The 72,089-nt window shown below is 38.3% G+C and overlaps 3 protein-coding genes across 3 annotated transcripts in view; 2 read left to right on the top strand and 1 right to left on the bottom strand.

Annotated features, from left to right (window-relative positions):
* Positions 1-21,514, top strand: part of LOC139745017 (mitogen-activated protein kinase kinase kinase 1-like) — a 26,930-nt gene extending 5,416 nt beyond the window's left edge. Inside the window, exons 2-18 of the mRNA XM_071655426.1 lie at positions 7,940-8,075; positions 10,365-10,553; positions 10,979-11,047; positions 11,552-11,764; positions 12,279-12,395; positions 12,913-13,079; positions 13,820-13,932; positions 14,423-14,652; positions 15,262-15,513; positions 16,117-16,238; positions 16,703-16,794; positions 17,231-18,207; positions 18,779-18,925; positions 19,237-19,531; positions 19,905-20,047; positions 20,404-20,535; positions 21,359-21,514. Coding sequence (XP_071511527.1) covers positions 7,940-8,075; positions 10,365-10,553; positions 10,979-11,047; positions 11,552-11,764; positions 12,279-12,395; positions 12,913-13,079; positions 13,820-13,932; positions 14,423-14,652; positions 15,262-15,513; positions 16,117-16,238; positions 16,703-16,794; positions 17,231-18,207; positions 18,779-18,925; positions 19,237-19,531; positions 19,905-20,047; positions 20,404-20,535; positions 21,359-21,514 — 3,550 coding nt within the window. The remainder of the gene's footprint in view (positions 1-7,939; positions 8,076-10,364; positions 10,554-10,978; positions 11,048-11,551; positions 11,765-12,278; positions 12,396-12,912; positions 13,080-13,819; positions 13,933-14,422; positions 14,653-15,261; positions 15,514-16,116; positions 16,239-16,702; positions 16,795-17,230; positions 18,208-18,778; positions 18,926-19,236; positions 19,532-19,904; positions 20,048-20,403; positions 20,536-21,358) is intronic.
* Positions 21,515-27,925: 6,411 nt separating this feature from the next.
* Positions 27,926-48,172, bottom strand: LOC139745020 (NAD kinase 2, mitochondrial-like). The gene is made up of 8 exons (XM_071655429.1): positions 47,671-48,172; positions 39,661-39,749; positions 38,655-38,906; positions 37,668-37,892; positions 36,324-36,419; positions 34,213-34,268; positions 28,965-29,142; positions 27,926-28,064 (listed from the first exon to the last, which is right to left on the bottom strand). Exons 1-8 carry the CDS (start codon positions 48,052-48,054, stop codon positions 27,926-27,928), a joined length of 1,419 nt encoding a protein of 472 aa, XP_071511530.1. The 5' UTR covers positions 48,055-48,172.
* Positions 48,173-54,212: 6,040 nt separating this feature from the next.
* LOC139745016 (zinc transporter 7-like) lies at positions 54,213-70,021 on the top strand. Its single transcript, XM_071655425.1, has 11 exons — positions 54,213-54,380; positions 56,893-56,994; positions 57,726-57,839; positions 60,096-60,183; positions 61,917-62,037; positions 62,725-62,895; positions 63,693-63,764; positions 64,684-64,819; positions 65,585-65,675; positions 68,702-68,851; positions 69,974-70,021. The coding sequence occupies exons 1-11, from the start codon at positions 54,304-54,306 to the stop codon at positions 70,019-70,021; spliced, it is 1,170 nt and encodes a 389-aa protein (XP_071511526.1). The 5' UTR covers positions 54,213-54,303.
* Positions 70,022-72,089: the final 2,068 nt, after the last annotated feature.

Genomic DNA, 72,089 nt, shown 5'->3' with positions numbered 1-72,089 from the left:
GGCCTATCCTCTCTCCTGAAATAGTGTTGTTATCTATTGATTCATATTGAAGCCATTGAAGGAGGTGAATCAGCTGGAATTGTTGATGATTGAAAAGTTTAGAGCTTACTAATGACAGTTGCACAGTTAGAGGTTGAATTGTGTCACGTAAAAGTTCAGGAAAGCGATCCAGTGATACGATCCTATTCTTTTGTAAACAGAGTATCATTCAAAAAGGATTGTAAACAAGCCGCAGCCATGAGTAATCTCTTTCCAGTAACGGTTAGGGGGCGAAGTACAATGGCTTTGCTGCATGAGTTTACCATCTGTTTCCTGTTAGAGAGAGTTCAATGCATTCGGCAGTAAATGAAAAAACCTGGAACGGCAACGGTCGGACAGTCTTACCCACCCATCATTTGACAGTTTAGTTCTCACACTGTAATAGACTCTGCGCTTACGTGGAAGACGACTGTGCACTGTCCTTATTCCCATGTACATGTAAGTGTGCATTTAGGCTGGTAGAGTTTTACAAAAGTACAGTGTTCCAGACTTGAATCTAAGCATGGTATTCTTACCAGTGCCATTCTAAGCGGCTGTTTTGGAGTTTAATATATTTTGTGGAGGGAGAAGTTTTGCAGACATAAAGTTGGTAAGTTCACATTTATATCTGTTATGTTGTGTCTGAAGTCACTATTTTATGTGAAACTTTTCAAACAAGTACCTGTGCTGAAACATGGTGTGAAAACTTTTTTCTCAACTTACAGAGTCAAGTTTTTTTACTGATTGCATGAGAGATGTACATAGGCACAATCCAGGTTTATGTGAAGTGGCTGGGGATGAGACATTAGCTTGTCTGCATATCAAGAGTTAGTTTGTGTAGTTTGCATGTGTATATAATGTACATTAAATTGTAGGCACAATTAAGTGCATGGAGGAAGCTACAGTTGTTTGAAACATTAATTCCCTCAATAGGAGTACATGTAGATCCCGCACGAGAGAGTAGCGGTAGTTGGTTACATGTTCATTGCAACATGCAGAGAGTGACGAAGTCTTTACACATTTTGTTAGACCCTCCCTATACATACTGTCTACTTCTAATGACATCACCAAAGTCCCACAAGCAGAGAAATTCATATTTTACTACGCTTTTTTTTGCTCACTGACCTTACTGGAAAGCTTTGCATTAATTAATGAGTACTTTGATTATACACAAGGAGCTTGAAGTGACAAATGGTTACAGATACAGTGCATGTTTCACCGCCGCAGACTGTAAACATTCAATGCACCCAGTCATGGGTTTGAGTCACGACAGCGTGGGCAGTATCTGATAGACAGGCGGTGGGTGGTGGCTTTTAGGGAGATCAATAAATGTTATCAAGGAGATCAGTCAAATCAATATAAATCCTGAATTTCGCAGTGACAAATATGGACTGACTGGTTGTGCTAAAATAAGTTACTCCCTTTTTTTTGGGGGGGGGGGGGGAGAGGAGGGGTCTTTCCATTATTGATAAGCTCTTGCTGGACTGGCATCTATTCAATGTTCTTAATACACCTCATGTATTGATTAATTCAGTGGAATTTAGAGCTAGACACAGTCTTTTTTTTTTCATATATGAAGTAAAAAATGTGTTAGCGCAGGAAACTACATGTACATTTTGTAATACTTATCGCCATAGGAGCTCTTGTCTTGAATCCACAAAACTCAGGAAAGTTCTCCCTCAGGTTTTCGTGTTGTTGTTTTCGGGTTAAGGTGCATGTAATTGTAGATGTAACGAAAATTGCCTTTAGATGATTAAGAACACCAAAGAAAAAAAAGGAGAGAAGATAATAAAGTGTACAAAGGACATGTACTGTAATTGAATTGACTGATATACAATTTGCACCTTTTTTGTAGAAACTTATCTTACTAGGCAATACAACATACTCCTGCTACAATAGTTATACAGTGTAGGGCCTACTGGAGGTGTTTTCTGTCTTGAACAAGATTTTGTAATGGAAGTATACACAGGTCTACTGTAAAAGTAGAATTCTTGCTTTGTTGAAATTTTTGTGCATTTTGCGCAACCAAAAACCAGAAAATAAAAGCATGCGAATATTTTTGCTTGCTATTATGTTTCAGTAGTTAATGTCTTGATTCCGCAGAATCAAAAACACATGAAACTTATCTTACCCGATCAAGCACAAAAAATAACTCACACGAAAATATCCACTTTTACAGTATTACAGGAAATAACCAGTATCTAATGAACAAGGGGTTGGGGGTTCTTTGCCAATATCTTTGTGTACGTTATGAACATGATTATACTGTATATTTTGTTGCTTTATATAAATAACTTAAGAGAGAAATAATGCAACATACACTTGTACAGTACTTTGACCCTTATTTCATAGTTCTGTACAATGTATGTCCCTGAAAACAGGGTCTGTGGAAAACTGCGGGTGAAAATATACACGCAGTATAGTAATTCTAGGCTTGTTATCTGACACCAGACCATGCGTGAGAAGGTCTCTACATGTACTGTACATGCACATTTAGGAAATTTATCAACTCACTACTCTTCAGTCATGTTAGTATAGAACAGCAGCAAAATCAAACATGTTTCAAACAGTGGGGGCGTAGATACATGTACATGTATGCACCAGAGTACATGGCTTGATGACTGTATGCATTAATCATGCATTCGGGGGGGGGGGGGGGGGGGGGGGGTCAGATTACACTTCATGAAAAGAAATATATGATATTGGTACTTCTCAGCGAGTGCATACTCATTCCAATTTTTTTGACAAGTCCATGGGCGAAATTATGGATGGTCAAAGTCCAAGGGAGTGGGCTCTTCATAAAATTAATGTTCAGTATTGTAGATGCTTATCCTCAAATCTGGAGCTGAAGAGCATGTATAGTCTTAAAGTTTCTAGACAGTCTACAATGTGCACTAAATTGTTTCAGTAAAAAGTCGTCACAGAATAGATTGGCAGAATATAATGGCTGTCTGATTATTATTACCCAGTGCATCTATGAGGGCATACAGTTTAGAAGGGCTTTCAGGCATACTCATTTATGTGTCAGAATCTTGTAATTATTCACCATTTACATTATCATTTTTTTAGTAAAATGTAGAGCAGTAAGTTTAAGCTGTTCTTGGTTTTAGTAACATCTCAGCTAAGTTTTGAAAACAAACATTCTGCATTGCAGCTGACATGGTAGACCCCATGTTTTTATCTTTATGTTGTAAAGGGGGAGGGGAAGATCTGAATCTGATATGAACTGGATTGCTGTGCAGCTCAATTTTTTTTTTTTTAAAGTACATGTAACATTGGAAGATGACAAGCTTTAATGAAACTGCAGTTCTGAATCTTGTCAATGACAATTTACAAAGAAAACTTTGGTCTGGTATATAGAAGACTATCTTTATACCTGCTGTACGTTGTATCAGGGAGGTGCCCACCTCCCTGGTTGTATCAACCTCAGTGAATGAGTTACCAGTGCTCATCCTCCCAGCTTTGAAGAGGCTTTGAGTCTGGGATAATGATCGTGCCTCCTGGCTTGACGGGTGAATACAACCCCAGGAATCTCCTACATTGAAGCTGTGACTCATACCAACTGGGCCCCTCCACCTTCTCATCATCTCATCTCCCTCCCTGCCGCCCCCCCCCCCCCCCCCCCATCCCCCCTGAAGAAACTAAATGGGGTTTGAAAGAGTCATCAAGGATTTAATGCCAATTAGCTGGAAGTTAGACACCTCAGCAGGGGGTGTTTGTGCTCATTGAGTGGAAATCATAGTCATCAATAAACATTTATTTCAGTGGTATGTAATCATGTACGCTTCTACCAGCTAGGATATGATGCATTCAAGCTATCGCACAAACACATCCCTGTGTGGTTGAGTATACATGGTAATTCAAGGGCAAATTGCATTCATGCTATATTAAGGGTGCTGATGACTACATGTATACTGCTCATTTTGTGGAAATCAAATCATGAAATTGCCTCAACTGTAGTGCACGCTTTGGTGGATACAAGCAGACTCTTAAAGAGCATTGCAGGTCTTTGGTGGATATATTAATCGAAGAAGCAGAATCATTTCATTTTGTATCTCTTCAAGTGTATTCACTTTTTTTTATTCCTTCACATTTGGAGAAAGAGAAATTTTATTTTGGCATTGTCTGAGTGCATTGTTGAGGGTTGATACCACAACAATTTGACCAGCTTAAAATCTTTGGAAGTATCCCAAGTAGCTTTTGATACCATCTCATATTGTATCAAAGCAATTATTTCTCAGTGTAATACAACGTTCTATTGTAGCAATATAGTTATATTGTGATGGTATGTGATTTTTTTTTTCTACAGTCCACTCTAGCCTTTACAATTACTACTCTCAATTTGAGGTTCGCTCTGAAGGGAACGGTCAACATTGTACATTTTGTATTTGGAAAAAAAAAAAGCTGGAAGGGATGGTATCACATTGGTTGAGGTGAGGATTCAGCTTTTAAAGGGGATGGCTAGTAACTGATCAGTGGGAATCAGTGGGAATGCTGAGGGATGATTGTTCCAATCCTTGTGGGATTCATTTAAGAGTACATTATATATCTATTCTTGTGTGAAAATTATTTGCTTCAGAATGGTCTCATATTCAAGTAATGTGCAGTTTAATGTTTCCAGGTAAGCGTCCCTGGTCAGTGACGGGGCATTAATCTGTGCATTACTTGAATATGAGACCGTTCTGAAGCAAATAATTTTCACACAACAGTAGATATATAGTGTACTCTTAAATGAATCCCACAAGGATTGGAACAATCATCCCTCAGCGTTCCCACTGATTCCCACTGATCGGTTACTAGCCATCCCCTTTAACGTTATGCGGGATATTTAGAAACCACTCTATGAAATGTTAAAGAGCATACATTTCTAAGGGGAATTGAAAGTTTTTATTGATGAAAATTGGATTTGAAATGACTGAAATATCCAAAAACTAATTAAAGCAAAGAGAGTCTATAAAAGTTGTGGCCTGTCTCATTTTTAATATTACTACAATTTGTATCTCTTTTTCGGATATCTCAGCCATTTCAAGACCAATTTTCATCAAATTCAAATAAACTGTGATTCCTGTAAGAATTACATGTTCTTTCATATTTCATAAGAGATTTCTCATTATTTCACAAACACATCCTACACAAAAAAGTTGAAAACCTGCAGCCCCATCTAAACCAAAACTTTACCATCCCTTTAACATGCTTAGTTTTCAGGAAGCTACAGTAAATCAGATAACGACAATTTCGGTTTCAACTGTGGAATAATAGATAAGGAGTTCCTCACACGGTTGACAAAAAAATATGTATTGTTACTTTGTAACTGCATGTAGCAAAGAGTAGAAGTATGAGAGAAAATAGGATCCAAGTTCGATATGCATCAATTTCTACTAACAACGAACCCTGTACAACAAAAGCCCTAGGAATGAAGCAAATGGAGTGCAGCTTATGTACATAAAGGTTTATGTGCACGTAGCCTGTACATTTATTAAAAATCTTCCTAGATGATTTTTCACACGCAATCTACGTCATGCGTGGTCTATTGTCGCATAAAGGCCGATGTAGTGTGTGGTGCAGCTGCCAGTGTTTTGTTCAGTCAACAATACTCAGTGGCTAGCCTCATTGAAACAGACCACTATTTATATTCCAGAGGAGCTGAGATTTACTGCTTTCCTGTATGTTGGTCTACATACAAATGTATTTTGTGAATGATTCTTTTGGTTTTGGTGCATTTTGCAGGTTGACTGATATTCGCACAACCCACAACTCGCTAAGATATTGCGTCCTTTGACACAAATGTGCTGTCATCGCCACAAACTGTGAAATTACCAACTCTTTTTCCCCGAGAATAGTAACTCTCTATATGTGTGATTTACAGTATTCCTCATTCTATCATTGGTTCTTGTTACAAATTTCACCACACATAATTATGATTATCTTCCTAGTACCAGTTCATGAAATGATATATTCACAAACCATGTGGTGTATACAGCGTTGTCTACCATAAAAGATCTCAACAAAAGGACAAAGAGTGACTTTTCTGCATGCTACATGTAGGTCAGTGGTTAAATGTAAATGCATTTGCAGACATTCACTTTAAATCTTTATTTTCAGCAGCTTGGAAGAAAAACATGTAAACCCCTCCCATGCAACTGCCCCATCCCCCCCCCCCAAAAAAAAAAGAAGCACAAACAAACTTGGCTTCATCTGCAAAATGTATGGAACAATCTATCAGTGTTTCAGTAATATAATTATTTTCTTTTAAATATTTTGGGTACAAAAAGTAATTGGAAAGTTACTCCTTTGTCAAGATGATCTACACGTTGTATAGGCAAAAAATAATATTCTTCAGTGACATTGTTACTCAACTTTTGCGGAAACCAACTCATTGAAGAACATTTAGATTATAGAAAATAGAATGAAAGAAAGAATAAATCATCTAAAGAATTGAAATGTCACTTGATATTTTTTGATCCACAAATCACAAATGAAGTATTCTTCCACTTAAAAACATGTGCACACAAACTGCATACATTTTACATACAAGGTCACAATGTAATCAAATGATGTATGTAGGTCTACCTTTGGCTGGTACATGTATGTTCACGCAATGCAGATACATTGTGTATCTAATGTATGAATTGAAATATACAACATACCTGCGTATGGAAGTTCACTCACCTCTTACGATAACTATGAAACTGATTTGTTTAAATCAGTGCAAACAAACAAACCAACAAAATGTGTATTAGATATGCCTGAATTCCAGTGACTCTGAAAGAGTAAAACTAAAAGTGGGAGAGCTAGGGAAATAAAGGAAGAGAAGGGGGAAAATTGAGGAAAGTGTTGAAGTAAAGAGGAATTTCCTTGAATATGAGTATTCCCTAAACATGCATTGTGTCTTTGTATCGAGTCTACAGTTGTATGTGCACGCCTCCGATCTTTTGACATGTGGTTTTGTGTGTACATGTAGCATGACGCTACATACAGTGTACCATAAAGATGCTCATGTGGGTCTTTGCCACAGACTACCATCATAGCTTCTGTTGATTCACTCTGAGTTTATCGGTAGCCAAGGCAACACGCGCAGCTATATTTAGACCTTGGCCTGGACTGTAGAATCCACCTTTTATAATATTGCATCTGCCACTTTTGATCTAGTATTAATTGGAGAAGCTGCTGTTAATGCCTGTGGTTGCTATAATATTTCATGGTGCTTGTGTAACTGTACATTTGGATGTGAGTTGGGATTTTGGTTTTTAATGTTCATTAAAGCTGTGGTAATTTCTCTTATGGGGCTGTAAGGGGCCTTTTTATCTTTTGTCCAAGGGTCTTGCTGGAATGTTACTGTATCAAGCTTTTGAGTGAGGAAAAAAAGCAAAAACCTGACATCATTTTGTAGTGAGGCCTCCTGACTTACTGTTTACCATATGACTGTTGTGTACGTAATCATGACTAACAATGTTACGCAGGAGACACATTCAAACATTCAGTGAGATAGATGGATATATTTTTTGGGTGGTGGTTGTACTTGCACGTTTTGATGGGCCAGTAATTGGGGGAGGTGAAAAAGAGGGGTTTGTTTTGCTATCTTTTGATAGGAAGTATGATATTAGTGATATTTTAGCGAATTTAGTACGAGTTCTAGTAGTGAATGCATGTTATGATGCGAGAGCCAAATGGAAAGAATACAAACAGTGTATTGCACAGTGTGTTTCAGTGTAGGGCAGTTTAACTGTGCTGTGTAAACAGTGAACAGAAATCAGTACATGTCTGGATTGATTTATTGGCATGTTGTAATAATGTTCAGTCTAGTCTTTAAGACATTCATTTTTCTTTGCTCCATTCCAACACCAGATTCCGAACAATGAAATGTTACCAGTTTCCAATATATTCACTTTTTCTTTTCACATTTGGTTTGTTATCTGTGCAGGTCAACCGACCGCGAGATGCGGCGCATGTCCAAACTAGACGATCCGCTCGAGAAGCAGGCGATCAGGGAAAAACTCCGAGCAAAGCCGGGCATCAGAAAAGAAGGCGGTGATGCAGCCAGGACAAAGGGGCCAATGGTAAATGAAGAAAAGAATTTGAAAATCCAAAACAAGCACTTGGAGCTGCTGATATGATAGCTATCATTTACTGTGAAAGTGGAAAAGTTTGGGAGATTCACTTTTTGCTGTGGGCCAAATAATGAGAATTGTACTTGCTTCAAACTTGTAGGCACAGTGTAAGAAAATTAGTACGAATATTTGAATAATGGCCAAAAATGATCACGAGTTTTTTTAAGTGCCGGTTCGTTTTAGCATGAAATTCTTGACAAATTCTCATGGGTGAAATATTACATATTTACACTTATCCTTTATAGCACTTGTCAAAACATTTTCACTGTAGTATTCATAGTCATATGAATAAACTTACTAATTGTCATATGATTACTCAAAATATATATTTTTTTGACTTGTGACCATTGCATAGGAATATACTGATTTTGTCATCCATTGTATCTGATTATACTTTCATTTTGTTCTGAACGAGAAATATGGAAAAATACATTCTCATATAAGTCAAATTTTCACCATAGATGCCAGGTACGATACTCCAATCTATTCCAAAGATGATCTTAATTTATATTGCATAAAAAAACAGACAAACGGAAAGTGTGATAAAAAAAACAAAACGTTATGCAAGTGTTTCATGTGAATCATATATTCTGACTATGTGTGATTATATACCATAGGTGAGACCAGGGAGGTGGAACTTCATAGTCTATTTAGACTCCCCTACAAAGAAACTAATGCATAATTTATCAAAGCTGTGGATTACGTGATATTCCCATTGCCCAATGAATCACCTTATTCATATTTTTCAATGTATGAGGCCAGCTGCAGTAACACCCAATTCCTGTTTTCTTCCTTTCTATTCTTCTACTCTCCCTCTCTCTTTCTTTCTTTCTCTCTCTCCCTCTACCTCTTTCACTTTTTCTCTCTCCAAATGTATATCCCACTATCTCACTCTCTCTATCTCTCTCTCTCTCTATCTCTTTTATCTCTTTGCATGTCGAGTCATGATGTCGCCGAAGGAAGTGATTTATTTCCTTCCCTTTGAAAATGTAACTGAACCCAGTATCGACAGTTTTGTGAGACTTGTGGATAATTTGAACAGTAGTTTTGATATTACAAGGTATTGACATTGCAAATGATTAATGGATAATCAGAAGCAGCCTGCAGTCGAGTGAGATAATCATCCTTTGGCTCTGATGATAATACCATCCATTCTGTGAGGTATTAAAAAACTAAGGTACACAGATGAAGGAGAAACAAATATGTAATGTACATTGTACTTCTTTGATATTGATATGATTTCATCCAACTTATTACCAGGAGAAAGCTATGACAGGGTAATTCATTGACTATATTTTGGAGAAAATTTAACCAAGGTTTGGAGGGTCAGTGGTCAACAATGGGCGGCGAGGTGGCTCAGGCAGGAGCATATCTGCCTTTCAATTGAATGGCTGGGGTTTGGGTGTGGGTTCGAACCCAAGTGAGTTTTACCGGGCAGTGATGTGTGTTATCATGCCATCCCCTCTAGTAGAGGCAAAACAGTATGTCCCTCAGATAGGACATAAAATGGAAGTCATGTGTGTGAGAGAGTCACAATCGCACACATGTAAAAGATCACTCGTCATTCTTTCATCACCAAGAGCAGCGTGCATGTAGATTAACCCAGTGAAGTGGTGTTCGCCCCAAGTAGGTACTCACAACTGGGCCACATGAAAGACCATCTAATGCAGCTGAATATGGGCTGTCCAGCCATCTTTTCAGATGGAAAATGAAAACAAACATCAAATTCTACAATCGTTGGGGGAAGGGGGTGTTGGGTGAGAGGTCATAATGCATATCCTTTGTCAATTACATGGTCAAAGTATATTTGTTGGCAAAGTAAACATGGGGGGTAAAGTCCAAGGAATTCGTGAATTCAGAGAATAAAGTCAAATGCTGAAGTTTGACCGATTAGGCAATGAACCCAAGGATATGTATTTGCCAGGTTTTGATTATTTATCAGTTACTGTATTTTTATTTCCAGTCAAAAACCCTCCCTCCCTCAAATTAATGCTGGGTATAAGATATACTTTATGAAATTTTCAAGTGGCCTGTGCATTTATCTTTGCTAGAAATTAACTGTTCAAGGAAACAAAAAATGTCACACATTGAAAAAATTTGTGAAACATACATAACACTTTGCTGTTTATCCTTGCCATACTGTACATATGCAGTATTTTATATTGGGTGAACATGTTTCTGTGTTGTAAAATAATCAGAAATTAATTTGTGTTTTGTTGTTTTCTTATCGTCCAAAAGGTCGCAAGGCCCCCTTCATCACCCACCCCTACAGATGGGACGTCTTCCGCATCATCTACGCCCCCACCGACTGGCGCATCGTCGTCATCGTCGACGCCAGGAACAGTCAGAAGGCCACGGAGTCTGCTGCCCCAGAGGTCACAGTCTCCATCGGCACAAGCCAGCAGGGAGTCTCCTTTCGCCAAGCAGGTGAGAGTCTTTGAATGTTTTTGTCATTTGCTATTATGTTAGGGAGGGATTTTTTTTTTCTTGGAGTTAGTTCTATATTTTTTTTTTTCAAGATAAAGTAAATTTTTGATGCAACTGTATGATGTTTAAAAAAAATTTAAGTGTCATAAGGTCACTTTCATCTGTCGAATGAATTAATTGGTTATTCATGAAATAATATCACTATGAATCTTAATTAATGTAGATCTTCCTTCAGCATGATATTCAGATGATATTATCATTGATTTAAAAAAAAAAAAAAGTAATCTGGGTGTAATAAGGCAGATAATTTGATCAGAGATTGAGTGCACAAAGTGTGGATGTATCTTGGCCCCAGTTGTGTGTCTTTTAAAGTAGTTTGTAATGGTCTCATTACAATTCAACTCTGTCTTTCTGTTGAATAACAGGTAGTGAACCGTGTGGCTTCCCCAACCTCACCAGGATTACTGCGACACAGGGGATACGTTTCTCCATCGGTAAAGCTTTCCTCGTGTTTCTCTGATTTAATGTAATCCTAAGCTTAAAAGCAATAGCCCTATTTATGGTGCATCGTTCTATTTTGATCGCACATGCAATCTCAAGATGCGAGGACCACAAATCAAAGAGCTCTTAATTTATGATATTGTGAATTGCAAGAGACAGGCGTTTGTGTAACAAATAGTGATAAACTACTCCATAAAGTGTGCATGGAACCAAATGTATAATATTTCTATATCTATATATATATATATGTATATATATATATATATATATATATATATATGTATTTTTTTTTTTCCTGCTGCCTTCTGCCACTGAAGATGACATATTGGATAACTTCCACTATTGCTATGGTGATTCACAAAGCATCTCTCAAAATCTTGCTGCTGCCTTCTCAACTTGATTAATGTACACTTCATATATTTTCTATGCAGCAGGTGGCACGATTACAGTACTGACTATTTACAGAATTGGCTTCATCCCATTTTTTTTCCCACTAGGGGTCAAGGCCTAGTTCTCCCACTGGCAGTCACAGGAGGGCAGCATCACCAAACAACGAATCTCTCTTCACGCTGGCGGTCGGCGTCCTCAAGAAGCGTGTGGAGAGGGCGCTGCACGCGAGACTGTTCCTCCTGTCGCAGATTGGTCCCAACTCCTTCCTGATTGGTGGAGACTCGCCTGACCACAAGTACAAAGTGACCATTGGCTCACAGGTAAGAAATAGATAGATTGGTAGATGGATAGATAAATAGATAGAGAGATAGCTATACACACAAATGTACAGACATGTAGATGTGTAGGTAGTGGATGAGCATAGATAGATTATTATGTATATCAGGAGATATGTTATTTTGGGGAGGTTTTTAAACCTTATGTTTTGCTTTTGAGGAATTCACTAGGGTTTTCTGTGTGGGTTTGGTATTATATTGGATTAGCACAAAGAAGAAAGCATGTACAGAACATTTTACAGTACTCAAACACAAAACGCACACACTTGAATGCACAAAATGTATATATTTTGTGGTTTAGGTTTTCATGAGTATATATTCAAATACTTCTTCAAACAGTCTGAGATAACATGATTCAGTGCACACAGGCCCCTTTAATTTTGCCCGGCATGACTGCTGGAAATATGTAGATAGGCAAAAAAAAAAAAAAATCAATAACATGTCTACCTTTGTGTATACATGCCCTACATATGTATTGCTATTGACTCTCTCTTCTCAGAATTGTAACTGTGGGAAAGGCCCCTTCTGCGTCCACCTGCTGTTTGTGATGCTCAGGGTCTTCAAGCTACCAGAGGATGACAACCTCCTCTGGAACAGGACGCTCAAGAATTACGAGGTCAGTAATCGATTATTCGTATGAATTTTCTCTTCACACCGTTGACCCAAAGTGCCTGTTAGTGTATAGATTTTGCTGCATGCTATGTCATGGACAATTGAAAGCTTTTTCAACATATGCCGGCTGTGTGACACCTAAATGTCGAGGGAGATACCATGCCTGCTTTTGTGATGGTGCCGATGGTATTAAATTCAAGGAACCGCTTTGCTTTTGTTCTGATTACCTTCTTGTATTCATAGGCAAAAACTGTCACAATTCGTCATTGAAAGTTGCTCATGGAAAAAATAACCTGTCAATGGAAAGACTATTTGAAAACCAGAGTGACCTCGATGCCATGTTGTATATACACTTGTATATATCATCCAATATGTTGACATTGCAGAAAACCTACTAACCCATCAAACCTGTCAAGGTTATAGGAAAATTCTATAGAAAGAAAATGGCAGGTGGAAAACATGTTGGAAGTGGCTTGAGAAATAGAATGAAAATATCGCACCGTGCTTCCTGTAAAACACAGGTTGAGCTGCTGTTCTCAAAGTATGAGGCCATGAAGAAGAAGAAGCTGAAGCAATCGCCTGGCACCCATTCCAGCCAAAGGTCGCAAAGGTCGTCCCAGAGTCCATCCACATCACACATTCCTCGGCCGAGCTCGCCATGTCCTTCTACTGGAAGCAGTGACCAGAGGTGAGTATCTGACCTCATGGATAGATTGACCGTTTGACCATACAGAGATGATACAGTTGTCAGATCAACCAAATGCTTGGACATAAATTCAAGGACAGTCGAGTGATATTCATTTGCAAAATTATGTATGTTCAGTATGATTTATGATTTCTTGAATACGCACCATGTGCCATTCAATGATTTCCTTATAGTGCATGGTCATGTACTCTAATTGTAAATAGATGTATCTTGAGTTAATCAACATTGTAACTACACTTCATGTACATGTGTATTATAGAAATGATGCACTCTCTGTTATGCGCTAATCAGGAATTTACTTTTTTTAAATGCATTATTAGCCTTGATACTATTAAATTTCACTTCTGCATGTGGCATTGGTAGTGAAAAAAAAAATCAAACAACAATTCAGCTAATCATGCATTTGCTGTGCACATAATCTGGGATAATGTTTTCAAGTTCGTACACTATGTCTGTAATCTCATACTGTGATGAAGAATTGCTTGGATTGCTTTCAAGTCCTCATGTTTGTAGCTTCAATTTTGGAGGAGAATGGAAGGAAGGAAAGTGGAAAATTGAAGACAGAATTTTTTTCGGGGGTGGGGGGGGGGGGGGGAGGGGGTCTAAAAAAGCTTTCTAAGGCCTTGGCCAAGAACCTCTTTGAATGTACACCTCATGACTTGGTCAGAGTGACTATGTATTTGTTTATATAATTGTTTCTTTATCTATCTTTTTGTGAACAGGGAGGATGAAGACCTGTGCCCCATCTGTTTGCTGGACATGGTAGAAGGAGAGAGCCTGGTGGTGTGCAAAAATGGCTGCCACAACAAGCTGCATCACCACTGTGTGGCCATATGTACGTAAACCAGCCCTGATGTAAACAAGATTATAAGTTTCCAGCAACAAATTCTTATAGTTGAACAGATGTTGTGAATGTCATATGATATAGATGTTTACTCATTATATATAGAAGGACTTTTTTTAATGCATTTGGCTAGTATAGGAGCTCAGATGAATTGAAAGCTAGATCACCACATACTGTCTAAGCAGAGCAGGTGATAGTAATGACACATGTCAAAATATGTGGTTCACGACCTATCAAGAAACTACATTTGGGATTTGTGACCATGAAACTGAATATCTTGTCAAATTTGATAAGAAATTTGAGGTGTTTTCTAAACAAAGATGAAAATGAGACCCAAGTACATAAATCCAGTGACACTTCTGTAGTTAGGCATCTCAACAATGTTTGTGATTGAAATGAAATGCATCGTTGCACACTGATTACGCACCTCAACTATGAGTGGAATAACTGTAAATGTTTTCAATCACTTTCCTTTTTTCAGGGGCAGAGGAATGCAAGCGACAGGAGGAACCGATGGTGTGCCCCCTGTGTCGGGCGGTGTGGTTGGCTGGTACCACAGATTCCCATGGGGATAGCACAGAGGCACCGGAGGGTGCCGGTGTCGCCTCATCTGCGGTCCAGGAGGGGGAGGAGGGCAGAGGGGAAGGGGGAGGAGGCACAGAGACCAATCGACTCGAAACATTCCAGCAGAAGAAAGAAAGATGGAAAGAGGTAGACATTTTATGCCTTTTATGTTATACTATCACTGATTTGGGCCTTGGCCTACATTGAAGCAAGCTAGATGCACTTTCAAGAAGTATGGAAAAATTTCCATGATAATGGCTTTTGTGATGTCTTGTTTAATAGATTTTGAATTGTCATGATCAGAAACTCACAAAAATTCTGATGATTGAATTCAAGCAGAATTTTTGTATTTATCATAACACTGAATTTGTCCATTTTAGTACAGGGAGTATCGATTCAGAGTTGTTGTCAACTTTTTTGAGATCTTCATGTAATGGTTTTAGCAGTTAGCCGCTTTCTTTATCTAGGCAGAAGGAAATTAAATGTTGAAAAAAAGAAGATATTGGACTGTAATTCTCGGCTGTTCTTGAATCACATCTGTTGTGGGGTGACTTTTGTGGACTCTCATTACAAATGACTCTTTTTGCTCATGTGCAAAGTGTAAGTAAGTACTTGTTTGTTGTTTAGTTTTGTTATGTTTTGTTGTTGGTTTTTTGTGCCGCCAACGAAGTGGCCGGAGGCATTATTTTTACATAGAGTGAAAGAGCAACTTTTTTGTGTTTCTCTGCCTCATGATGTCACCATCTCTTGTTGCAGGCCTTTGAAGAAAATGGACTAGTGCAGTCCATGTTCTCGCGGGACTGGGGCCTGCGGGAGAATGCCCTGCACAGCCTGAACCAAATCCTGTCCGCCAAACTGAAGCGGGCCGACAGCCAGGTGCGTGATCCCCACGGGGCGGAGGTGTGCGAGGAGCGCTTCCAGGCGGAGCTTCTCACCATGGAGGCGGGCTTTGACATGGTCGCCATGGCGTGCTCCGATCCTGTCTACAAGGTCTACGTAGCAGCACTGGTGAGTGACCTCTACATGGGCAATGACTTAATGGGCTCTCCCTTTCTCAGGCATCTGTGAGCAGTCTAGGAACAAGAAATAACATTCACTTTGACTTTGATTTATCACATGTAACTTAATCCTTGATGTCATTATAGTTTGATGTATTATATGTCTGATGCTACCAAATGTGCTAAAATTTGAATCAAATGCTTTATTACCGTAGAGCTGTTTCGATATCAGTCAGCAATTCAAGAAAAAAAGAAAGGGGAAAAAAGAAGAAGGGGGACTTACAGTACTGCTGCAGCAGTGGTTGTGCCAGAGCAGTATCCTATTTTCTGTCCCTCCATTTCTGTTAAGTTCTGTCAGATCTTCATTGCTTGCAATTAATTTGATGATGGAAACCATGCAGTAGGCTTTTTGAATGTAACTTGAGGGAAGTGAGTAAATTACCACCAAGTATTTGATTCAACTAACACACCAACTGGGCAGATGTTGAACTTGTGTGAAGTATTAGGATATTATGCATAAGCAAGCATTTCAAGTCTTATGGGAAACAGAAAAAACAGGAAAAGACTAATTAGAATGGTATTCTGTTATTGTTTTTGTATTGTGATTATTCAGAGGGCCCTACGGACATTGCTGATGTGTGTCCACTGTAGCAGTGAGGATCAACAGGCTCAGCTCAGGGTGTGGCTGCAGCCTGTCATGGCAGCCATCTTGGTGAAATGTGCTGATGGGAACAGGTGGGTAAAACTGCTACTCCTTTCCAAGTAGAAACTATGGACTTGAAATTTTCAGTAAATCCTATTTTATAGTGAAAAGCTATTTTAGAAACATGCAGTTGCAATTCAAGAAATTTCAGAGCCACCAGTACATTAAATGAAAATAAGAGATGACAAATATACCACTCAAGTCATGTTCATTTACTCTCTCATGTCATTTGCATGGCACTAGAAATAAAAAGTTAAGGTGTACCATATAAATATAAGGTTGTTATACTAGCTTCAAACAATAAGCTCTTAACTGAATGGTTATCACTTGGAGATTAATGGTATGAAATGCCAATACAATTTCAGAAAAGTAGTTCTCAAAGAGCTACGAGGCTGAACAAAACAATTACCAGTATCTTACATTCCCGTATGCCTCATTGAGGTGTAGTGTGGGCATCAATAGATTGCCGTCATCTTGATCTTAATCTTGACCACAGGCGAACGGCTCAGCTGTCAGTGTCGGCCATGTTGGAGCTGGCCAGGGGAGATGCCGGTGAGCTGGCCATCAGCAAGGAACTCTCCTGCTCAGGTAGGGACCATGTAAACCTCCTCGTCTACTACCATCCCCGTTCACCTATCCCATTCCTGAAAGGAGGGAGGGAAGGAAGGAGAAAATGGAATGAAAGAATAAAGAAAGATGGGATGGTAGACAAAGAGACGGGAAGAGAATGATATCAAAAATTTGGAAAATGTCGATGATCCCTCTGGAAGATCTACCCATATTCATCAGATATGTCAAGGGTTTGATGTTGTTATGTGCTTGTTAACACAAAGAAAGGATATAGAACTAAAACATAAAATGAGTCAAGCAAATAAAAAAAACAAAAGACTGGAACAGGTATTTTCTGAACTGCTAGAAATTTGGTAGAGTAAAACTCTGCTTGTTTTATCAAGAAGTGGTGAATCATTTTCAACAGGACATTTCGTTGTAACAAATCTTTCCTCTCCCCACTTATCCATCTCAGGATGCATTGGTATCGGAGGTCTGGACTACGTCCTCTCTTGCCTCATCAGTGACATCCAAATCACGCTGGATGATTCGTCATGGCAACGCATCCTTGGGCGACTGAATGTGCTCGAGAGAGTCTTCACTGACTTTCCAGACCGCTTTGTGCTGAGTGACAGCGCCTCTGAACTCGAGATGGAAAGCAAAGTGGAATGTCTCGTTTCCATAGCAACCTGTCTGTCCTCCTACCTCAATAACCAACACATCAGGATATGCAAGATTGCCAAGAGGGTCTTCATCACAGTGGCAAAGATTTTGGTCAGCAACTCGGCAGCATTTGCAAAGATTTGCGACATGATGAGGATGCTGGAGTCAACAGAGGTTGGCACGCGAATGTTGCGTCGCCTGAGGAAAATCCTCGAGGAGTATGAGTCTTCCATGGAGGAGGCAGAGCGAGACCTGGAGGAGAGTTGTGCATCAGGCAGGGAGAGAACGAAGGAAGACCGGGAGGATAACGTCCAAGAGAGGGACGAGAAAGACGGCAGACGCAGCGGAGTGCTCTACCATCTCCGCAATCCATCGCCGGAAGCCTGCGGGGCAGAATGCGGAGATCTGCCGGGAGAGGATGGCGCACGGTCGCAACCGCAGACTCCCAGGGGGAGGACACCCTCGACTGAAGACGAGCAGAGGGGGAACTGCAGCACACACTGCACAAACGTCAGTGATCTCTCGGACCTCACGGCATCCCCGACAACGCCCCTCGACAATCCCATCACGTTCAAATCAGAGGTGGCGCAGACCCCCAAGAACTCATCCCCGTTCAACTTCCAGTTGCCGGGCTTCGGTTCCAAGAAGTGCAAGGATGCGGTGGAGGCGGAGGAGGCGGAGGCACTGGCGGTTGCCATGGAAGCGTCCATGCACAGTCAGGGAGTGCTCCCTCAGGTTCCTGGTCTTCAGACGAACAAAGGGGAAATCATCGTCCGCATTCAGCACCAGGTACGCCTGCATCCTAGATCACATCACTGTTAAATTGCTAGCATAAACTGTTTTTATTTAACCCTATCTCAACCAGCACTTGCATAATGGTGGGTTGAGAATAGCTTGTTTTATTCTTTCTTTGTGAAGCTGCTCAAAGCAAGTTTGTCATGTAATCTCTGGTGTATATTGAGCTACCTGTGCTCCATACATCTGAAGCAAGACATTTCTTGACACCATTTAGAGTAATTTTCCAGTTTCAGCAAGACGTTAAAATATTCAATGGTTTTCAGCTTACTTTGATCTCCTAATACTTATGTGATGTTTAGCCAGAATTTCCTTTGCTTTTGTAGCTTTTCATCAAGATTTTTTTTTTTCTTTACCATTGAGCTAGATTGTGAAAAATATAACAACATGAAGCATTGTCCACCAACGTTAAGTATGTATCATTCCAAACATTGTGTGAATATTCAGTGTTAAAGTGTAGTGGCTCTTGATATGATATGATATGATTTTTTTTAGGAATAAACACTCTTGAGAAATTTGTGCACAATCTCAAGGATTAGATATCTTCTTCTTTTTTTCATGATAGGAGGGAGGGGACACTGTGGACAGCATCACAAAGCAGTACAGAGAGAACCAGGAGTGGGTGAAGGGAGCCCTCTTGGGAACAGGTGCGTTCTCCACCTGCTACATGGCCAGAGACGTCTCGACCGGGACTCTGATGGCGGTCAAGCAGGTAAGAAAACGTGATGACCGATCTAGAAGGGGATGTCGATGATTGTGTAATATTTGCATATAGTCTCCTTTGCAGGTCAGAGGAATGATGCAAAAGATGCTTCAAGCTTGAAAACTGTTGCTACCACTTCTACTGTTATTACAACTATATTGATACAGCTGCAGTCAATATTACTACTGCTACTATAATATTCAATAACGATTATATGGCGCATAACACTTATTGTATATGTCCTATGCATTGAAATACAATTTTATGTATCTAAAAATACCAAAATTTCCATCACACATTTCTGTTCCATGTCTCCCCAGATATCCTTCTACCGGAACAGCGCGGACGAGCAGGACAAGACACTGGAGGACATCTGCAAAGAGATCAAGCTCATGGGGACGTTTGACCACCCGCACATCGTTCGCCTCATGGGGGCGACACAGTACGACGGCCACTTCAACGTCTTTGTGGAGTGGATGCCCGGCGGTTCCGTCTCCATGCTGCTGCGGAGCTACGGCGCCTTCTCCAGCGTGGTCACCACCAGGTACATCCACCAGGTGTGCCTCGGCCTGGCCTATCTCCATGACAACAGGGTCATCCACCGAGACCTCAAAGGTGAGCTGGGGGGAAAAAAAGAAACAACAACAACAATTGTATGTCCTTTTAAGATTCTTATCAAACTTCTTATCGTTCTTTTTGTATTAATAGATGTGTATATATTTTAAAAGCTGGTTCTGCAGTATGATATAACATTCCACATGTATAGTTTAAATTGAGTAATGATTATTGTATGCCTACAACAAAATTTGATATCACTTGATATTGCTGAGGAAAAAAAAAATGAGATGTGAAAACATTTGAAAAAAAAAAATCTTTCTTAAATGTTGTAGCACAGTCAAAGTGATGGTATCTTTTATTTAGTGCATCACATTATATTTGACTTTTATTAACTTTAACTTTTATGTCATCGTGTTTTATGCTTGTTCAGGGGCCAACTTACTGCTTGACAGCACTGGCCACCACCTGAGGATAGCTGACCTGGGCACAGCGGCCAAGATGAATGCTGAGATCACCAGGACGGACGAGTTCAAAGGTCAATTCCTCGGCACCATCGCATTCATGGCTCCAGAGGTAAGCATCTCATTTATCTTTTCCGAGTGGAATGTGGCAGAAATTACCACCAGGAGTATATGCAGTGATGGTTAGCATGGATGGATTTGTGTAGGGGAAAAGTTAGGAAAGGTTTGGAAAGGTTTGGTAGAGTGAAGATGTACATGAGAAAAATGTGACATTCCGGAGCATTCTTCATCTAGGTGCCAGGATAAGCAGGCATTTCTTTTCGTTTTTATTTCTATGATTAATATGTCGATAGGCATTGACAAGTCTACTTTGAAGGAGATGAGCAACAGTTATTGGTTGTTTAAATAAAGAAAAGGCAAGTTTCATCCTCTTTCGTTTTCTCTATTTATCCTGCAATGTCCCATTAGGTGCTACGGGGTGAGCAGTACGGTCGGAGCTGTGATGTTTGGAGCCTGGGTTGCTGCATCATTGAGATGTGTACAACAAAGCCGCCATGGAACGCCAGCGAAATATCAAACCACCTCCAGTTGCTGTTCAAAGTGAGTTTAAACAAGGTCACAGTAATCTTGGCGTTCTGTCACAAGTTTTTTGTGCCTTTTTTAGGTTGTGGAGATGCTGTATTAGACTGCACATCAAAACAAATGTCAAAATAACATTTTGGCTATTACCGAAACAAAACGAGAAAGATAGACAAGAATGTATTATTTTATATTGAGTTACTATTTTTGACTGGGAAGGAACACTTTGTTTATTGTTAATGAGATAAAAATAGGTCTTAGATAAAACAAAGTTCAGAGATGCAGCTGTTCAGAGAGAAAAGAGTATTGATTTTTGTTAGTCTTCATTGAATGAAACTTCTCTGATTGCATTGAGAGATCCAGAGGAATTTTGCAGTGCTTTGTGAGCAAATGAAATGGATGTGTAAACAGGTGGGAATGTAAATCTACAAGGATCACTGCATAAACAAATAGGAATGTGAATCTACAGGGATCATTTTGTAAACAAATAGGAATGTAAATATACAATGTGAACATGACTGAAACAAAAGAAGCATGGATTGTGTGTAAAGTGCATTTCTGTAAACAAGAAGGAATGTGCAATGTACAAAAAAAAGGTAATGAGCATCCAATAATGATCCAAAAAGTTTATTGGCCCTATGCTGTATTATACAGTCATATAGAAATGATATGTCTATTGCATTTGTATTGAACAATAATAATCTAGCTGTTCAATATGTTATCAAAGAAAGTATTGATATGCATGAAGATTTTTATTCAGCAATGAGATTTTAATCACTGCTATCTTGTTATTGAAAGAGCTCAGTAATCAGTGCATGCATGTCATCCTTTACATTCATTTCAGATCGCGAGTGCCAATGGCCCACCTCCCATGCCTGAAACGCTAGACCCAGCACTTCGCGACATCGCTCTCCGTTGCCTGGAATCGACGCCCAGCGCCCGCCCCTCTGCGGTCGAGCTTCTGAAGCACTCTGCCTTCAGGCAGATGAAGGAGTTTTGAATGCGTTGATTTAAGGAACAATCTTGTGACTTTCCCAATCATAATCTTGAGTTGATATTCATTTGGTTTGATTAGCAGCTCAAAAGAAATAACTGGTTTAAAATCCCAACCCCAAAACAAAATCAGAAATCAGAGTGCCACACAGCAAGCTGTTAATGCCCTCTGCCTTTCTTTTTTTTTAAAGAGCACTACAGGATTATTCACCTCCGTATCAGAAACATTCCGTTAATAATATCCGTATGTTCCCTTTTTTTTCTATCGCCCAGCCCACATTCCTTCTCCCCACTGCAAACTTTGCCTTACTCTAGTGCCTGTCCTTATTGCCTTAACTCACCTTGCTCACTCCACTGCCTTGTTATCTGTCCAGAGTACATTACATGTTTACTACAAAGGGTTTCCTTTGTAAGATTTATTCCTCCATTTTATGGAGAAACCAATGACCTGGTTATGATGTAGGAAATGAATCTGAAATTATTTTCATTTTATTTGTATGCTTAGACATGAAGCATTAGGGGGCCCTGGTAGAAAGAGGATTTACATTCAGTTGATTCAAATCAATCATGCCTCACCTTCAAATGCTGCCTTCTGATTGGACATTTTGAAATTAGCAGTTCCTTGCTTTTGGTTCGCAGGTGGTAAAGGGAAAGTTCTGTGTGTTGAGATGCCCCAAGATGCTGCCAATAGTATGTGTAATTATGAAGTGACCTTTGTTAGATTTGCAATATGAGAGAATATCTTGCCCCTCTTTTGTGTAATCAGCATTTTATGTCACGGTCAAGTGAGCTCTCTCATAGATAGTGCTAACCAGTGGGAGTTTCCTTCACAAAATGTTTAAAATGATAGTGCTGCAAAGAGCTAACTAAAAGCTAGGAACTTTTGGTTGGTAGTGTGATGTTAATATCACACGAGTCAACGTGTACGCATCAGTGCCATTGTAGCATTCTAGGTCATGAACGTAAGACGTTACCTTTTGAAGAAAGAGTACTATGAAAATTTGCTGCATGAACCTTTTGATGGTACTGTGCACTCTGTGAAAGGAGCACTATGTACAGCATTACTATGCTGTTATCTGTCAGATGCTAATGTCTCTGTGAAGACAGTGGGGATGCCCTCATCAAGTTCTGGCATTCCTTGTAATATAGAGCAGTTTTCGATTATAGTCTAACTCCATATTTGATGATGGATTGACACTAAAATTGAGCAGTGCTGGTGTTCCTGTTCTCTTTCTCACGGTAGTTGTAGTGCAAAAACATGATTGAGAAAAGTTTGTTTCCGCAGACCCATTTCTCACACTAGCATCACTACTGCCTCCTGTCAGACAATTTAGAAAAGGAAATGATTGCTTAGACATCTCTCACAGAAATAAGCAGATTGCTACACTGCCCTTATCAACCTCACTATTGTGTCTCCTACTTTAATTGTATAGAACCACTACCTGTGCCTCTGTGTAAAGCAATAGCCAATGATATTCATGGTGTGTGATCTTATATTTAAAAGAATATGTCTGTGTTGAATAAGCCTTTAACCGAATCAATATGACATGTTTTTATTGTCATTTTATTGTGATGTATGTCATGAAAAAAGATCTTTTTAAGTCCATTTCTTCTAAGTGCCTAGCAGTTGTGTTCATTGGTTGAACTGTTTGAGTGGGATGCCATTATTTAACAACCTTTGAGTGATTGTGTAGATTTTTCCTCCTTTTCTTTGATTGAAGGAAAATTGTTTTTTTTTTTATCTTTCCATTTTAGATGTTGAGTTATTATTTTTACCGAAAATCATTTCTACCCACAGATCTTGCCTCTAAACTGTAAATAGTGTGAATATGGCTTTTCTAGCTCCTAGAGCAATGTAAAGCAAGTTTCTATCTTTTTACCTATTGGTTAAAAGTATTTGCACAATTGCAAGTTATGGGTTACTTGTGCTCAAATGTTGTCAGATGAATGGATGTGCAATGTTTAAATAAATATGTTTGGGATTCTGTCATCACACTGATACATAAGACAAAGTGGAATCAAGGCCACATGCATTTACTTTCATGAAAATTTTTTGTGGAATTATTCAGGTTGAGAAACTTTTTGTTTCTGTTTCAGGGAGTTTAGTTCAAATTTTGTTTTCATCTTCACAATTGTTAGTACAGCTGTATTCAGTTTCAAGTTGGTGTTATTCTCTTAGGAGTTTTGTGAATGATTTGGTGCACACTCTTGTATTCATAATAATTATGTTGAAGTGTTTTACACTTATCTGCCCCCGTCGGACCACAGTAGCTTTGAAAAAGTTATTTAACATGATGACTGGACGGCATGGAATATGTACATAATATTTCACCATAAAGCTATAAGTGGTGCTTATTTTTTGTATAGACCAGAGATTGTACAAATTGTACTATTTTGTAATAAAGATTTTGTGTGAAAAGAAAGAATGATTCTGTGATTGACTTTTGAAGCCTTCCATCAATGAAATTTGTATGGGTACTAATGCATGTCTGCGTGTTGAATGCATGATACATTTGTGTGTATTTGTGACTTTATTTTAATGATTTTCATAATATTAAGTCAAATCTTAAAGAATACAGAAAAATGTTGTGTGCTTAAAGATTAATGTTGCCAATAGTGGTTCGTATCAATATTTGTGAAGAAACAGAAAGTTATATCAATATTTGCAACAGCCACATATTCACAAAAATTCCAACATACTTGGGGTCCTGTGATAAGCAAAGGAAAATTACCAAATACTACATATATTAATGGATTAATTATGATGGCATGTTAAACTGTGAAGGAAAAGACTCCAGACTTCTAAAGTACAATGTATATTCTCCCGCCTTTGCCTTGGGCATGACTTCATTATTGCAAAACGAGACACACATTACATGCAGCTAATAACTGGTCATGATCACATCCGTAACAAAATGCCAGTACGCCAAATTACACTTAAGTGTGGCAAATCGGTAAGGCAACATGTTTTGGGAAGCAATGCAACTACAATCTCTCATGTAAGCTTTACATTCGGCCATTCTTCTTGTATCATCACCTCTTGTACCCCTCTACCTCATCATAACTTGCCAAGCTCTTGCCTTTTTTCCCTACAGAAACGAGAGGCACTGTAACAAACTCACATAGGTGTCGGAATGTGACGATCCTTCTCATTTGGATACAGCTGGGATTAACACAACTTCATCACTTAAATTACATGATTTCTATTGTTTTGACATTTAATGCCCATACATTCACCACAATCCACCTGGGAGAGTTTAGGGTAAATCACCTGACTATATTTCAAATTTCTCAAACGCCACCTTGAATAGGACAAATAAACTTCGATCATACCTTGTGGTTTGACCTTACTGACCTTACCAAACAGTCAGGCCATACCAGGGTATTTACATCTTCGACTACACACAGTATACTACCGTCCTGCCTTCCCACTTACAAATGATTGCGATTACCTACCCAGAAAAAAATAAAACAAAACAAAACAAAACAGAACACTAAAAAGATCAGGGTCTGAAGTGAGACTACCAATATGCAGACAAAATCTGTCACATGTAGGTTTCATGATTATGTACACTTTATTTGTAGTTTACAATTGAATTGCCTGCTGCATAGACACTTAGCCCATCCCCCAAAACAACCATGTCCCCAAATAAGTAACCCCAAATACTGTATACACCATATATTTAGCGAGTCTACATTTTTGCGAATCTGGACTTCCCGATCCCAACAATTTGGCGCGTGGTTAAATTCGCGATTGTGGAGTACAGTACTGATCACAGAAATGTGTGCATGCACATTACATTTATGCTGGGATGAGAGCTAATATTTTCAAGATTTTTCATATTGAAGGATAGCACCAGACTGGCTAAATTTGCGAAAATAAAAACATAGCGAAATATTTGGCGTGTACAGTACCGGTACATGCAATGCAATCTCTATAAACCGCCATTATTCTACCCTGATCACAGATTTGCAAATTTGTAGAGGTTTGCATGTTGGCCACAGAATTTGATGATGCTGGTATCTAAAACATATATAAAGCAAATAAAGAGCCTTTCCGTCCAGTACAGGACCCCATGGTCGCGAATTTAACCACTCGCAAAATTGTCAGGAATTCCCAAATCGCGAAAATTTAGACTTGCGAAATATATGGCGTATACAGTATTTGCTGCTTTTGTTTCACAGCCGTCACGCAAAATAACTTTGCTCTCTTGAGTTTCTACTCTAAAAGAATAATAAAAATGATAATAATAAATGATCATTTACTTTGCAATATCTTTTTCTCAACAGATATCCTTTATAAAAATTATTCACAGGTAAAAAGATAACACTATTCTTAACCTAGTGATACCTACAAGGCAAAAAAAAAAAGAAGCAATTTTTATTTTCCTCATGATGGATATAGAGACCTGAGAAAAGGTCATTAAAGCTCTAAAAATATTAAGTCATGATGTAACTATACACTGTACCATAATCTGCTTTTCAAAGCCCGAGTGTGACAATAAACTCCTGAATAACACCCGAAGGTCCTTATAACACTAAAACAATGCCTTGAAAAAAGCTCAAACAGAGATAAAAGGAAAGCAAGCAAATACTTTCTGCAGCTTTGCTCATAGATACACACAGTAGTTTCAGCTGCATTTCGGCATGTCATTTAACACGACAATCATCTGCAAACACAATCTGGTGAATTCAAAGGGAAGAGAAGTGGGCTCTGATACAACTGCACTACATGTACCTGTACATGTAATGCAGTACCAGGGCTCCATTTAACCCGTTGAAGACGAGTCCAAAGTATACTCGGGCAGGTGTCTATAGAAAATGTGACTGTGTTATAGCAAAATCAGCCCATCCTCGACAAGTTCATAAAGAATTTGCTCCATTTCATAAGAGTGTCATGACAATAACAAGAATACTGCTTCCTGACTGGCTGTGTCTACAAAAGAAAATGCCTTTCTAGCAAGAATTGCCATCATAATGCCTTTCAAAAAATGAGACCAAGGAATAAAGACTAATGCTTTCTTTCCCTCAAAAGCAGTTGTCTGTCCAATAATCGGACAGCATACACATGATTTCTCTAATATTGAGAATGCCCACAAGCCATTTGGTTTCCCAGACTTCCAATTTTAAAACTTGAATCTTTCCATCGGCTTCTTGATGAATTTATGTTCCTACAAGTACTACTCTCTTGGGAGGAGAGTTTGGGTACAGTCCAATCACAGTTTTGGTTGGGGGAAAAAACAAAAAATCTTGAAGAGAAAAGACTCACAGTCTAGCACACTTGCTGCATGATATTGCATGAAAGATAATTACCCAAATTTGGCCCAACTGGCACAATATACAGACCATGGATGTGGTTTATAAGCAACAGGCCAAGCCTGTAATCAAATTCACTGATATTTCTTTTCTTGAAGACTATATGAAAATCTGATAGAACAGTTGTGTGAGGTTTATCAACAACCATATACAAATACATGTGCTGCCTCCCACATTCATGGATGCACCTAGTAAGATTACGTAACAGATCTATGTAATGGGTACATACACGTATCTAGCTATTGCAGATTGCTACGACACGATGCACAGTGAAGTGAATCTGGTAAGAACGCAATGATGTATTCAAACACAGGAAAGACTGCCCACACTTTGGCGTGGATGTATTTCTGCATGCTGTTGAGTTTGTGAATGAGAAGTTACTTGATAACTTTGTACAAAACAAACAAAAAAAAAAAACCCCTCATGAAAAGGACAGCTTATTCAACAGCTGTTGCTATGTCGCATCAGTTTTGAGGTAAGCTCTCTGGTCGTCAAGAATGAGCTTTGTTACAATTACATTCATAAAATGTCAATATGATATCAAAGTGGTCAACAACAATCCAATACGACCCATCACATTTAATACCCCAAAACTGTAGTGTGATACGGGCCTGTGGGGGCACAACTTTACATGCAGTCAAAATAACAAGGGCAAATTGAAATAATACGAAGGAATCATTCACCGATATTTCTCTTATCCGCAATTGCACATCTGAAGTAAAGGGAAATTGGAGAACTATCCAGTCTGAAAGAAGTCATGAAGTCTCAGAAAAAAAGAGCATGATTTAGCAAATGGGTTTACCTACAGATTTCAACATAATGCAGTGATCACATATTGTCAAAGGTACAAAACCATGCATTTCTTGTGTACAGTCCCATGCATAGTATGTGGCGTATGTTTTCCACTTTGTGAAGGACAGAGAGACACACAGGTTCCCTGCAGACAGTCCCATGCATTTCATATGGCGTATGCATCAAACATCCGCTGAACAGAACTGGCCGCGATAGGGATTGCTCAGCAAGGGCAGTGTATTAGACAGTTTCGTAACTGGCACCAGACCAATTCAAAATCCAGCCACTTTAAAATAGAGTCAGTCAACATTCAATCTAGAAGCTGAATGGTGTTGAGTGCATCTTCCTCGTGTATTTCCATTGTTGCTATGGCGCCGTCGTTGAAGACGAAGGAGGAGCCCGCATCGATCACGAGCGAGGCATCCCAGCATCGGGATCTGATTACAATTCTGGAATATAAAGAAAATGATGAGTTGGAGCTAGAAACAAAGCACTTTGCTTCGCACATGGAGCAAATGCAGAAGAAAGACCTAGACAAGTGTTGATAGCAACTATCTCCAATTACCAGTAAAGTGCTTTAAGGCATAAATCAATTCTTTACTGGATACGTAACTCAAATTTAATATATTCATATTGGATTACAAAGAAAATTTGCTGCTCTTTAAGCTACTAACCTCCTCATATTCAACATTTCACTGAAAAAAAAAAATTAAACAGAACAGAACGTTTCCATTTCATTGAACGGATCAACGTCCAGGGTAATTAAAAGTTGGTATGCTGTTTTCCTTGAAAAAATTCCTTTCCTTTAAAAAATAAAAAATAAATCAAAGATGGTATTTGGCTGCTACTACCATAACTTAAATTGCAGTTCTTTCTGAATATATTTCCACGAGGACCACCTTGTCTTATTCTTTTTCATGCCTTGAACAACTTTCCATCAAGTCTATTAAAACATATACTGCAAAACATGATATTTTTGCGGCATGAAATTTTTGCAAATTGGAGCCAACACCCTTTTTCGCAGCATGAAATTTTTGCGAGTCGCCTGTAACAATAAATGCATATAGTGTAGACAAGAACTTTCACGTGCACTTTAATTTCGCGAATCTTGGCTCTTGCGAAATTCATGAAATTAAAATGCACGCAAACATTCCTCGTTTTAGTAACTAAATGTACTGACAACAAGCCTCCTCCATATGGCATCTGTTCATACTTGAGATAAAATTCCACCTGAGATCCTACAAAGCTTTGCACACGAGTGCTATCATCTTTCATCAATGACTCATGGCCATTGACTGGATTCAGATTCAGATTTTAGTAGAGAGATGTCAGTCCCTCCCCATACTCACTTCCTGGCAAAGCCCCTCGGCATTTCAGAGTGGAAGACACTGTTGGTCACGGGGTCCCGTACTGTGTACGCCATGCGAGGATCGCCGGGGTCAAAGAGAAGGGAGGTGTTGAAGCGGTCCGCTATCGTCTCAACCGTAGACTCCTCCATCGCTATTTTGGTCCCTGTTTCTTCATTCACTGGAATATTCATAATACAGAGAAAAAAAAAACAACTTTGCAGTTTAGAGCAAATATTTACTTATACTCTGGACTGTCTGTTCTTGCAAGGATATTTCTGCCACTATCTGGATATCTATTTCTGTGGTTAACAAAGAAATCTTCAGGTAAAATGAAATTGTAAATGTGCAGGCTAGACAGGTTTAGAAATTATTGAATTGTCATCAAGAAAAATCCTCCATGAACATAACATAACAGAAAAAAAAAGAATCTCTCTTGAGACATCATACATTTATGTTGCATTCATGCAAGCATGATTTATCAGCCATGACTCGAAATTCATTTCCATTTCATGACAATGTGAAAAACTCTAGTCTTATTTTATGGATAACAGCTTGGCAGTTGCAAAGAGCACAACCAGAAGCAAAGAGAAATTTGTCATACATTATACCATGTTTCAACCTTTTGCTTCTCACATACAATGTATATATACACGTGTGAAGGTGTAGCACTGAATCATTTAACTCTTAACGTGCCATGGTCGCCGAACGGCGACCTTAGTCCTGACTTGCCATGGTCGCTGATCGGCGACAAAGAAGAGCACGAAAAACATTGGTCATTTAAGTTCTTATGGTACCATAATGTGTTACACCAAGAAACTGACAATGATATGTACTGGCAGCTGACTAGCATAGCCATCGTTTCCACTAGAAATATGAGTATGCTTACATTGGAAAATTTCGAGTAAATACGTGATTCTTCGGCTAGACGTATTTTTTTCGCGTCGGGAAAATCCGCAGCGAGCGCACCCTCTGCGTGATGTGTATAGATCAAAAGACTCATTGGTAAACCACGCGTGTGTATGCTATTGAATCTGCGTGTATTGTCTATGCGGTTCCACTTGTATTGTTCCGCTTGGATGCTGTCCGGCGGGAAGCTGCTTTGATTTTGTCCCTCAGATACGGTAAGCTTTCGTTCGTCGGTCAAGTCTTTCATCCTTTTGTTTTGTTGAACTTCACTAATCGTCCCCACGCTGGCATACAAAAGAAGAAAACGCTTTTGTTCTTGTCTATGCACGTGTACAGTGAAAGGAAAGTAGACCTGTAAACTATGCCGCTTGGTACCACACGTAGTTCCTAGTTTGTTTTGGCGTGATCGTCGTCTCCTATAGTTCGAAGCGAAATGAAAATCAAAGTAGAAATCTAGTGTTTCGGCATTTCAGACAAAATATAGAGCATTGAAGATGAACATTATTTTGCTCAGTTCAGTTTCAAAATTTATTGTAGGCAGCGTTCTCAAAGCGCGAAGAGAGCTGTTGTTTTGAGCGACGACATGCGAATAGTACCAATACTAATCAACTTACAAAAGTAAATAGAAATAAACCTATCTAGTATTCTCTGTGATTTTGGGGCAAACTGGCTGTATTGGTTCAACTCCACGGATATGAAAGAACATTATAGCGCCTGATTCTCTGTATGTGACGATGTGCACGTGAAAAGCGGCCAAACTATGATGTTTTCCATGTACACTGTACTAGCATTTGTTTTTGTGCTAGCGTTCACTGTTGCATTTTTTCTTTTCTTTTAGAGTTTCTCTTCAGTTGGTCTTCATATACTGTAGGGTACCTACCTCTTTCGCCGTGCCTTCTCTCTTATTATGTCGCTTCTTCTTTTCCCTATACATTTTGAAGAAAATTAGTTTTCACGCATTGTGCATGTCTCCTTCTCCGCATGATTTGTCATTTTGCTGCCGTATTTTGAAGGATGTTTTAGTTCTTGTAGCTTTCCGGCTATAAATGGCGTGTAAACAACTTTGGCTGTATGGGAACAGCAAATGTCTCTAACTACGTACTCTCGAATTAGCGACCGGAATCGTTGCGAACGTCAAGAATATATATTTTATTTCTTTTGGCCAAAAAACAAAAACAGACAAAAACAAAAAAGAAAACAAACAAAAAAGAACCATCGACAGCCGATTGGTGTATCATAGTAATTGTTTATTCAACCACGCAAAATGATCGATTTATTATTTCATGATGACAAAAATCAAAGCAGTATCGTTTATCGCCAAGCGATGATGCAGACAAAATGTTGGAGAGAGTAGCGTGCCTACAGCACAGACTCGATAAAGTAGAACAGAATTCGATAATTCGTAGACAGCCGATATCAAATTCGCAAACGGGTTTTCTTGTTTGATTTTGATTGCAACTGTTTAGGAAGCTCGAAACCTAAAATCCGATAGGTTTCCAAACATTCATCGCTGAGTGAGACACAGAATTAAAGTATATTCACGTATTTATATTATTTGTTGAGCTGTGCTTATCGTTTTATTCCTACTTCTTATGGAAACATGCTATTTTCCCCGAGTCGCAGGTGAAGAGGAAAATGTTCAAACTCAAGCAAATCCCTCAAGATTATTATTACATAGAACTTTAGATGACAGATAGAGAGAGCATGACCAATGCAAAGTAACGTCAAACTATTTGTTAGCATACAGATCTTGAAAACTTCAAACTCTAATCCCGCTGTTCAGTCCTTGGAGTAAATCAGTGTTGGAGATCACACAAAAAAGGAAAGAAATGTCGGATGATGCTGCTTCGTGAAAACTGTGTCACAGCGCAATGAAGGTAAATGATAGGTTTGAATTCAAGTACGGAACTAACATCCATCGGCTATTATAAACCAATGAAGGAACTTCAGTAATAGAGTGATGTTATAATTTCCATGAAAGATCAAAATGATTCTGATGGTTACAAATCGCTCGGTGAAACCAATATTGACAGGCGCTATAGAGATTTCCTACGCCATGCGAAAGTAAGGAATGTGCCGCTGAATAATGTCATATTCAGATAATCAAATGTGATTAGCGAATGAGACTAAAGACAATCAAAGACAGCAAACATCGAAAAAGCATACCAGCAATGTAAAACTTGATTTCATATTTGTCGTTTACACAAGTGTAGACTCCATATATCACCACCTTCAGTTTTGTCTTCTTGTTACCAATTTTGCTATACAAATCAGGCCTGCTCGGGGGGCTTTTGATTATTCTTTACCGTAATAATTTCGTTGAATGTAATTGCATTGTTTGCCCCTTCATCATGATATGCGCAAGCTGCCTTTCCTTTCACTGTTTATCTGTGTCATGTTTCAGTGTCTTGTCACAATGCGTTTTTATTTTCGCTGTTCTGTTCTGATTTGACTTTTGAAAATTTCAAATCCGACAGAATTTATTTGTTTGCAAGATTAGTTACTTCACAACTATAGCCGAATAGTTCACAAGTACAGCGTTATTGAAATTTACTATTTCTAAGTGAGGTGATCGTTTCGAGAATGAGAGGGCTCAGCCCTACGTAGTGCTATTTTACCCAATCATGAAATGAATGGTGAGCTTTTTCAGTTGCACGCTCGTGGCTTCAAACACCAGCGCTGGGCTTGCAAGAACGTGGTTTGTTACTCCGAACGACTGACCTCGTGGTGGTGAGATTGAACTGGTTTTCTAGCCAAAACCCACTTCACTTTGATTTTCCTGGATTTGCAATAAATATGTAAGTGGTATACTATCGTGAATTAATTTTGTTAAAATATTTTAGTAATGTTGTGATCGGAATGACAGCGGCTGGCGATAGGTTGATCGGATTCTTGATTGGATACGGCGTTAGAAAAAAAAAAATCCGGAAGGCGTGTACACTTTTATCAGTCAGATCATGGCAGCATCTTCGATTTCAGGAGTTATGTTCATCCTTCAAACTGCCCCTAGCAACCACTAGTGTGTATTGTACTCAATCAGTACTCGGATTATCTCCGCCGTTACCAAGGAATTGCGCGCGCACAAATCCCTCGCTGATAAAGGCCTGCCGATTTCAATAGAGTACGCCCGCCCGCAGTCCGCATAGACAAAAGCAGGATTAGTAGGTGCTTCCTTCTCAAGTGGACAAAAGACACTCTTCCAGGGCCCGGGACAATTACTTTAGTTTCAAATACAGGATCTGGGACTAAAGGACTCAGATTTGGGAATGAATTATTGAGGCAGAAAAAGAAATTGCTAAGACAAAATAAACTGCTTGTATCTTTGGAATCATACAATTCTAGAAGACAATTTTGTTATCATTTGAAAGGGGAGATGTAGCTCTAAAACTTTCTCACAGAGTCAAGGGAGCGTTCTATTGAAGAAAAACCACGACTGACTGTTTCTTTTCATACTACACAAAATATTCTAATAATTTTTTGATGATATTAATTGTTTCTGCAATATTTTAGGTTCAGATAGATATTACGGCAAACTGACTACATGACACGAAAGAACAATCATTTCTCGATATTTGTTGTGTAGAACTCAATTCAAAACAATCGATAGTTTCAAAGATATGGTAGTTTTAAATTACATTGTCAGTCCAGTTTCGAAACATTCTGGCGTTAAGTAAAAACCTCTGGCACGTTAGGGGTTTTGGGCATGGCACATTAAGAGTTAACAACTGCAGTGTAGTATACTTGACGTTTCACAAATATGAACGCAAACTTATCCTCATGTTATTCTCGCCACCAGGTAAACCTTAAATTGATGGATGGATGGATGAATGGACTGACTGACTCACTGACTGACTGACTGACTGACTGACTGACTGACTGACTGACAGACAGACTGACTGACTGACTGACTGACAGACAGACTGAATGAATGACTAACTGACTGACTGACTGACTGACAGACTGACTGACTGACTGACTGACTGATTGACTGACTGACTGACTGACTGACTGATGGACTGCCTGACTGACTGACGGACGGACTGACTGACTGACTGACTGATTGACTGACTGACTGACTCTGACTGACTGACTGACTGACTGATTGATTGATTGATTGATTGATTGATTGATTGATTGATTGATTGATTGATTTGATTTGACTTTTTTAGAGAGGGAGAGAGAAAGAAAGAGAGGAGGGGAAGAGGTGGTTGATTGAGTCAAGGTGGTATGACTTGTCTACGGGTTATGCATAAATTCATCAGATGCTTGCAGCACTGCAAATTAGATTTCATTTTCATCAGTTTGATTCTTGGAATTACCCGAAGATTCCAGCAGTACTCACCTATTCTTAAAATGTCCCGAACGCTCTGTGTTGAGAGCTTGTTAATGTTGAAAGACCTGGTGAATGCAAGAAAAATTAGACTCCGCTGAAATTGATAACTGAATAAAGAGCTCACATACACAGTGAACATGAATAGACAGACATGTGCATACACGAAAAAAAACATACACGAAAAAAACATAACAAACATGCAAACAGCAATATTTACATGTAAACATACACATGCATTATGTCATCACTGACATAGATATTACCAATGAGACAGTTATCATGGATATATCGTCATGTACCCAGAAGAAGAACAGTATTTCAATGAATATAAAAATTAATTTTTTCAGAATAATCAGTGGAAATGATTTCAATAATTTCATAGTTGATGGGAGAGCAATTAGATTGCTAAAAGAGGAGTTTGATTAAACTCAACTGGCAAAAAAAAACTTGTCAATATATCACACTCAATTATCAGACCCATACAGATCTGAAATGTGACACTCATTCAACTAAACAGGGTCCCATTTCATAAAACTTGTTATCAGTAACAACTACCACATTTCTATGACAAATTTGCCCTCAGTCAACCAGATGCAAGGATTTCAGTGGCTTAAAACAATCATCATAACTTGTTATTGATGACAAGTTTTATGAAATGGGACCAAGGATTATTACATAATTATGATAGCATACCTAACATTTTGGTTTTAAAAAAAAAATGATTTTTAGAATCACTTACAAACAGTTCTGCTACAAATTGACCCGTTGAGGATGGACTGATTTTGCTACAACACGCATTTCCAATAGACACCTGCCCAAGTATACTCGGGACTCGTCTTCAACGGGTTAAAACTGTCCAGATGCAGTTTGAAGTGGTGCCTTATCACCATATCTTGTCAAGTAATTCAAATCATGACGTGTCCCAAAGGTCTCTTTTAAACATGTCTCTAGATTCCTTTTATTTCATTTCTTCTTCGACTAACATATTGACACAACACTTCACTACTATTAATCTCACGGATGATAAGTGATATCATAAAGAGGTTATAATTACACTCCTGATGCTATTTTTGAATCTGGGCAAAGGAAAATTGGCTAAAAATATATTCATACACTGCATTGTCTTGCAGTGACGTAAATAGATTTCTATTTCTGTGTCATGAAAGACAGATGCTAAAAAGTAATATATCAATACCAGAGAATCTGGTATTGATGTGTCTGCAACAACATTGGTATGTTGTTCTATTTGTTTTTGCCTGTTTGCTGTGCAGGCATGATAGAGTGTATGTGTGCATCGCATTGCCAACATCAAATACAAAGTGACACACTTAAAAAGCATATATCATCAACGGACTTGGAGTAAAAAGAAACAAAACAAAACAAAACAAAACACAATACAGCTCTGTAGGTACTTCGAGACAGGATTAACTGTACAAACACGATATGTTCATGGCATGAATATTTTTGCGAACTGGAGCCGACAGCCTTTTTTGCAGCATGCAATTTTTTGCAAATTGCCACTGGCATTCAATGCATATATTGTGGGCAAGAACATTTGCGTGCAATTTCATTTTGTGAATCTTGGCTTTTGCGAAATCAAAATGCACATGAAAATTCTTTGTTTTACAGTAGAACAGTAGCTGGGTTTCTTTGACTCTTGATTTTTCAGGTAAAGCGTAGAAATTGTTGTGTACAGCCTATATACTGTCTGGGCACATCATGTCAAGAATATTACTGTTTTGTTATCATTTCATTGATCATTTCAACAATTTCATTGAAATTGATATCATCTGACAGACAAGCAAAAATAAGATAAGACAAATGATCTGTTGGACCACAATTTTCATACCCAAATACTTCAAATCCTATTCATTTGATGAATATACATGTAGTCTAGAACAGCCAGATCTGTGCAAGTAGCATTTAGGGTACATGGCATTCGATAATTTTGAGTGATTTTGTTCATCTCCACTTGCTCAACCTGCAATATCCCAGAACATGTTCATACCTACTGCACATCAGAAGAGATTCATGAGAATGAATACAAAACATTATAAAACTATGAGTTTCCTGAAAGCATATTAAAGTTTGCTGAAACATTGAACTTCTCTTCCACTCACCATGAGGATGAGCCTGTTCCCGTGGAAACCGTGACCCCTGAACTCTTCTGCTTCTCCGGAGGACCGTCGTCCACGGACATTTCGTAGTATGACATTCTACGGAACGGCAGTAGAAGAGCAAAAGAGTTTGAGAAAAAGAGAGATGTACATAAAAAGACTGACGGAAAAAAAAAGGAGGGGAAGGGCTGTCAAAGAATTTGAGCAAAATAATTCACATCACACAGCCAGTGAACATTTAACGTTGTCATCAGTACCCGGGAATCTGCTCCATGCACAATTTCAGTGGCATGCACAGATGGTGTTACTTAGAGATTTAATCAATGACAATGAATCAGCACAGAAACAACAGTAAGACCAATGACATTCAAAACATGAAAAATGCTCATTTGTAAATTAAATCTGACAGCCCAAAATAGTGATGCTTGCATCAAACAACATTGGAAAGGCTTGTGCATAACCTTCAGGTGCCAAGCTACTTAAATAGCTTGACTGGCCAAGACTTTTTTGTGAGCACTCAGTAATCTATCCAAACTTGAACTACCCAGAGTAGTTGTAGGTTAGAAAGCCCACTTAAATATTCAGTACAAATGTGCATAAGTTGTCCAACATGAAGACCTTGGTGACACGACAGGAATCGGGGTGGGGGGATTAGGCAATCTCAATTCACTAAAAATGAGTTTCTAGACATGTGTGCCTATCACCAAAGAATGCACTCAAGCCAGCGTGCTGATCAACGAACAAAGCACAGGAAGGATTAAGCACTTCTTACGGCTATAATCTGTATCTTTAAGATAATACCTCACATGACCGGTAGCCCAGGACTGTGGCATACTGAAATCACGGTATGCTAAACCGAAACTCTGTCACTCAATGCATCATATGACACTGTCCTCAACAAAAATGGAAAAAAAAATTAACCAAGGTATTGTAGTGGTTTTATATTTTGCGAATATTACAGGTTGGCTGATAAGAGCTAAATTTACAACATGCCAAAATTTGTCTCTTTCAACTTATTTTCAAAGAATATCATGTCCATGTGAGTGAACTGTTGACACTACTTCTTGAAAGGAGGTAAAAACTGAGATGGAACTGCATTTATCCCAAGGTTCCTAGCAATGGGGACCTGCCGGAAACCTACAACCCTGTAAATGTCGTAATGGACGACTAGTGTTTGTGAGATAAAGTGTGCTATGATATTTCTGACTGCATTGTTCACATGTTCGCACAACGTTTGAGATTCTGTTGTTCTTTTTTTTTTTTTTCATTTCAAAACTCCATGATTTTCTAAATTTAGATAAAAATATCACATATTATAACATAAACTAGTTGGCAACTCTTCGGTACCTGGATGACAATGACTCTCCGATGAAAATTTCGTTCAGGGCCAGGACAGGTAGGACACGGGGCCCGGGGGCCAGCCGGTCCAGGCCCTGCAGCATCCGCCTCTCCTGGCTGCAGTGCCTCTGATAGTGCTCGGGAAAGCTCAGCTCCAGTTCGTGCAGGTCGATAGGGTCCTTGTTGACCAGGGAGCCGTCCACCGTGATGCGTATCCTCTGGCGCCGTTTCCACCTGTGGGTCGGACAGATGAAAGGAATCAGAACAGAACAGAATCCCAGCAGAGTTACATTGTACATATATTAAAGCGATAGTACCGTTTCAGATGAGATGGGGCTAGAAGTTTCCAACGTTTTTTGATGATTTTTTTTTTTTTTAGATAATGAGAAATTTTTCATGAAATATAAAAGAGCATGTTATTCTAAGAGGAATTCAAAGTTAATTTGATGAAAATTGGGTTTGAAATGGCCGAGATATCCAAAACAAAGCAATGATAACAAAAGGTGGGGCCCACCTGTTATTAGGATCTTCTTTTAATCTTTACGTCACATAATGATCCCTGCCATGAAAGATACCATAAGTCATGCATACTTTTCAACTTGGAGGAAGAATCAAAGGTGGCAACAGGAAATGATTCAAACTATTTGTAAATGTTTCTGCAAGATCTAGCTGTTCAGCTTTCTGCTCCTATAGGCTGTGTTCAAGAGCTCTGATCTGAAGGGAACTGCACCACCCGCACAATACAATGCCAGATTAGAAGCATTGGTCAGCACTCTGTGAAGATAGCATACCTTGCAAGTCATTTCTGAACTCAAGTCAGAGGGGTCACATGTTTTGCAGGCATCGGGTCACTCATGGTGAATGCTATCCATTCATTTATGGTGAATCATACAAGACATAGCGTGATAAGAATCACAAGAGTAATTAATAGATAACATGAGATAAATGGAAAGAAAGAGATAGCAAAGATGACAAAATGTCACTTTATATTCTCACCTGAAATTTCCGGTCAAAACTTGCTTCATCGCATCCTCAAAAAGGGGCGTGTATCTATTGGGGAGACACAGGTGCCCTTCAGACCCCTTTGGGTCTGTGTTGACACCAATGACGGGGGTCTCGTCAAACACCTTGCTGGCTGCTAGAAGGTATGTCCCGTCACCTCCTGTAGCTATGACCAAATCCGCCCATTTCACAGCATCCGAGTTCAGCTGGGAGCGGCGGAGAACTCTAATATCTAGCTGCAACTTTCTGTTCACATTCAGGGGAAAATGACAGAGGGAAATTATGTTGCAATGTAATTTACACTTGCTCTGCACAAGAAATTTTAATGAAATTCTGAAAAGAATTTATTCAAGAAAAAAAAAGTACATAATCCCAGCAATAGCACAATGGTGTTATGCCAGCAAAATTGATGAGAAATCAGACAATATCTATTCAAGAATGGAATATATGAAGAGTTTGTTTGCAAACACCAATAAGTCCATTTTTGAAGATTTTGAAGTACGGTCTCCGTTATAAAGTACAAAATAATACCTTTTAAATGATATATTGGTCACTACATATAAAGGTACATACTTTGTACATTTTTGAAGTTATGGTCAAAAGAAGCAGAAATTTTCTTATTATTCTATCTATTTTTCTGGACCTTTAATCGCAAATATGGACTTATCGGTTTTTGCGAACAAACCCTCCATATGATTAATGGTCTGTAAATAATGAAATGCAGCATCCGTACGTATGCATGCCATCATGTGCTTTGTGTAGTTTTGGACCCATGGTCATGTTACTAGTGCTTTGAATCCATACTATTAGAGCATGACATTCTATATCTAAAATTTCCACATTAAACATGATGATGTTTAATATATTTCACTAACATTTCACAGAATAACACAAAAACTACATCTTACCTAGATACTAGTACAAAAAAGATATATATATTTTCAACACTCAAACAATATCATCAATGGAAATGTGGCGGGAAATTGAACAATCTACTCACTTCAGCACATTGAGAACATGTTCAGCATTCTCTGAGTGAGCTCGGTGCCTTTCCTTGATTGTCTCCCAGTCCGATCCCCTCTCTGCAAGCTAGACAGATAGAGGGAGAATCCTTAAAATAATCCTCCACAGAAACTTGTGAAACAGACTGCTACTAAAAAGACAGCTTGTCGCAACTTATTATTGCACGTAAATGAATACAAAAGACAATACTTCATATAGATCATATACATGTAATTCATATCTTACCCGGTTTGTGTGTACCATGTGTGTGTGTGAGTGTGTGCGTACACACTTTATAATCATTTTACACTTTTTAACAAACAGTCATGCATGTTACAACAATTAGCAGCTGCACTTGGTGGTACAGATGATCCTCTGTTTGACTTTTACTTGCAAAGTTCTCCGGAAGATACTAATAATGCATGATAAGGTTTTTGTTTTCATCTAGTTTCATTAGATGGCCTTTTTACAAGAATTGTAATACTGTAAGTACATACCATCATTTTGAGTTAATATCTAATAGAAGCTAGAAAGCAACCAATTAGCCATGACCTTCAACTTTATTCAACTTGCTACAGTCCCTGTCTAATAGAGTACCAAAGTGTGATATCATAGCCATTAATCACCATGGAAACTGAATCAAATCAACCTCATCGGGCCCAATTATCTACTAAAGGTGCATGGTCCCATAGTCCAGTCAAAATAGGGTTTCACCCACCACTAATTGCAACAGTAGGAATTCCACTGCAGTGCATCTTGTTATGGGCTCCGAAACACCATACTAAAAGTCCCAAGAAATCCAGTGGGGCAAATCGGCTAAATTTGCATAATATGCAAATTAGCTCACATAGTTATAAAGATGCAGTGTTTCCATGAAAACTAGGCTTTTAGGATTCAGATTGGAACACCGAAAGTGTTGAAACCTATGTTTGTAATGTCAGTTAGTGTGATGCAAACATTTCCATGCACATTGTCTGGACCTCATTTGCATAATATGCAAATTAGCTCCCATAACGATAAAAAATACAATGCTTCCATGGAAATTAGGCTTCTAGGTTTCAGATTGGAACACGGAAAGTGTTGAAACCTATGTTAACAATGTCAGTTAGTGCGATGCAAACATTTCTATGTACATAGTCTGGGCTTCATTTGCATAATATGCAAATTAGCTCCCAAAATGATAAAAATACAGTGTTTCCATGAAAACTATGCTTCTAGATTTCAGATTGGAACACCGAAAGTGTTGGAACCTATGTTTACAATGTCAGTTAGTGCGATGCAAACATTTCCATGTACACAATCAGACCCTCATTTGCATAATATGCAAATTAGCTCCCATAACGATTAAAATAGTGTTTCCAAGAAAACTATGCTACTAGGTTTCAGATTGGAACACCAAAAGTGTCGAAACCTCAGTTAGTGCGATGCAAACATTTCCATGTACATAATCTGGACCTCATTTGCATAATATGCAAATTAGCTCCCATAATGATAAAAATACAGTGTTTTCATGAAAACTACGCTTCTAGGTTTCAGATTGGAACACCGAAAGTGTTGAAACCTATGTTTACAATGTCAGTTAGTGCGCTGCAAATATTTCCATGTCCATAATCTGGGCCTCGTTTGCATGATATGGAAAGGGTACCGAGCCAACGGACTATTCAAATGCTTCAAAGCGCCCGATATGAGCATATTAAGAGTGTTCAAATGTGATATTTCAGTTTCTCTTCACCAAAAATAAACTCTACAGCATTAGTAACCTAGCATGAATAATATTACGCAAATTACAATTTTGTCATCAGACAGATAATGATAGCTAATCCATCAATAACGTAGAATCAAAGTACGAAATTAAACAAGTGTCAACATCTATAACTCCAATTTTGTAATGAATGAACTCTATTTGGAGGGTGATTTATTCGAATCTTGATGATTCAGCTCTTGCATCCTTGAGGGTTTTGAGATATTGAAGATGGCCAGTCAACTTTGGGAAACCCTGTGGGTAGTGCCCAAAGTTACCCCTATCGATAATTATCGACACGACCAATTACAGAACATGCATCAACCAACGCGATTTCGGTTGTTCTAAGCGTACATTTTTTTTTAAAGTCGTTCGGCCGTCTAGCAAAGACTCTTTTATTTCCATGAAATAGAATTGGCACTGACAGCGGAGATATTTTTCTACAATGTGTATATCTTTTTGAATAAAAGGTGGTGCACAGTCAAAGCGACTCGCAGGGAGGTACCCAAATTTATCCCTATACCCTCACGGCCCGGTACAAAACATAATCATACGCACGTGAATACAGCTGTTTGAAGCGAAAAAAACTCTATAACGTCCTTTTTGTTTCATTTATCCATTAAAATTCAGTGAAAGTTATAGAAGAATTATTGTTTCACAATATCTATAAGGTAAAAATAGTTCACATACGAGGGCAACCACGTGGAGGGTACCCAAAGTTACCCCTTCCGAAGGCAGTCTAAGACATGCAATGATCATGTACCGACGCAAATACATAATTATGTTCTAAAAGTAAATGCCTTTCAACAGTCCTTCTGGTCCTCTAGCAAAGAAACTTTTATTTAATGAAATTCAATGAGGTTAACAGAAGATATATTGCTCTGCAATTTTGACTTACACTGGCATAGTTAAAGTGGTGATCATTCGAAGGGAGCCTCCTATATGGGAAGTGCCCACATTAATTGCCTCTATACATGACCTTATAACGCAAATACCAACGCAATTACAGTCGTTCAAAAAGTGCATGTCTCAAAAAGTTTTATGACTATCACTTGAGTTTTATGACTATGTATAAATATTTATAAGGTGCTATACAATCATTGTACATTCTTTTCATCCTACATAGTTTTACGCACCTCATTTTCTGTTCCAAAAAAAGTGATGTCTATTGTCGAAAAATGAAATAAAAATTGAATTGAATAATTTATTGTACTGAATTTAATTCCTGCCATATCAAGACACTTTTATTTCTATAAAAATTGCCGGGGTAAAGATAAAATAACAACATTGATCTACAATATCTATACAGTACAAAGGGTTCACTTGCAGAGACCACCTTGTGGGAGGTGCTCAAAGTAACCCCGTGCATCCTAAAGGCAGTGAAAAACGTGGTACAATATTCAACCGCGAAAAATGTTCCATGGGTACATGCCTCTGAAAAGTTCTTCCGCCTGTATAGCACATACGCTTTTATTTTCGTTAAAATGCAATTAAGGTAATAGGGGACGTTGCTGTACAATATCTATTTTGTCAAAAAGGTGGACATTCAAACGCAAGCCCTTGGGAAGTGCCCAGATACTCCTACCCTGACCGTCGTGGTCCCAAAACAGGTTAACAAAACATGCATTATATGCCAAATCAAACTCAGTTGAACATGCATATAGAAAGTCGTTTTGCCGGGTGGTAAATAAGACACTTTACTTTTCATGATTTTTGAATGGTAGAGACACTGCTTTACAATAATCATATAGTCAAAGGGATGCACATTCAAAGGCAACAGAGTGGGATGTGTTAAAGTCATTTAACCCCCAGGGCAATATAGGAAACATGCACTACCACATAGCACGGATATGTTCCTATATTCCATGCCTTCATATAGTCGTTACGGTTGTACAGCAATTGCCCTTTTGTTTTCAAGAAATGCAATTTAATTACAAGAAGAAAAATTGCTCTACATTAACTATTATTGTCAAAAGGGTGAACAATTATCCAAAGCAATCCCTTAAGAAGTGTTCCAACATTGCACCTCCGCTCAAGCCTCGTAATTACAACGCAAGGATACTATGAACGCAAATACTGACGTTCTTTCGTGCATGAAGTAGTTCCGGCAATACTGTTACAGTTACACACTTTTATGTCAGTGACTGTCGTGGAAATGATAGAAAAAGCATTGCTTCACAATATCTATGCAGTGAGAGGATGCACATTAAATGTCAATCCTGTGGGATGTGCCCCAAAGTACACCACCCTCGTGGCAATATAGAAAACATTGAATATCATTAACGCGAATACTATGTGTACCAAACGTACATGTTTTCAAATTTCGATCGCGCCGTACATTAAGGGCACTTTTGTTTTCAAAAATATGTTTTAGTTAATAGAGGAGACATCGCTCTACAATATCCATATTGTTAAAAGGGTGAACATCAAAAGACAATCCCTTGGGAATGGTCCAAAGTTACATCTACGCTCATGCCCCCTTAAGACAAAACACAGATATTAGCAACGCAAACACCATTGTTCTATAAAGCATGTATGGTTTTAAAAGTAGTCCCGGCAATACAGCAAATGCACTTTTTATCAATGAAAATTCATGGAAATGATAGAAGAGGCTTAACTTTACAAGATCCATAGAGAGAAGAGGATGCACATTAGACGACAACCCTGTGGATGTGTCAAATAATATTCCACCATCACGGCAATATAGAAAACTTATTGTCATAACAACGGGAATATATATATGTTCCAAACGTACATGTTTCTAAAATTCCATCGTGCCGTATATCGAAGGCACTTTTGTTTCCAAGAAATGCAACTAATTAATAGAGAAGACATTACTCTACAATAACTTTATTGTCAAGAGGATGAACATTCAAAAGTAATCCATTGGGAAGTGTCCAAATTTACACCTACGCTCACGTCCCCTTAGTGCAAAACACAGATATTAGCAACGCGTATACTGTTGTTCTAGCGTGAATGGTTGTAAAAGAAGTCCCGGCAATACAGCAAATACAATTTTCATCGATGACAAGTAATGGAAATGATAGAAGAGACTTAACTTTACAAGATCTATACAGTGAAGAGGGTGCGCATTAAACGGCAACCCTGTGGGATGTGCCAAAAAACAACCCACCCTCACAGCAATATAGAAAACATATAATATCATAATAATGCGAATAATATGTTCCAAACGTACATGTTTTCGAAATTCGAAATGCCTTATAGCAAAGGCACTTTTGTTTCCAAAAAATGCAACTAATAAATAGAGGAAAAATTGCTCTACAATAACTACATTGTCAAAGAGGTGAACAATCAAAGGTAATCTCTGGGGAGGTGTCTAAATGCACGCCTACGCACACCCCTTTATTACGAAATACAGATATTAGCAACCCAAATACATTTGTTCTAGCGTGAGCGGTTTTAAAAGTAGGTCCGGCAATGCAGAAAATACACTCTTATATAAATGAAAAGTCACGAAAATGATAGAAGAAGATTTGCTTTATAAGATGTACGCAATAAAGAGGGTGCTTATTGAAGGGCAATCCTGTGGCGTGTGCCCCCAAAGTGCCCTTTATTCACTTGGCAATATAGAAAACATATAATATCATATAGCGCAAATATATATGTTCCAAACGTACATGCTATCAAAATTCGATCGTGCCTTATAGCAAGGGTACTTTTGTTTCCAAGAAATGCAATGTAATCAATGCAGGATACATTGCTTTACAATACTTACATAGTAAAAAGGGGTGCACATTAAAAGCGGCCCCTTGTGAGGCGCCCTAAGTTACCCCCTCAACCCCGCGTCCCCATATGCAAAACGCGCGTTATGCCAACGTGAGTACTGTTGTTATGAATGTACTCTTACAGCTACCGCTAATTTGCATTTTATGTAAATTATTTTTGTATGACCAATTCGAAAAGGCATCCATCGTGTTCATTGACCTACAAAATATAAGTTTACACATTTAAATCTTTAAAATTGGATAACGGGAAGCTAAGATCTGTCAATTTTCTCTCATTACAGGTGCTAATTTGCATATTATGCAAATTTTACTATTTTGCCCCACTGGATTTTTTGGGACTTTTAGTATGGTGTTCAGGAGGCCTCAACGACTTTCACTGCAGTGAAATTCCTACTGTTGCAATTAGTGGTGGGTTACCCCCTAAAAAGCGCTAGATTGACTGGACTACCAGTGTTTTAGTCAAATGCGTACGCGGGCGCACGGCGCAAGTTTCCTATAGAGGCCTACGCTATCGACTCCTCTTTAGCGCTTACGCTTTGGCCCACTTCCGCGAGTCTGAAGAAGTCTGATTCACAGTAGTCAGTGGTCGGATCACAGTTCGGCTCATGATTCGGCTGAGGGGGATGACAGCTCTAGCAAACTTCTTTTGTGATGTCATAATAACAAGCACATATATATGCACGCACGCTGGCATTACTACAGACTGCGCGATGCACAGAAAAGACAACGAAGGCAACGTTACCTAGCAACACCTACGCAGTTTACTCTTGATGACAGCTCAATTTCGGTAATCTTCGTATCAATGCTAACGGTGATCGGCAGTATTATCAACAGCGCCCTCTATACTACCGGGACTATGCACCTTTAATATTATTGTTGCTAACCACACTCGCACCTGATTCCACCCCAGGCTATTACAAAAACTGTGATATCATCTCCGGCTCTTTGGCACAATTTACAATTTAGAATCACTGCCAAAGCTACACTAAAAAAATGACACAGAATGTCAAAAATGTTCAAATGTGTGGAACTGACCACACAGCTTACACAAAGACATGTCCTGTCTCCCGTGAGTGTTTCGTATTCATCTACAATGACTTGCCTCTTTGTGCACTCAAGCATGGCACAAGCAAATTAAAGCAGCACAGTGATGATGACTCATGAAGGGGGATGTGTTATTTTGACTTATCAGAGACAGTCAATTACCTGTACTTGAGGACATGCACACAAATGCTTGCAAATATAATATTACCATTCTTGAAACTCTAATTCTGCAGTAGAGGTAACAGTTTGATTAGAATGTGATACCAAGTATGAAGGTATATAATCCAGTCAATACTCTAGCTCCCTGCAGTTCGTACTATTTTCCTATTTTTGTGAGGCCAAATGAAAAAAAAACCCAACACATGTATATATATGCGGTAATAGGCTCTTACAAATGGTAGAAACTACAGATTGTGTAAAGCTGGATTACTGTATTTAAATCTGAACCACAATACGACAGGTAAGAAATGGTACCTAGCATTATCCCTGGTGTTAGGGGAATTCTGCTCGAGATACTGTAAAACACAATATTTTCGCGGCATGAAATTTTCTCGAGTTGCCTCTTAAACATTCAATGCATATAGCGTAGACAAGAACTTTCACATGCATTTTAATTTTGCGAATCTTGGCTCTCGCAAATTCGCGAAATCAAAATGCACACAAACATTCCTCGTTTTACAGTATCATGATCATTAACCCTTTGAGGATGGGCTGATTCTGCTACAACAGGCATTTCTCACAGACACTTGCCAGATAGTCTATACTCTAGACTCGTCTTCAACGGGTCAAATGCACATACACATCTAGGCCTCCAGTCAGTTTATTTCAATATCACAGTAAGTGGGTCAGGGTATGTATTTAAAATGAGGGCAATCAAAGTCAGGAAAAGGATGACATTTTGGTGGGGTTTTTTTCGTTCGGTGCTGCCAGCCAGGTGATATATATATAGCCACATATGATCTCTGCATGGCTGAGCTAACATTACAAGGATTAATAAAATTGCTTCACAGAAATTATAAAGCACTCAAAGGAGCAGTTGTTTGCCAACAAGAGAATCAAAATTTTGAGCGAGTGGGTCTGAATGTGAACAATACTTGCAGTTACAATGTATTTCTGATTCTGAACCATATTCAAGTTACAAAAAAACAAACAAACAAAGATCAGCTAATTTTCTTTGTTGTAAACTTTCATCACAACCAAATTCAAATTTAATAGTTGTATTTGTATAGATCTACTCTACATTTGAATTGATTTGAAAACTCAAGTGGTTTCAATTTGTTATATTTGGTTTGTGGAAATCTAACCTTGCTAACATTACTCGGGGTTCAGCACAGAAAGAAACAACATTATACATTTGTAGAGTACAAGATTAGCTATACAGAAAGCCTCAGCCCTTAATAACAAATAATGAAGATTTAGTAAACTAATTAAGGTCAGTCCTTTTTTACAATGATAAATTGTACATTTAAGAAGTTACCATCTGTTTTAGTTGATCCTCGGTTTTCTCTGTCCCAAATCGCTGCTTTTCAAACATGTATCTCGTCGTTTTTGGAACGACCAAAACTTTGGAGACGTGAAAATTTGCTTCAGATGAGTAAGATTGTCTTCTAGAAAACACACTGCTTCCTGTCCTTAATCTAATGTGTCCTCTTGCGGCGGCAGTTGAAGTTGATAGCAAGCAACTCTGCTGCTGAGCTTGTCCAAGATCGAGAGAGAGCGAAGCCGAGTCGGTCCCGGCGCCTACGTTCAGGCGAGCGAATGGTCCACATAACCGCTCCAACTTCGCTGGCAGTATCTGGCTTCTCAGTCGACACAGTTTCGAAGGAATGTAGCACTTCGAAGAAAAACGTGCCATGATCATTTATCTTTATAAACCTCAGCTCCTAAGAAGTCAAAAACCTCCACGTGCACATTAAAAATGTAGCCGTATCTGAAAGCTAGACGGTGGGACACCAGTCGATTTCGATGCGAGGTCAGGTCATAAAAGATCTAGCTACGGCGCGGCTTCAGTACAGTACATTGATTAGGCTAGCTGCGCCCGCCGCTCCGGGGCTCGAGCTGGAGATTTCGGTCGCGGTGGTGGAGCTTGTCGCCAGCACCGCACCAGGCGCTGTGTACGTGCCGTCTTGTCCGTTAGCTAGTCTGTGGTGCCAGACCTTTCTTGTGAACAAAGGGCTTCTGCAAAGCCCTCCCTCTACGACAGAGTCAGGGAATGAATTCGCAGCACCGTCCGCGTCCGTGCAACAGACAAGTCCTCATAGCGGGATTAAAATCGGTAAATTTGTTACCAAAAAGAAGACAAAAGATAAAAAAGGGAAATTACATTTTAAGATAATGAGCCTCAGAGAGTTTATAGGCATCAATAGGCAATTCGTATTGTTCTCAGACATTTTGAGTTCGCCAATAAGGCTGTAAAATTCTGCCCCTATTCCCATACTGGACGTACCAGCCATACACTTCACAGGATATTTTTTTCCCAGGACACAGGCTAAAGTTAAAAAAAAGAATTATTTTGTGTCTGATTTCATTACTTTGTATTCTACTCGCTGCTTTTAGTGTAATTGCCCAACGATAAAAACAATTTCAGAGAATCAGAATGTAGGCCCATTTTAAATTCGATTAGCATACAAGTGAAGCTAGGAAAGGTCTTCTTGATATCTTTGACAAAAATAGAAAAAAAAGAAAAAGGACGAATAAACTGCAACATTTTACATAAAGATTGATATTCATAGAGAAAATCAAAGGGCAGACTTGTTGAGGTTTTATGGAAATCAAAATTTGAATTGGAAAGTCATAGAAAGTTCCACATAGGGCCTATATACTTGTAACAATCACTACGATATCCCCTCACAAGTCTTCCATTGTCATCACTATCCAGGGGCGGATCCAGGGAGGACCGCAACCGGCGCACGCCCCCCCCCCCCCTTTATTTTTTGTTGAAACAAAAGAAATAAAAATAAAAAGATGGGGGAGGGGTGCGTGCGCCCTCCCCCTTTAATTTTGTAAACGCGCCCCTCTTTACGAAATTCCTGGATCCGCCCCTGACTATAATAATAATGCAAAGAAATTGTCTCCGATTTTCTCCTTTTGACATTGTTCGCACTCAAAACTAAAAGTTGAAATTGTATTTAGGTGATTCGTTAAAGCTCATGGATCACGGAATCATCTATTTATGTGCGAATTCTTTCTTTTTGGATCTAATCATCTTTGTATTCATTTCTTTCTGTACAAATATTGTGTACTCGAAAAAGTTCATGCCCTTATCTCTCGAAAATATCGTCACCTTTGACTCATGAGCTCAGGATGCTATTTTTTTTTATGGCGTCGTTGTCTAAAATCACATTATTATCTCTCTCCATTTCTAAATATTTCATGTAATTATCTGTTTCAGACCATTTTGAGCATTTGCTACTATATGATGCTCGTCCCTTATGCATTTTCTTTATTTTTAACATGGATTTTTTTTCATAATGATTATTGATATTCGCCAAATTTCAAGTCTATCCGATTGTTTTAATATGACGTCATGCTATACGTCCCGTCAGAGTCGAAATTCTGCCCGCGTGTTAATGGCAATTATATTTACAGTGCAAAATAAAGCGCGAAAAATCACAAATAACCCCAAGTTTTTGTTTAACATTCTGAAAGCTGATAGGTTGTATATATAGAGTGATTTGTGGAGTCACTGAGGTTGGAAAAACAATTCAAAGTTGTTAAATTGCTGTATGAAAGGAAAAATAGGAAATTGAAAAATGACGTAATCAGATTTCTATATTTATTCGAGGTTATCGCGCATATTATACTTGATTAATTTTCATCCAGCTTCAGTATAGGCATAGTAATATAATTGTGCTGTGTATTATGAAACTGTCTTTTGGATTATACACTTCTTTGATTTAATGATTGCATCAAAAAAAAACGATTGAAGGTATACCCGTTTAAAATTTGACCATTTGGCCTGTAGTGTGTTAACTCCATGGCAATAACCAAGTGCCAGTTGACATGACTTCATTCACTGAGCAGTAGCTCACTTTTTGGTATAATATATCTTAAAGGTATATATTGTTTATCATTGGGAGCAGGGACTTTAAAAAAGTTCGAGTTATTGTACCTCATTTCGATGCGTAAGTGTAGGTCAGTTGTATATCACAAAACATAGCATATACAATTTTTGCAATAAAGCCTATCAGGTATAAGGAGATAATTATCACTTTTTTCTCAATCTAACTGTGCATGGTTTTTATAGAAACAATTTTATTATAACTATCGTTCACATTTTGTATATTTAGCAAAATATCATTGAATACTGATTAACATGTTCATAGTTGATTGGTTGTTTCTATCCCTTACATATTAGAACTATTTTGAAGCACTTTAAGGCTGGTTTTTTGTTTCATCTTCATGATATTAGTATATAAAATAATGCGGATTTAAGTACGAGATTTCAATATGACATAACTGACACTTCAGGCTGTCCGTTGAATGCCCTCCGCTTATATGGGATGTTGGGCTTATAATACGTCTTATAAGTTTGGCTGAAATTGAAAAGTAGGCCTTTGACTCTTGGATGGGCAGAATTACCTGCATCTTATCGTCCGCAATATACCAGATTCGATTCCTGCATGTTCTTTGCATGTACACTGGGGCATACATCTAAAAAATGCATGGCCAATGATATTACCCTAAATCACGACGGATCGATGAACAGATCACTATAATTTTGTCAGTCTTGACAAAGCTTCTTATCATAGTCTAGTTTTGATTCATTCTTTTTATTCTTCTTTTTTCTCGTAGACTTTCAGGGGTGGACCTATAGTTACAAACACAAACATGATTTTATGACATTTAGTGTTTGTAACCAGCGGAGAGTGCATGGACAGCGTCACCTCAACTTATTTGCAGTGATTGGTTATGACGATTATTACTATTCGGTGATATGGTAAAATCGGAATTCCCATATCACAATTCTATAAGCATGAAACCGATCCATTCTATTCGTCTGCAACAACACTATATGAATTACTATGTCATTGAATGGTTTTACTCTCACTTTATAGTCAATGGTAACGACATTATAACGCATAACAACAAGAATGATCAAAGGTTTATGAGGCAATATGCAACTATTTGATTCAAACAGGAATAGGCCCTACTGAAAAAAAAAAGAAATCAAATATATGGGCCCCGTTTTACTTGCATCGCCAACTTTCTGGATTAAACAATATCTTTTCATCTTGTTGCTGTAAAATTTTTTAATACAGATGACGTCCTGACTGCTACAAGAACTTAATTGGACCACTCTGGAACAGCGCAGAGAAAATGACAGGCTAATTATGATGTACAAAATACACAATAATCTCACTCCTCTTTCAGCACAGGACTATATCATCAAACAGGCTACTCAGTTAACGAGAGCCTCGCAACCACACTCCTATCAGGTACCATATTCGAGAACTGAATCGCATCGCCATTCGTTCTTCCCAAGAACTGTAAGGAACTGGAATTCCCTGTCGTCAGAAATTGTTTCAGCGCCATCTGTGGGATCATTTCGAAACCGTCTAACGGTTGATCACAGTGGCTAGTATTTTCGTCAAATTTTCTATGTGCTTGTAAATATCTGTAAATAAATTGTATTATAATGTAAATAGCACCAGTCTGCAAGAATCTTCAGTCTATTGAAGGAGGCAGACTTAATCAGAAGAAGAAGGAACTGGATCATGCACGGTAGACACGCGACCTATACTATACAGGATGTATAGGTGATGTATACAATAAACATGTACAACCGTGCTGATTTATCCCGGTGGCTGCCTCTCTCGGAACCAATGCACGAACTGCTTTATCATGATGGATGTTTATTTGCACAGTCATCAATATTACTGTTTAGCACCGTACATGAACATTAATTCCCTTCCTATATCCGGTGGGCGTGTGAGTGTATACACGCAGATCCTATCTCACGGTGTGACGGTTGTCCAGGGAACTCCAGTGAGCACTTTAAACGCCAAGCTCTCGATCTCCTTGTAATTCCTTCTTTTAAACTTTGTGCATGAGATAGAGAGCGCATGCATGTGGCATAATTTCTTGCATAATATAATCATGAAAATTATCTTTTGCGTGTTTTTTTTTGTATGTGTATGTTTGTTGATCGTTAGTGTCTGTCAGAAGCGGGGGGGGGGGGGCCTTCCGAGTGCTATGAGCTAAAAAAAAAACAAAACAAAACAAAACAAAAAAAAAGTATTTCATACCAACAGCGCAACATTGGGGGTGCATACCACTTCTGGATTTCTTCAGCTGACATAAAAAAAGGAAAAAAAAAAAAGGGGGGAGCTCAAAGTGGTGACACCCTATGCATTCCTATGTACAGGTGCGAAAAAGTGTGTGTGTGTGTGTGTTTAGGGGGGGGGTAGCCCCCCCCCCCCGTTTCGCCCTCACAGTGGCACTATACGGGATATTGCGGTTATTGCGTGTCTTTCGTGGAATGTATACGGCTGTGATCTGTTCTCCGTAAGGTTTCATGTTTCAACTATACTATACTGCATATTATAGTCTGATTGGAAAACGTAGCGGCTTAATTTATTCTGGAAGCGTATCTATAGGTGCTATAAATAATCTGCTACTGAGAATTACTGTATTCAGATTCTTCATGCTAATAGTTAAACAAGTACATGATGCTAAGACCCACATGCATAAAGAAAATCATCGTTGCAGTTACTATTATCATTTTGTCATAATTATTCCTGTCCACATACTTCTTATCATCATCATGATGATCAGCAGCAGCAGCACTGATGAACATAATATCTTCGGACGTATATATGGGCCCTATACGTGTCACAGTGTGTGAAAATTGTGATAACTATAACAGGTGCACGTACTATATCAAAATTTGAATAAAGATTTGTGGCACATGTGCCGCTGGTTGAGGTGGGGATTCATGTTTTGAACATTCCTAAGTGAGATATAATGAGAAACCTCTTATGAAATATGAAAGAGCACGTAATTTTAACAGGGACTTATTTGATGAAAATTTGTTTTTATATGGCTGAGATAAACAAAAAAGTGATAATAACAAAAGGCGATAGCACGCCTTTTATTAGGATCTCTTTGTTTCACCTTGTTTTTTGGCTATTTCAGCCATTTCAAAAACCGATTTTCATCAAATAAACGTTTGATACCCCCTTAGAATTGCATATGCTCTTTGACATTTTATAGAGTGGTTTCTGCTCGCAAAACTAAATCCTCACCTCAACCATACAACTCTACACACCCTTTAATGTGGGATTCATATTTTGCTGATTTTGCGTTCCCGAAGCCAGGGCAGTTCTACTCTCTTGATGCTATAGCCTCCAAAATAACTGAAAACAGATCGGACTTTGTCAAAAGCCTAGATACATAAAGGCCTAGTGTTTCCATAATCTTTTTTTTTTTTTTTTCATTCTTAGATTTGGTATCAAATTCATGTCTTTATAGGGCCGTATTCATCACGAGTGAAGGTAGCCATTTGGCTAACTGTTCGACCCCCCTCCGGATCCTCTCTCAGGAGGGGGGAATTGTGAGCTTGATTGACTTTATTGCGCTTTTTATTCTCCTTGCGTCTTCTGTCCTCTATAGGCCTATAACGACTTTCGGTCATCATAGAGTATAGACACTGTCCGCTAACAGAAGTCGGGCTATACCTTTTAATTAACATTAAAAAAAAAATCATTTAGGTCCTATATTCTTATTTATTCATTATTTATTTTTGTAATATCATTCTATTTTGGAGGAGGAATATAATAATAACACAAAATAGAAACTCAACACTTAAGCATCATTTATATGGTAAGTGCAAATCTGTAAGGATATTTCAAGCGATATTAATAATCATGACTTAGTGTCACTAAACAAAATCAATGAAAGACTGTGGTGTAGACTAATCATCGGATGTCAACACGAATCGCGGAAGTACGTAGATGGGGGTATGACTGTGGGATATCCATGTGTGCAACGTGTGCATATTATGCTGATCAAATTACCATCAAGCACGACTTTTACCCCAGACACAGACGCGCCGGTCGTAACTAATAGAGGGATATTTTCTCGACATCTCTGATTCAGAAGGTTACAAATGCTTCCAGTCCACAAAAATGACCAACTGTACAAGCCAAGATTCAAGTTATGGGTCACAATACAGGCGTGGTGGAGGTGAGAATATGTAGACTTTTTCTCTATTCGTAAAGCGTGCGGATTTTTCTAATACTCTGTAACAGCTGTGCTTACTCGTGACAAACAGTAGCCACAGTAGCGGCTGTGATTATGGCCATGCCCACGTCTTGTAACCGGTGCTCGGCTCGGTTCGGCCCGTCTTGAGCTGTCTTATTGGTACTCTTTTTGTATGAATGTACAACTTTGAAAATATCGTGATTTAGCTTTACCACGCAATAGCACATTTTGATTATGGTGTGTATGAAGATAGACTCTAACTTGGTTCTTTTCTGTTTAAATAAGTTCAAGTTCAAGTTCAAGTTTATTCAGAGTTTCCACAATACAAAAATTACATAAAAACAATAATATCCTAAGAACATCGATAGAATCAGGAGAGGTTGGTTCTATAATCTAAGTTAGCAATTATTTTACTCATCACCGACCAGAAATTAATACTGCTCATAGTTTTATCAAGTCAAGGCTAGTACTGCCAAAAGAATTATCGTCAAACATGATCTGGTTTTTGCATGACATTAATATAGACTATGAATGATCTATGACGAAGAACGTGTGGTCGTGAGTGAGCTTGGTGAAGTTTGAGGAAATCCTGAAGACAATCACTTCAAAAGTCCTGAACATTTAGTCTTGTCCATTGAATTGCTGCCATGCCATTTGTGATGTCATAGTCGTGGAATGTGAACAAGGCCAATGTAAAGAAATGTAAAGAAAATTCCAGATTTTTTTTTGTTTGAATGAATTCAAGTTAATGGATTTTCTTTTTCTTCTTTGACTTGTACTGTGGCACTGCCTCAACTTATTTTTCCTGACAGTGTACATATACCGTATGTCCCCAAAAAAATTACAATGGGGCCCTCCGCAATTTAAAAACAGTGAATCAATCCAAATACAAATTCAGGGTACGACACTATCAACTCATTGCCCACATCTACAGAAAACCTCATTCGATTTGCTTCAGTGGTCAAAGAGAAATGAGGAATTCTGTAGAGCATGTCAAGAATCTCTTCCCTTCAAGTTCTGTCCATTGTATTCACACACAAAAGCATTGAAGTGCTATTAAAACTTCGAAGAATCAGACTCATGACATGCTTTGCAACATTCCACATTTCTCTGTGACCGCTTAACCAAACTGAATGGGGTTTTCTGCAAAATAGAGCTAAGATGTTATATTTTAATACCATGAAGTAGCATTAGACAATTTAATCATATTGGATGTTATCAATATGAAAATTTGATAGTATTTTTTTTTTTTTTTGGGGGGGGGGGACATACTGTATGTATGTCCATGTTATGTTGGCTCCATTAGAGATTCCCTCTGCCTTTTGAAGGCTGCAATTAAAGGTCAACTGCAGTCAAACCTGCCTAAACAGCCACCTGTCTATAGTGGTCACCTGACATATCAGCCACTAAAAGAAATTCCCCTTGAGAGAATGACATGGTAAAGATTCACCATTACAAATCACCCAATTCACCATTACCAAACAACAATAAAGGGAGAGGGAGAGAGAGAGAGTTAGAAGGAGTGGAGGAAAAGAGAACACAAAATTACAATAATGAAATTAAAACAAACACAACAGGATTAAAAAAAAAAAGTGTGCTGATAATTTTTGGCTTAGTAAAACAGAGTGGGATTAACGTATGAGCTTTAATTGTTCCTTGCCATGATATATAGCTGAAATGAGTTTTTTGCTGGCAAGCTAAAGAAGTCACAATGTGAATTGCTAGGTCAGAGTCAGTAAGTTAATGATAGGAAGTTACATAACTCTCTTACCAATCTACTCTTGGTGATACCGGACACTTTGTAGGCAAACAGTACTGTGCAAACCCAAACTGTCATTCATCCCAACACAAACGATGTTGACAAGTGAAACCCAGCCATGTACATTTATTTGTTCATTGCAGGACAGTGAAACACAGTCTTATACATGATACAGAATTATGATTTTTATTTTCATGCTATGCACAGTGAAACACAGTCTTATACATGATACAGAATTATAATTTTTATTTTCATGCTATGCACCTATACCAGAGCTCATCAGTGGCCACTTTTGAGCAGATAGTAGAGTTACTGGTACTCATTGTAAATGGAAGGAAAACATTGAATCAGCATTTGTTTTGAATTTTTGGATTTACATTGTTTCACTTTTTTTTTTTAATTTTACTGTTAAATTGCTGAGTTTTAATTATTTTACTTTAAACACTGGTGGTGGATATGTGTTACCTTCAACTATGTTTCAAAACAACAAAAGAAAGAAAAGGTATTCAGTGCACTCCTATTTGTATAACGGACACGGTTACAAAGAAATAAAAATTCATGCCGCAAGATTATCCTCTCTTTGCTTTTTATTGTTTATTTATTTGGTTATAGCAACATTTTGATATAACGAAAGAAAACTGCCTGTTGGAGGACTTCGTTTTAATGGGAGTCCGCTGTACTGCAATTATTTCATGTTTGATACTAATTAAAAGTGGTCTCTTTGTTGTCTTTCAGGGCCATATTTTCAGACCAGACCTCCAGGAATCTGTTCATGTTTCTAGTGCTCAACCTTTCCTTTGCCTTTGTGGAACTGGCCTATGGCATCTGGTCTAACAGGCAAGTATCTGTGCAGTTTACGTAACATCTCTGTGTTTCTCAGCCATGTGCTCAATTTGAGACCAATTTTTCAGTGTGTCCTGGGTTCATTACTCTTTAGCTAGACATGTAGTGTTGCACATCTCTGCTGTTTTGGCAATCACAGTACTGTAACATTGCATACCACAAACCACGTATGCACATGATCAGTGGCCTCGGTGGAGATTACTCGTATAACTTTTAATGCATTTACCATCTTAGAATGTCTTTGTGTTAAATTGAGCAGATGTAAATCATTACAAAAGTTATGTGAAGGTGCAGACGCAGAGAGCAAAACCATGATGTTAAATGCTCATCAGTCAGGAAGATGATGAATTAACATATCAGGTGATCATGTAGTGCTTTTATTGAAGACAAGTTAAAAAGAAATGATAGATATACTGTCATAGCGTAGCATGTTGAAGGACATTGCTCACATAACATTCAAGCATAATCATGATTGAATATAGAATACTTTGCTGCATAAAATGCAGTGGGACAAGTTCATAAAGTTTTCAATGTACAATGTATCTTGCCATTTGCTGGTTGCATTGAATTGCCTGTGTTGTCTCTGTTGATGTACAGTGAAACCCAAACATGTCACACAAGAGTAGATTTAAGCTTGGGTTGCCTGGCAACTAGCATCCTAAAGTGCACGTACAATGGCGTGATCTTACATGTATCTTTCTTTTTGTTCATCTCTTTTATACCAGCCTTGGCCTGATCTCTGATTCGTTTCACATGTTCTTTGACTGCACTGCCCTGCTCGCTGGTCTCATCGCAAGCATCATTTCCAAGTGGCGAGCTAATGACAAATTCTCCTATGGGTGAGTTACGCTGTATAACCCCCTTTCTCCCCTCCAAGAATTTACAGGGAGTTTCTACAGATCCAGGACATTGGTATTATTATGATTATTTTATTTCAAATTACCATTTTCATTCAGGTTGACTGTTAGTGCCAACGGACCAACGCTGCACACTGGCACTGGTCCGACGGTCCTAAATGGTAAAAATCACTGTTGGACCAGTAACATTTTCAGAAATGGACCGGTAAATAATGGAAAATCTGGGTACCTGCTGGTCCAACAGACAAGTTGGACCTGTAGAGATAATGGGTTAGTATGCAGCCCTGCTGTAAACCTATTGGGAGAATAATAAAGAAAATAATGGCAGAAGCATGCCAGCTGCCATAGCGACAGTTGTAGGGGTGTTTTTAAAAATATTTTTGTCACGTGTTGTAGCTTCTGGACGATGCCATTTTGAACCAACAATGACCATCAAAATTGAAATTATTGCCGTAGTAATTGCCAGATGCATGCAGAAATCAAATATCACTGAGTTGCCACTCTCCATAATTGATTATATGAATTTATGTGCATATGCTAGGCACACCAGGACCATCTGCTGAAATTAGCCAGCTACTGTGATGAATAGTCTGATTGTTATGAAAATCTGACAACTGAGCAGGCATAATTGCTAATCAGGAGTGTTTCTTTTCTTTTCTTTTCTTTTTCCAGTTTCATCTGATTATCATTGTCTTCTTGTTGAACAATAGATTACCTTTGGAAAAAAATGAAAGCTGAATATAAGCACATCTTAGAGATATTTCTTGTCCATATGACGGGAAAGTGTTAAAACGTATGTAAGACTAGTTTTGATAAAGAACTATTGCAGCACTTCTAAAATGGTTGAATATCCTCGTCTGAGTGTCAGAGTAATTAATATGCTCATCAAACATCTCAAAAAGTTCTTTGTTTTTGCGATCCATGTATTTTGTAATATGTGTGCATGCATTTTTTTTTTTAATATCTCCCTAATGCATCAGTGTCAAAGGTGGTTAAATAATGTCTCCTCTCTTTGACATTGTTTTTAGCTAAAAAAACAAACCAACAAAACGTACAGCCGTACAGCAGACCTGCAATAATAAGACCAGTGATGGATTAACTAACAGTTGCAACAGAAAAACTATCGCTTGTTGCTCTCTTTTCTTGATAGATTTACAAACATTCTGGTTTTCCAAATTGAATTCGCGTGTCATTGCTGTCTGTTTAACACCTCGTTTGAAGACAAGGCTGCAAAAAGAGGTGCCTCGGGGGGAAACGATGAATTCTGTGTTTTAGAACGTTTTGTTGTTGTTGTTTGTTTTACCAGGGAGGTGTGGTGAAGCTGTCTAGCCTGCACATGCCTGCCACACAAGCGCAGCGCGCCGTGGTCCCACCATCCGATCCAAGATCTTTGAGGGGAAGGCGGCGCTTTGTGCACGTTGGGCGCAAAGCTCTAGTTTGGCGGCTGCGGAACTCAACAGACTTGACTTGAAATGTTGCTTTGAGTGATCATCAAACATAATTCATGCATGCGTAGCGCGGTACGCGCAAAAGTGGTTTCTCATTAGGTGATTGTTTAAGTGTGTATTGTTTTTAGGTATTTGTTGCCGATTCATCCATTTTTTTCTTGTAATTCCTCTAATTGTGATATTTGTGAGCCACTTGGAATGTGCATGCATGTGTGTATACATCAAAGAAATGATCTGTAATGTCAATGTCAGTGTTATATCATTCATCCAACTACCATCATGCATTAAAATGTTGGCCTTTTGCCTAGCCTCTGTTTCAGGCTTGTCTTTCAGTTCAGGTTTGATAGCTTAGGCTACTCTGGTCTGTGCACACTACTGTGTATAGCAAGTGTTGTTGGAACAGAGATATCTCTGCTCAGCTTACACAAGGCTCAATTTCATTTACAATCTCAAATAAAATCTGTCGAAAAATGTTGCTGGCCAATCTTCCAGTGACATGTCAAATGAATGATATCGTTTGATTAGATTATTTATTTTTTATTTTTTGCTGCAATTGTAAATTAGGGTTGCAAAGAGGTTGAAAGATTGAAAGAAAAATTTGAACCAAAAGACTGCATAGTGCTTATTTTTCACCCGTAAATTCAAGAACAAGTGCTCTATTGGCACCATTACAGACCATGGTGTATCACATATTGACATTTCATAATGAGTGAAGTAAAAGAAAGGAGTGTCACATGATTGTATCTATTTTTGAGTACGTGTACTCTTGGATCCTTCTACCCACATGTAGGTACGTCCGCATGGAGATCTTGGCGGGTTTCGTCAACGCCTTGTTCCTACTCTTCATAGCATTTTTCATCTTCTCCGAAGCCGTAGAAGTAAGTAATGTCGGCTTGGATCTTTCAAAGTACAATGCATGTTTGTCGATAAAATGGCATGATATTATTCTTATGGGGTGGAAGGGAGTTTGGTACCCAAAAAAAAAAAGATTTACATAAATGCAATTAAAGGTCTTGTTTACCTTTGGGAACAGTGATTTTAAAAATGTTCACGATATCACATTTGATGCATATGTGTAGGTCTGTTGTATCACAAAACATCCTACCATATGAAATTTTAGCAATAAAGCCTAAAAATACAAGGAGATATCTGTATTTTTCTCATATGTAATTGTAGACAGTTAAGTCTGGTAACATTTTTATTATAACTATTGTTTACATTTTGTGTATTTAACAATATTTAACATGGATTATATGGATTTAAATTTTTACAGTGGTTGTTTCTATCCCAAACTCACAATTTGGAACTATTTAAAAGCACTAATACTGGGTTTTTGTTTCATCTGCAAATGGTAAATTATGCTTTTAAAGGAATAGTACAGTATTGGTGGAGATGAGAATTGGGCTTTTAACTTTTTGTGAGATACCAAGAAAACACTTATGAAATAGTACAGAGCATACCATTTTAAGAGGAATTCAAAGTTTATTTAATGAAAATTGGGTTTGGAATGGCTGAAACATCCAAAAACAAAGTAAAACAAAGCGATCATAATAAAATGTGGGTCCCACACTTCATTGAATCACTCTGTTTTGGATATCTCAGCCATTTCAAAACCAATTTTCATCAAATAAGTGTTGAATTCCTCATGGAATTACATGCTCTTTCATATTTCATAAGAGGTTTCTCATTATCTCACCAAAAAATGTCAGAAACCTGAAATTAGGTCTCAACCAAAACTATACGATACCTTTATAGATTGCTCACCTATGGAAGACTAGTCCTGAGTACACTTTGACAGGTGTCTATGGGAAACATAGTGTTATTAGCAACTGAAAACTTACTGTTGGGCTAGTTGGGCAAGCTAACTTCTTAAAATACACACATGTAGGGCCCCTTTGTCCATGCGGACATGTCTAAGAAACATCATATTTGTATTACAGAAAACATTCATCAGTTGGGGATGATAACACAACAGGAGGTTACGGCTTTTTTACCAACTTTCAGTAATTTTGTGGGTGAGATTCCATCCACTTCCTTGGACTTTATTAAGCTTTAAGAAAGTCTTCTCTTTACATTAAAGGGATCACACAGTTTTGGTTGAGACCTAATTTCAGATTTCTAACATTTTTTGGTGAGATAATGAGAAACCTCTTATGAAATATGAAAGAGCTTGTAATTCTATGAGGAATTCAACGTTTATTTGATGAAAATTGGTTTTGAAATGGCCGAGATATCAAAAAAGAGCGATTCTTATAAAGTGTGGGACCCACACTTTATTACGATCGCTTTGTTTTACTTTGTTTTTGGATGTTTCAGTCATTCCAAACCCGATTTTCATCAAATGAACTTTGAATTCCTCTTAAAATGGTATGCTCTGTACTACATCATAAGTGTTTTCTTGGTATCTCGCAAAAAGTTCAAAGCCCAATTCTCATCTCTACCAATACTGTACTATCCCTTTAAAGTCTTGGGAAAGTATTGCCCTGCTGAAAATGATGTGTGGCTTTCTTCACCACGTATTCCACAAATGTATTCATATATATATTTTTTCTATTTGTGTAATGACCAATTATTTGTTTATTGCATTGCCTTTCACTTTGGTCCTTTGCAGAGAGCGGTTGAGCCCCCTGAAGTCCGGCACGAGAGACTCTTCGTTGTATCTGTCTTGGGATTCTTTGTCAATATCATTGGAATATTTGCCTTTGGCCATGGACACTCACATGCAGGTGGAGGTGAGTTGAAAATTCAGTTGATGTCATTTCTGTTGATAACTCTATGATTCCTTCGTTGTCACCATTAGTACTGCTTTCACTTCAGAATTAACTCCTGTAATTTTGTGGTTGTATTCTTATTGCTTTAATAGCTAAGTCGCATTGCAAAGATTCAGTCCACAGCAGCTTGATACATCAAGACTGAAATGATGGTTAAAATTTTGAAACAGATAAATTTGATTGCAGTTTTGTGAATTGATGTTACTATCACCTTTAGACAAGAGCAGAAAGCAGTTCAGAAAGATTATTTACTCAGAGTACCTAATAACAGAATGTTATTTGATCCATTTCATTGCTTGCAGAGGGTGGAAAATCTAAAGTGTGTCATTTGCAAATCTGTTTCATGAAAGTTCATTATACAGTTATATTCACCAGAAATATTCATTGGCAGAGGGACCAAGAACACTTTTATTGTCTCTTCCTTTAATGAAATTTAGAACCAACTGATGGGAAATTGGTTACTGTAGGAAGCTCTCCGTGCAAGGGTAAAGTTAGGAAATTTGGTTCTGAATTGTTGCTGTCTGCTGAAGCAAGCTCTTTTGTTGACTTGTCTTCTTTTTTTTTCATGAATTTTATATTTATTTTTACAAAACCAACCCTCAAACTATTCAATCTGCTCTTGTGTGCATAATGTGTGACTCTCATCAGATCATGGACACAGTCATGGAGGACATGGCCACTCCCACGTAGAGAGCCTGAGCAGCTCATTGGCCAGCCACAGCCACAGCCATGGAGACCACGCCCACGATAGCCATGGACACTCCCACGATAACCATGGCCACTCCCACGGTGGGCATGGCCATGGTCATGGTGGGATGGGTAAGTCCAATCTGGAATATAATTGGACAGTTTGTTTATCAGAATAAATTTGAAATATAAAATGTATAAAATATATATATAAAATATAAGAAATGAGATATATATAAAATTTTGAGTCTCCTACCCTAATCCTCTTTGCCACAACTACCCTTTTGGCTTTTACACTTTGAAAACTCAAAAAAGTTAGTCATTTGACATTTCTATGCAATTGAGATTCCCCCTGCATGGGCAACTTCCAAACTGAAGTCCTGGTTGCATATTAAATTGTTTTTGTTTTGATATAGGGCCTACTTGTATTATCAGTTTATTTCTGTTTGTTTGTTTGTTTGGGGTTTGTTTTTTTTTTTTTGGGGGGGGGGGGGGGGGGAGGAGGAGGAGCTGAAACTTGTACCTGCAAGTAAGATGTAAAATTTACGTCTACACTGCTGATGTAGGATGAAAATATATCCTTCATTACTCTCAGAACAGTTGCTTGTAACAAAATTTGATTTTTGTTTCTCTCCCATTGATGGGAGGACATATTTTTAAGGAAGTAGGTGGGAGTTCAGGTGAAACTTTATCTGTTGCTGGCAAATCCAGAGGAAGTTTGAATGAAAGATTAATGAATATCTGCCAGATGCTACATCTAACATTGTGTAGTCAACACTTTGAAGGAAAACGATGTGGGCTTTAAAAAAAAAGAAAAGAAAACTGATAGAAGATAGAGAAGGGTGTCTCTTATCTCATGTATATTGGAAGATAGCAACCTGGCAAACACACAATTTTGTATTCCCATTTTTCCTCACCCTATCTGCCAGGATTGGATTATAAGGATGACGATTCTGAGCATCAGCACACTCCACAAGGAAGCCAGAAGCAGATCCTTAAAGGTATAGCATCTTCCTCAACAACAACAACAACAACAACAACAACAACAACAACAACAACAACAACAACAACAACAACAACAACAACAACAACAACAACAACAACAACAACAACAACAACAACAACAACAACAACAACAACAACAACAACAACAACAACAACAGCAACAACAACAGCAACAACAACAGCAACAATAATATTGATAATAATACAGTTAAAGAACAAGGAAGAGATAGAAATATATATTTCTACTGCTAGTTGTTCATGCGTTTTAGAAGGAATAAGAGTGTGTAGAGTGTCGTTTGTTTCCTTGCTGGTGTTAAATTTAGTTTTCAGGAGGGAAAGGAGAGAATGTGATTAATTGGTATTTTGATATGCCGAATCAGAAACTATACACAACTGAACTGAGTGATTTCTCCTCTGTTTGTGTCATCATTCCTATTTGAGTACTGCCAACATGGGTTTTCAGAAGAAATATGTGGACTTTTTGCTAAAGCTCCTTCCTAATATGCACCTGTTTTGATTAGGAGATGAAGAAGTAAAATTCACTCTGTCATTGCAGTAAACTGGGTTGATTCAACAGTGTGGAATCGCAGAGAGTATAGATATAAAACTTGTCTGACTTATAGAGAGAACTGACTGTAGTACTTGGAAACCCTGGGCCCGCAGATTTTACTTTGTTATACTGGGATCTTGCTGTAGATTTGTATGCCACAAAAGAGACCAGCTAAATACAGTAAAAGAAAGTGGGATCGCCAAATTCACCTTGTTAAAAGCAGTGCCGGTACCTCATGTTCCATGTATTCTGTATTTTTGTAAGTTGGTTTTCATTCCTCATATCAATTTTTAGTATGGTCCTGGTATGGTCTTCCTCTCGGTTGAATCACTCTAACTGTGTGTGTGTCTGTCTTGTTCCGTCAGGTGTGTTTCTGCACATTCTGGCCGATACTCTGGGCAGCGTTGGGGTGATCGTGTCGGCCATCTTGATGCAGTATTTTGGCTGGATGATTGTGGACCCGCTCTGTTCCATGTTCATCGCCCTACTTATCATGATCAGGTTTGTTTGGTGCTTGGTGATGTTCTTATCCCCATCACGTTTGAGTTCTGTGCGACTAGTTCTGAAATAGAAGTGGCGTGTGTTTGCAAAGCATCGAGGGTGGATTATTATGGTAGCTCTTTGCATAATGTGTAATGTGAAATATTACATCATTTAATTCATAGGTAAGATGTGACATTCACAAATGGCAGTTTATTGTAGTGGCTCATCAACTTTTCCTGCATAGATTTTAAGATGTTCATTGCATTGACAAGCAAAGGAGAATTAGTTTAAAAAATGTATGTGAGCTGTTTCCATTTTTTTACCCTTAGCAGAAAGTGACGTATGAAAGAAAGGAAATTTATTGAAACTCAAGCTATCATACAACTGGACAGATAAGTATATGAGAAGGGAGACTTGTTCTATGATGTAGACTTTACCCTCAATTTACAAAAACAATTGCAGAAAAGTTTTAAGGGGTTATGGCTAATTTGTGATGTCAAATACAGGCCAAAGTCAATATAATGAGGAGATTGGGACTCAACCATCTTTTGTGTTCTACTTCTTCAGTGCTTCTCATCAAAGCCTGTTCAACAACTGGATGATGGGTTGTGGTGTTGTGTTATGGGAGAAATCTTGTGGTATCGCTGCACACAAAATGTATTTCACAAACATACACTAATATATATGTATGGGACTATTTGATATATGGTGATGATGATGATGATGATTATAACAGTGATATCCAAGTAGTGCTAATGACCTTCTGTTTTACTTCTTTACCAGTGTCTTGCCATTACTCCAGGATTCTATCAGCATTCTGATGATGAGAACTCCATACGAGCTCGAGCTAGAACTGCCAAGCTGTTATCAGAAGGTATGATATAGGCTGGTATTATCGCTTGATACTGCTTGTGCCATATATTTAGCGAGTCTTAATTTTCACAAATTGGGACTTTGCAACGATTTCGCAAGTGGTTTATTTCGTGATTGTGGAATACAGTATTGAACAGAGAAATATGTTTGTGCATGTTTCATTCATGTCGGGATCAGAGTGAATGTTTTGGCGTGTGCTTTAACTAGCGAATAGCACCTGACTCGAGAAATTCACAAAAATGAAAACCTCATGAAATATTTGGCATATACAGTACTTGAGGGGAGTCTCTGTGTGTGTCTGTATCTGTGTTTGTATATGTGTGTGTGTGTGTGGTTAGAGACTGTAACTCCCCCACTTTTGGTTGTTACTGTATACACCAAATGTGACAGTGCACCTCAAAACGAACATAAAGTCGCACACACTGATTTTGCGTGAGAACTGAAAATAAGTGAAATGGGTCAACCTAGCCGAACTTGACTTTTTCATATTTTCTGAAAGAGCGGGTCTTCTTTTACATTATGCTAAAATTTGGTATCATAAAACGGGCAGGAAAGTGTGTTTTTTTAGCAGTTTATGTCGATCATTATTGGTAGAATAGTGTGATTAGGTGTGTCTTTAGAATTCCTTTTTCATTTCTGAAAAACCTTGTCCACACTCTTCACTTTCAACTCTAATAACTTTTGTAAAGATAGTGTTACTGCTTTGAAAGTTAGCATTAATTATGGACAGAATGTGTTAATGAGGCATGCTTAATTTCAGTTTAATCTGATAATCCCTTCATTGTTGTTACTCTGGTGGTTTACTTCCTGTTTTTTGTCCCATTCATCGCACAGCCAGCACGGTTTGGTAAAGATTAAGCGCTTGAATAGACACTGTACTTCAGAGCCTCTTTTCTCAGTTCACACTTTTCCTGAGTTTGTGCTTTCTTTCCAATATTTAGATAGGTTAGGAGAGTCCATTTGATTTGAGTTATACATCATTTTAAAGCTTAAAGCCTGCTCTTTCAGAATATGGTCTTAACTAAAAATTCATGTCTGGCGACTTTTTGTTTGTTTTGAGGTGCAGGGTCGCAAATATTTTGTGAGGTTCTTATTTCCATGAATTTTGTGAATCAGGTGCTATTTCAATTTGTGAATTTAATAAAATATTAACTCTGATTCCTGTCATGAATGTGACATGCAAGCATAGTATGCTCATCTAGTACATGTATGTGGAGGTGTTAGAGGCACACAGTTTGAGAATAAGTGACAGTTTGTTGTGCCAGAAAAAGTTACCGTGCAAACACATGGAATTTTCAATATCTCATAGACAACAGTATCAACCAAAAACCTTTTCTCATGCATCTGAAAGTTTACAGCTCACTGTATGTGCCACGAAGAGGAAGTATTGGGGTCTATTGTCAATTTCTATTTTTCTAAGCTCGTTTATGATCATGCAGTTAACCCGTTCCATACTGAATTCCAAAATTCCCGTAGATTTGATACACAGGCCACCAGGTTCCCATGCAGAAAAGGTTAAGATCACCCAAAACAGTCCAACAAAGCAGTCGAAGGCTATTTTTTGAAGTGATTTTTTGTTGAGCCCACTGGAGGTGGGGGAGACTAAGGGATTGCCTGCGGCGTCTGTCCGTCCGTCGTCTGTCCGTAACGCTGCAAAAACTTCAATAACTCTTTACTCTGGGCTTCAATTGCAATCAAACTTCGAGGGAAGAGGGGTCATACAAAGTTTCACATTTTACCATATATGAAGGTCACCTCAAGGTCAAAGCTCACAGGCAGGGGTCAATGAACTTTAGGGCCCAATGTTAAGTTTTTATGGCGCGTTTCTATTATGGGTCATAACTTTTGATCCATAACTGCATTTGTGACCAAACTTGGATGGTAGATGTCCCTTGGGGCGTGGATGGCATCAGGGTTCCCACAGTCATGGAAAATCCTGGAAAAATTGTGGTCATGGAAAGTCAGGGAAACGTCAGGGAATTTGGAAAATTTGTGAAAAGTCATGGAAAAGTCATGGAATTGCATTTACCTCTTGGCTATGGCAGCTTTCCAGTTTGTCGTGTCTCGCAACTCTCATACTCTGTGATCATACTCTGCTATTATAATTGGTGTTCATGATTTCCATTTTTCCCAGTTTTGTGACATCCCAAATTCTACATAACTCCCGGGACATATACTAATGATAATAGATGTACATGTCATGAGTAAGATAGTGGGTGGAACGGATGGCTGTGAGGGGAGGTGGAGGCCATCATAACGTGTCTGATTTTGGAAACTGTGCCAGAAAGGAAGTCATGGAAAGCAGCAATTTAGTCATGGAAAAGTCATGGAATTCTTTTTTCAAATTTCTGTGGGAACCCTGGCCGATGGTCCCCACAAGGTCAATAGTCACAAGCATGGGTCAACAAACTTTTAGAGCCCAATGTTAAGTTTTTATGGCGCGTTTCTAGTATGGGTCATAACTTTTGATCCATAAGTCTGTTTGTGACTAAACTTGGATGGTAGATGTCCCTTGGGGAGTGGATGATCACCACGAGGTTAAAGGTCACAAGCAGGGGTCAACGAACTTTTAGAGCCCAATGTTAAATTTTTATGGCGCGTTTCTATTATGGGGTCATAACTTTTGATCCATAACTCCATTTGCGACTAAAATTGGATGGTAGATGTCCCTTGGGGAGTGGATGGTCACCACAAGGTCACTTGTCACAAGCATGGGTCAACGAACTTTTAGAGCCCAATGTTAAGTTTTTATGGCGCGTTTCTATTATGGGTCATAACTTTTGATCTATAGGTCCGTTTGTGACCACACTTGAATGATAGATGTCCTCCTGGGAGTGGATGGTCACCACAAGGGCGAGACATACAATTTATATTTTGGCACTTGCCTTGTTCTTTTATTCTTTTAAAAGATTTTTGTTGGATGATGTACTCTTCGAATTCCCCCACTAGCATGGCAAGTTCTACGTAGTATGCACCCCTGTAGTTCCAAACTGACATATTGTCTTGATTGTCCCCTCATCTATACAGGTTGCAAACCTAGAGGGCGTCTACAGTATTCAGGACAAGCACTTCTGGACACTGTGTACTGACGTCTACGTAGGGACCCTCAAACTCGAAGTTGCTGCTAAGGCTGACATCAAGTACATCATCACACAAACACACAATATATTTGCTCAGGTGAGTTACTTGCTGGGGTCATGGAGTAACCAGTAGGCCTTGCATGTTAGCCCTGATAATATTAAATAGGCCTATAGCTTTGTATGGATCCATTCAAACAATAGTCCCGTCCCATGTTCATGTTAAGTTGAATTGATAAAGTGATATCATGCAAACAGAGTAGATAAAGTGTCATGCAAATGTGGCAAGATTATTCTCCTCTATGATTTCAAAGTAGACAGGACTATATTCTTATGAGATATAATGTCACCTGGTTCATGGGCGACTGTACAGTGGAACCTTGTTATAGCATAGAGGTTGGACATAACAAAATCCTCTTATGACAAGGTGGTTTTTAAGGTCCAAACTCTTTATGTTTCCCCTTTTTTTGTAAGAAACCTAGAATAGAAAGGTAATTATAATGGTTTTTAGGTCCTCAGCAAAGCGAGGATCCCCTTTATATTGTACAAGCGCAACTTTTCACACTAAATTGATATTTTGGTTTTGACAAATTTAGATGAACTTTGCTTGTTTGTATTCTGAAGATGTGACATCATCTATACACAAACTTAGGATCAGGGGAACCTCGTAAGCTTCATGGGACCATTATAGCAAGCTTCCACTATAATATTTCAGTTATTCATGGCAAATTTGTGAAAAGCTTGTGGAAAAAAAAACACCGTACTGCATGGAATTTTAAATCATGTTAATGTAGGTGTACAAAGATATATTAAAATGGGGGATTTAGTGCAAAATTTTCAATTACATTATGATTGATTCATAAAACTACCTAATTTGTAAGGTAGATGTCTTTAATATGCATTTTGAATATTACAATATAATGATTATTTATCATTTCTGTAATAATCATAGTAAAAAAATTGTTTGGCAAATGTTTTCTGGAGGGTGTTATGCATATGCTCTTCCTTGAATAATTGTTGTTTGTGTATATTTCTTGTACTTAATGCTGGTGGAAGGCACATTTCTACAGTCATATTTGTGGACAATAAAATATTCAATTCAATTCAATTCAATTCAATATTTCATGTTGACACTACTCTCATATAATAGCCTTATACTAGGGCTCTTCCCATTGTGCTGTACTGTATATCAAGTTTCTTACTTCGTTTCTGTTTCTTTTAGGCGGGAGTGAGGCAGCTCTACGTCCAGACTGACCACGCAACTGTATGATGAACGTCCAGAGAGAGGTGCCCACCGCTTGACCGCCTCTCAAATCCTCGTCAACAATTGCCATGTATTAAATTAAAATATTCCAACATCATGTTTTACATCAAACTTCTTATTATGAGTACACCATTTACCTAAGAGTATTATCTGTATGAAAACATCTTCATTATATTGTTTTTTTTTTCTTTTCCTTGTAAATGTTTACTCTTATTAACTTTTGAGTTTCTGTTAAACTGTGTATGTACTTTTTGCTGTATATAATTCCTAATCATGGCTGCAACTCTGTCACTAAACTTAAAGCATCATACGTTGGTCTCAGTATTTTTTCTGTGGCATCACGGCTCATTGTCATGCATTTTTATTGCTCTTTACTGTATGTTTGTGTTCAGACTTTTTTTTTCCTCCAATACCAAGCAGGGCAAAACTATACCATGACTTGTGTTAACGTATGAGCTTGTTGCTTTAAATCTGTCACATAGTTTGTCTTAGCATGACAACAGTCTCTGTTGGACTTGGTCCAGGAAATCTGTTAAATCAGCAAATTGTGGCACTTCGACCGCCAATATTGGAAGTCAGGTTGAAACAATTTCTGAAGAATGATTTGCATGTCACTCATTCATTCAGTACAGAATGGTGTGAAATTGTCGGAGCGCTGAAAGTGTGAAGGAAATTGCTATGTACAACAGAATTTAAGATGGAGAATAGTTGTAATTAAATTGTATGTGTTGACTCTTTTGAGAGATTGTTGGATAACCTAGCAAGCTCTTTCCTATCTGTTTTTTATTCTCTTGATCAATGAATCAATGTGATATCATGCCTTACAATTCTACACCAATGTCTGACCCTGTATTTTGAATGATGGACATACATGTATGCTTAAAAAATTTTAAGAGCACCTTGCTGTCAGGAAATGCATTTTACAGGTCATAATCATCTTTGTCACTGTACTAGGATTGGTCATGATTATTATGGAAATATGGAAAAGAGGGTGTTTTTAAGACATCACATTAGATTTGGATAACCTTTCTTTGTTTTGTACAGATAATGTGTTTGTAGGTGGCTGTAACATATGGCAAGACTGTACTTAACATGCTCTTTGCGATGATGATGTGGATTTGCCTGCTGATAAATTTCGACGTCCTTACAAGTCAAAATACCATGAGCAGTGTTTTACTTCCAATCTGGTGAAGTGTGCAGATTTTGTTGGTACTTGTGTTATTGTCTTTTTCGCTCTCATTTTATATAAACCATCTGGAATATTTGCTGATTATCTTTTAAAGTGAACTGCGTTTCCATTTATTTCTCTGTAGTGTCATTTTCTGTATTTAGTAGTAGTATCCGGGAGTAGAACATTTAAATCATATTTTTATCTCTACTGGTGCTCTTGCAAGCCAGAAACACATCTAGTAAGTGTGCTGCTTGGTTGGTGCAATTTTAGTTCATGAAGGAGGGAAGTGTGACAAGAGAATTGTGAGTTTATAGGTCGTAAGACTATCGGGTGTGGTTGCGTTTTGAGAACTTGCTCAGACTTTAACTACCACCTCCTTTTAAAGTTTCCAGTACCGGTTAAACCTGTTCTACTGAGCACAGAGACAAGTGACACTTGAAATATTGCATATTTTTAAACATGGACAAGAACTTATGGCAAAAGGAGATTCTGTCAGATTTTGTAAAGACAAATAACAAGAACAAACTTATTTAACACAAAGTAATGTGTATTATTCAGGGGTTTCTTTATTATTTTACATACTAATCTATTTTATTATTTAATTCACTTTGCCACGGAAAATAAAATCAAGCTCATGATAAATACAAGTACAGTATCACATTATGACCATTTGCTCGGACATATTTTTCTAAAATGTATTTGTAGCATTAGTTATTATTTCATTTTTTTTGGGTGTCCTTCATTAAGAAATATAATGTACATACATAGTCTGAAATAACCAAGACATGCAGGTATGTAAGCATTAAGCAAGTTCATCAGGGGAGTCTTCAGTATGTTAAGATAAAAAAGTAGGTTAAATTGTGAAACCTTGTGTCTGGCATCAAAATACAAGATATGAGTGTG

The sequence above is a fragment of the Diadema antillarum genome, unplaced genomic scaffold (assembly GCF_040938485.1).
Source record: "Diadema antillarum isolate AM-2024a unplaced genomic scaffold, OU_Dant_1.0 seq00001229_RagTag, whole genome shotgun sequence".
NCBI classification, from domain to species: Eukaryota; Metazoa; Echinodermata; class Echinoidea; order Diadematoida; family Diadematidae; genus Diadema; species Diadema antillarum.
This window is presented reverse-complemented; position numbering and strand designations above follow the sequence as displayed.

Coding starts and splice junctions, on each gene's coding strand:
- LOC139745020 (XM_071655429.1), bottom strand. CDS start 48,054: ATGATCATGGCACGTTTTTCTTCGAAGTGCTACATTCCTTCGAAACTG. Junction 39,750..47,670: donor AGGATCAACTAAAACAGATG/GTAACTTCTTAA, acceptor CTATCTGTCTAG/CTTGCAGAGAGGGGATCGGA. Junction 34,269..36,323: donor GGAACAGGCTCATCCTCATG/GTGAGTGGAAGA, acceptor TGCATTCACCAG/GTCTTTCAACATTAACAAGC.
- LOC139745016 (XM_071655425.1), top strand. CDS start 54,304: ATGCTTCCAGTCCACAAAAATGACCAACTGTACAAGCCAAGATTCAAG. Junction 60,184..61,916: donor TCTTCTCCGAAGCCGTAGAA/GTAAGTAATGTC, acceptor GGTCCTTTGCAG/AGAGCGGTTGAGCCCCCTGA. Junction 65,676..68,701: donor TGCCAAGCTGTTATCAGAAG/GTATGATATAGG, acceptor TCATCTATACAG/GTTGCAAACCTAGAGGGCGT.